Source organism: Orbicella faveolata, unplaced genomic scaffold (assembly GCF_042242905.1).
Source record: "Orbicella faveolata isolate gen_17 unplaced genomic scaffold, um_ofav_v1 contig_1, whole genome shotgun sequence".
NCBI classification, from domain to species: Eukaryota; Metazoa; Cnidaria; class Anthozoa; order Scleractinia; family Merulinidae; genus Orbicella; species Orbicella faveolata.
This window is the reverse complement of record NW_028301536.1, coordinates 27,594,484-27,664,631: the sequence shown is the minus strand read 5'-3', so window position 1 is coordinate 27,664,631 and position 70,148 is coordinate 27,594,484. Positions and strand designations below refer to the sequence as shown.

Here is a 70,148-nt window from a genome sequence, read left to right as displayed (position 1 = left end):
GAGCAAAAGCACACTCAAAACAGGTCTTTCTGTAAACGATTGAAAATCAAGCAAAACACTGCGAAGATAGCTGGTTTTCACATGACGTCACTAAAATTCGAACTACAACACTATTGATCTTCCTGAGATTTTCCTTAAATGATGTATAAGAGCAACTGAAAACTAATATTCATACAAATTTTCGCTCCGAATGGGTTCTTGGTTTTGTGATAAACTACGCTTGAATTTCTAAGCTTTCGCGTGACGCAGCATTTACATGTCGGCCTAGAGAGCTGTCATGATGGTTAAAAAAGTGACTTATTCCGGGGAACTTGGCTATCTGAATAGTTCATGTCTTAGAAAAATAATTATTTTAATGTTTTAGAGTTCCTCGAGGGATTAATTCACGCTTTTGTAGCAAACCTTAGTGACAGATGTTTCTGTTGGTTTCCGGCCGCCATGTTGGTTCCCATACGGATGGGCACCAGCATGGCGTCTCCATACAAATCTCTATAAATTTGGGTAAAAAATTTCTCCGCATATCTTGCATAAGAAAAGTTGCTGTGATCAGAATTTTGGCGAGAGTCTTTGCATATTTACCTTCTTTCATTTCCCAGATTCTGGACTTTATCTATTGACCGGTTTTGATTTTGATTTTGATCTATTTTGAATTGCGTGACACTGAAAACCAGCAATTGCCCAGGTCAGCGCGGTCCTAAAGCTGACTTTGTCCCTTAACAACGACGCCTATATGGGGGATTAACTGTCTTACCCATCATCCTCTCTGGGTCAGCTGTATGAAGCAGCGGGCGTGCGTCTGCCCAGATGAAAATTGATCTACGTACAGACTACCGCAGGTGAAAATGAGTGCCAACTGAGCTTGCTCTGAAGAGTGCAAAGTTGATGCACCTTGTCGGGTCCCCTGACTGTTTACAAGAAAGCCACAAGGATATACTGCGCCTTCCTCTCTGGAAGACGAACTCCATCTCGGGATTCTTCACGGTTTTTCATATCCAATACCGTCAAGTAGATACTCTCGGGGAAAAGCACGTTTCAAGACTAGCAGTATCCATCCATTCACTGCTCGAGTTTTGGAACATCTATAGCAATGGTGAAAAGACTGCCAAACAATGCAGATCAGTGATGGCGCACCGAAAGAGAAAGCAATCACGGAAGATTAAAACCCAGAAGAACTGTCCTCCAAAAAAGGAAGAAGCGCTGATGGTGAAAACCCAGAAGAACTGAACTCTGTGGAGGTATGTGTGCAGATTAGCACACAGACAATTACAGTGGTAGCATCAATAGTGCGGAGGACCTGCTTAACACAACTATGTAGGTTTAGTAACAACTTTTAGTATAAATCCACTAGCGTTCTATCACGAATGCCGTTCTCTGATTGGCAACGCTACTCGCTATCTATTCTGTGATAGATAGCGAGTAGCGTAGCAGTGTGCCCTTGTTAATAAAATGACGGCCGCTTCTTGGCGTTTTTGAAGTGCCTGTGAAGAGGATTTAGGTAACGTTTTGATCGACTGGTAGATTTATTTAAAAAAAATTAAATTATTCGCTCTCGATTTCTATGCGTGATAGGTGACTCGGGCTGCGCCCTGTAATGGGGTGCAGAGATCGCGCAGTGGTGAGAGCGTTCGCTCTCCAACAATGCGACGTGGCCCGGGTTCGATTCCGCCCTGGTGCCATATATGGGTTGACGTTTTTTTGGTCCTCGCCTTGCTCCGAGGGTTTTTCTCCTGGTTCTCTGGTTTTCCTCCCTCAACAACAACAAAAAAAAAACACTCCAAATTAGCTCAAATTCCAATTCGACCAAGATAGAGGATCCGCTTGAAAACCAGCTAAGGCTGACGTGTCTTCCCCGCAAGTAGAGACGTACAGCGTCATGTAACTTTGATGCCACTGAACTGAGTGTACAATCCGTAGGTCATATATTATTTATATATCGAGCTAGAGAGGTGAAAAATAAAGTCAAAGCCCACTGGCATTGTTAAGAAATGATGCAAAACGACTGCAAGAGAATACATTAAGAGATGCGACACCGCGAATCCTTATCCTAGACGGTTACCACAAGGAAAGTAAAGCTTCTTATCCGATACGCGATCACCATGGTATCCAAGCGTACTGGATGCCTCACCAAGTAATAAAATCCATGTATTTGGGGTTCTTATTTTCTTTCCTATTTTTATTTTTATATTTTTTTGTTCTTCATTTTCCCTGCCAATATCGGCGATTTCCTCCCCTTACGTTTTACTTTCTGACGGTTCATTCGTCTCCGGCTTAACACGTCCAAGCCAGTGCCCCGTGTGATCCCACGTGGTAAAGCATTAATGAGAGTTTGACCGTTCCATCGATATAAGTTGTGTATATCTTTGATGAGATCTAACCCTGATTTTCAGTTAGGTATTTACGATCCTAGGCTCCGGAGCCAATTCCGAGTGTAGGATTTGAAATCTTAGAAATAAACTACCCTGTTCAGCGTGGAATCACGAAACCACAAGGCCAGCACCGCGTCTCGTCGCATCAACAAAATTAAGCCCTGTTCGGCGTTGGTTGGTATTTGACTGGGTGTCCAACTACGAATAACCCGTATGGTAATGATCTCTTTTCTTCTTTTCTTCTATTTTTTCTTACCTTTCGCGCCTTTTCCATTTCTATTTGCAGTACCGAAAAACTATACCGACACGTAACGTTCGAACTCTCCTCAATTGTTCCTGTCCGTTTCTCGTCTTAAATTTTAATGACGACTATATTCATTCGAAAATTCATACAGCTTGTAAATTTTGTAATTTTCAATATCTTCATTAACGGCAGTCGAGTAACTTAACCTGTATCAAACTTTCGGGAAAAGCGCTATTGTAATTAGCTTCTATATGTATAGAGAGAGACGATTGTGCGAAAATCATTTCATTTTTTTCATTTTATTAATTTATTCCATTCTAAAATTACAAAGATAAATATAAAGTAGACATGTAAGAGGAGAAATGGAAAAGGGCAAAAATATAGCAAGCTATTAGATGCCCTTGTTTAATTGACAATAATAATTAGGGTAAAAAAGTTAACTTAACATAGGAGAGGAAGAGGTATGAATTAATTAATACTGAGTAAAATAATACTGGAAGAGTGCTTTTTTAAAACGTTTTCTAGTCGCTAAGTTACGTATAGATAAAGGAAGGTCATTCCAGTAGCAACATCCAATAACAGTGGGGCAAAATTTCCTTATATTTATTCTGGAGAAACTGGGATTTAAGTGTTGTAGGGATGCACTTCGAGTAACGTAGTTATGGTGCTCAGATACCAGAGATAAGGTGTAATTAGACGGCTTTTTAACCGCGCGGCCATGGGCCGAGCGCGGTTCACGGTTTACCCGTGGTGTTTTGTTTTTCTTTTTTTTAGATTTGTCGGCGACCAGGCCCAAGCTTCCACTCGGCCAAATTTTGAGTCACGCAACCTGTGATGTTTACTCGACAAAAGCTGTTGAAACATTCATAAATCTCATCTCCGGTACTGACTTTCGCGGGAAAAAAATTAAAAACCCAGCGCTCGTCAAAATTATATTTTTTCACCAGAAATTTAGCTCGGAACATATACATATTTATATTCGTTTGAATCGTTGATGAAATGACCTTTTCCGGATATTTTTTACTTCAGGGTCAACAAAAACCTCCGATTACAAAATCACGCCGAACCCACACGTTGCAAAAAAATCTCTTCAAAACCCTGACTTCGAAGCGATATAACACTTCAGCGTTAATAGCTACCACACATTGGCAGACGGTAAATCTATTCCTTAACAATCCAGCTTTATCGTGTTAAAATTTCAGGGAAATCGAACAAAGCCAGAATTAATTAGAATTTTTTTGTGACCTCACTCCCCAGACTTGACCTAACAAAGGAGACAACGGTCGCCCATAGCAACCGAAAAACACGAAGATAAGAAAGCCGACGTTTTGGCCAAAAAACTCCAGAATTATCGCCTGAGAGCTTAAACTTGAATGGGTGTTTCGATATCGAACAGATCATAGAAAACTGTTTAAAGTGCTTTAATGGATCGAGTGTTCCCTAGAATACACTTGAGACAACGCCTTGTTCTATCTAAAAAGGTGTTATATCGATTACAAAATCACGTGACACACTTGCGTTACTATGATCTCTAACCTAGTGATACGATCTATCGTTACAATGGGAACATCTTTTTCGAACTTTTTTCAACTGATTTAGACGAAAGACTGGCCTCGGCGGGCTGCAAAAAAGACCAAGAGAAAAACAGAACAAGACAGCAGAACAAGCCGATAATATTTCATCGCATGGCTTTCGGCACGAAAACGAAAATACAGCTTACTTCTGGATAAATTCAGCCTTAGAAGCCAGCAACCGGTCCCAAATTACTTTCTGTATCCTTACAAATGTCCTGACTTCCATCTGCGAAAGATTTTGCTCCAATTTTGAGCAAATAAACATTTCGTCGACGGTGACCGCCATTACGGTGGCTTGCATACTAAATTAGCTAACTTGACAAAATTCTCCCGAGGGGGGGATATGACGAAAAGAGCTGAAAAATGGCCTGTAATTGGCTAATGATGAGATCATCCCACTGTCCAAATTTGGCGAGAATCGAAAGTAACGCCAATTTTCTGTCACGTTTTCAATCTGTGGTCACTGGAGTGGCCAAAATCGATACATCGGTCGGGATAGAGTTTTATTATTAAATTATATGACTTGTGTGACTACTTTGCTTGCCCTTTACTCGTGGAAAACACCAATTAAATTTAATCATGACTTTTAAGAAAGAAAGCTGTTGTTAATAGTGTTATTATCGTGTCATTCATATCGTTCATGCCCATACATATCCCGAGGAAAGTTCTACAAAGATTAAGACCATTACGTCATCGGAGATTTGTCAATGGCTACCACTGATGGTGCAATGACACAGTTTGTGTTGATGAAGTGATGTGATGTCTACAGTAAGAAAAGAATCATCAATGACTGCTTTGGAATGTGCACTGCGTTCCGTTGGTAGTGCTAAGCAAACAGTTAAATTTTAAAAGCGCGGTTATAAGATCTAACAGATCTTCTTGTCATCAATTAAGTGGCCATATAATAGCTGGCAGGTATATAGTTTAACAATGTCAGGAAGTTTAATAAGACCAAGGTTTACATAATGGGGAGTAACATGATCACAAAGTGGCACATTGTTGATTATTCTAATAGCTTTGTTTTGTAGTCTCACCAATTGTGACAATGGAGCCTCGTAATTGTTACCCCACAGTACGCAACCATAAGTTAAATAGGGATATATAAGTGCATAATAAATACTTGTTAGGGATTGGGATGTCACATAGGGTTTTAGTTTTGCAATAACATTTACACTTTTGCTAATTTTATTTCTTATATAATCGATATGGTCGTGCCAAGACAGTGAGCAATTAATAATGAGTCCTAAATATTTAACACTGGAAGACTGTTCTACGTACCGGTCTGCTAGTTTAAGAGGGATATGTAAATTGTAATTTCTTTTTTGTCGTGGTTGAAAAACCAGGTATTTTGCCTTACTTAAATTCAAGGTTAATCTGTTTGAGCATAACCATTCATAAATAGCAGGCAATTCAGAGTTTATTCTATGTAAAAGTACGTCTAAATCTTTACCAGTCGCAGTTAAAGAAGTGTCATCAGCAAATAGTCTTACGGAGAATTAGTTGGTTGATTTAACAATATCATTAATATAAATTAGAAAAAAAAGGACCTAAAATCGACTTTTGCGGTACACCTGAGCTTATTAAAAGAGAACTAGACTCGATACCATTAACAAATACCTTTTGTTTCCTGTTGCTCGAGTAAGACTTAAACCACTGATTTTCAATGCTTCGAATACCATATGAGTCAAGTTTGGATAACAGAACAGAGTGATTGACCGTGTCAAATGCTTTACTTAAATCAAGAAAAATAGAAATCGCATATTTTTCTTCATCAAGGGCTTTTGTTATCTCATCCATTAATTCTACCAAGCAATCAGTTGTGGTGCTCCCAGATCTAAAGCCATATTGATTAGATACTAAGATATTCTCAGTCATAAAATAAAATTTTAGTTGATTAAGAGTCCCTGTCCATAAAAATGGAAAATAACTCGGCAAGGGTCGAAAATTCGATTTCGCTAATATTTTTATGGTAGATAGGCTAGGGCATGACAAAAACTACTGGATAGTTTTTTTTTGGCAAAATATCCTTTTATTTCAAAGAAATAGGCAAATTACTAAATTCCGTTAAAATCGTCATTTAACACACCATTTTTATTAAACAAGTTTGAGAGCCTCGCATGCAAAACCACATCATTCTTCTGTCTTTAAAACACTCAAATATTTTTGTGCAATGTTTAAATGTGTACTGGGTTGATTTTAGGAAATGTACCGTTGTCTTTTTGGGTGCAAAATAATTAAATTTCGAAGACATGTATTTCATTCACTTAAAAGTACTTCGTCAATATAATTAATTTTCACCATGTGCGAAACCTTCAAATGGATCAAGCTTCTGGTGGTTGAATCGCAGAAGGATGGTCTACAGATTCCTGTAAAAATTTCTTTGGGCAAATGATTGTGAGCGACGCGAGAGCTTTTCAAAGTACGTTAAAAATGCAAATATTTGACCATCCGTCGTCAAATTTCAATTTACGGGTTAGACGTATATTTTAGCATGCGCGGCGTCGACAAAATCTGGATAGGACAGGACCGGATCACGGATCGGATCACGGACCGGATCATGGATCGGATCACGGATCGGATCACGGACCAGATCACGGATCGGATCACGGATTGGATCACGAATCGAATCACAGAAAAAAAAACAACAAAGTTTTAAAGAAAAAAAATTCCCCCAAAAGTCAAATCGTTTATAAGATAATAATAAATAAAAAATAAAAGTGGAAGACTAAAATATGTTGAATGAAAATAAGAATCCTGAATTTGACGCAATGACATGTTAATTACAGAGAATGGCAAGAAGTCATTTAAATAGCCACATAACCGCTTAATTTACGACTAATTTAAATTGTAATGAACAGGCAGATGTAGCTATATTTGAACGTTAGTTGGCTCGAAGCTTGCGTGAACCTCCCATTCTCGTTTTTAAAATTGTTGTTCGTATCAGTAGCTAATTCTCAGCTACATTTTCGTGTCAGATGTGAGCATTACAGTTGGCGTTACAGTTAGTAAGAAAACTTACGTACGAAAACTTATGGACATGGCTTGCTTTAAAGGAGCTACGTCACGATTTGTGCGCCTTGAAAAAACTAGTCTAGTTTTTCAAGTTCGTCATTTGCAGTCCTCGTTAATCTTTGCCATCCTTAACGATCCTCATTTCGTTCGGATTTGTTTTTTTATCCTAGAACACGATCATTTTAAGGTTTTATTCTATTTAAAGGCAACTCTTTACGACCCAAAAAATGACTCTAAAAATCGTGACGTAACTCCTAAAATGTTGTTTATTCTCGGGTTGCGTTATCGTTCATACTATCGATGTTATTCCTGTAAACAGCTATATTTCCTTGAAATACAAATGGTTTGTTTCGTTTTATTCCAGTGCAAAATATCGTATTCCAAACTCACATCTTGTAAAAGTATAGACTTGTCTCAAAAACGGAAATAGTTTGAAATCATCAGGTGTTTAATTTTTTTTAGTGTTTTTAGTTTTTGCGTTTCGATTCATACGTTCGGCCTATTATCACCATGCTGACTCGTTTTATGACAGTTTACTATTGATGCAAGTGAATATACGAAATATCATTTATCTGAACTGCCGAGAAAGATATGAAGACATGATTGATCATCGCAATTATACACACAACTTAAGCAGTCGTGAAATTAAAGCCTGAAAAAAAATTTAGGCCTGAACGGGACTCCAACCCATGACCTCTGCGATACCGGTGCAGTGCTCTACCAACTGAGCTGTCAAGCCAACTGGGAGTTGGTCACATTGTGAGTTCGTAATATACCCGTACATGGTGAAGAGTGCAAGTGAATATACGAAATATCATATAGTTGAACCGCGGAGAAAGATATGAAGACATGATTGATCATCGCAATCAAAACCCGACAGCCTGAAAAAATTCATCTGTGACCAGCACCCAGTTGGCTTGATATTATAAAAGAATAAAGGAATATCACACCTGAATTAAATAAAACGTTCTGCTCACAGTAGTCACTCTAGTGTAATTTGCTCAACAAAATTTTGAATTTTGAATTTTTTCCCTTGATCCGATCCGTGATCCGATCCGTGATCCGGTCCGATCCAGATTTTGTCAAAGCCGTAGCATGCGCCACACGACTTGACCTACGTTAAGTTGAAATAGACACAGGGCTGATAATTTCAAAATGTTCTAACCTCATTTGCTGTAAAAGGCAGGTCCAAAGCCGATTTGACGTGTTTCTCTCACCATTCGTCGCACATAAAGCAGAAGTCTGCTTTTGTTTACATAACGTCCGATGTACATCGCCAACTGTCAACTTATTTAACGGTCGAATACCATGAATCTGCGACCCTCTTTCGATACATATGATCACCACTGCATCTAAGTTAAAAACGGCTAAGTCATTTGTAGATAGTTGCTTGCTTTGCACTACACCAAAATATTACGTGTGATCATCATGGTTTGATGGCTTGAATCCTTGCTTGCAGCGGTTCCTTGTTCGTCACGCAATGCTGTCATCCCATTTTAGGGGCTAGGGGTAGGACAATTTCTATCCTAATACGTAAGGCTCCGTAAGGCTTGGAATCACTGGGAGCACACAATCGTGTTGAGTAGGAAGAGATTAAATTAAGAAATGAAAAGAATGAATAATTTACCATTGCCCCTGTTGTTATCTTTACTCGACCACCGCTACCTACATGCCCCTGCGTAATACGGTAACGTTAAACTCATACCTAGGTCTTTTCGCGCCATGCACTTATTTTTGGTTTACATGTAATACAGTGGGCTACCCTCGGGAAATGGGTGGTGACCGCCTAATGGGGCTAGCCGCTTAAATAGAGGTTGGTGTACCTTGAATATTTAATTTTTCACTATTGGGCTATAAATTTCTTGGTGAACATGGAGTCAATTCAAGACAATCATGATAGACGTGTGTTTGAATTATCACTCGTCATGCACCTTCAATTCAGACTCTTATCTGCCATCGCCCTTTCCAAAACAAAGTTCTTCAATTTTGGGTGGCCGCCTAATAGGGGTAAAGACAAATAATGAAACCCTTATCGGAATGACCAAATGATGGCCGCGGAGGTAACCGGTGTTTTATTTACAATATTTTACTGACGATAATTTTGGACTGTATTGACAACAGTCCTCTATTTTCTTTTACATACGTACCAATGCCTCGCCACTAAGCAAACAAAATACGCCAAATAAAATGGCATGACCAGAGCTATTTACTCACGTAATTACTAATTAAATTTAGTCTGTTTTTCTCACGAATTCGACACGTTGTGATTTCCTATTTTTATTTCAGCTAGTTCTTGCTTCATTGATCTATAATTTGTTTATGGCGATTTTCTTAAAATTCTAGTAAGTATAGGCACTAGCTTTATCAGCTGTTGTCTGAAACATCAGAATGTACAACAAACATGATTTAGACCGAGGCCACGTACACTATAGAATACGATTATATAAATATACACATACATTCTTATATATATGAAGAAACAGATGAACAATGATTAAATGTTTCACTTATCCTGAGAGTACTCTATAAGCTTCTATACAAAATAGAACAAAAAGTGCAGCATATGCCGTGACAGCACTGCGTGACGAACAATAACGGCTGTAAGATTGTGCTGCGCCGACACGCTTATCACCAATGGTCAGCAATCGATCAGACGCAATATTTTGGCGCAGTGCAAAGCAAGCAACTACTACAAATGACTCGGTCGTTTTAGACTTAGATGCAGTGATGTTCATATGTGCAGAAAGATGGTCACAGATTCATAGTATTCGACCAATAATAGGTTGACAGTAGGCGATGTACATCGGACGTTAACCTTGTGTAAACAAAAGCAAACTTCTGCTTTATGTGCGACGAATGGTGAGAGATCGACTAGAAACACGTCAAATCGGCTTTGGACCTGCCTTTTACAGCAAATAAGGTTAAAACATTTCGAAATTATCAGCTCTGTGTCTATTTCAACTTAACATAGGTCAAGTCATGTGGCGCATGTTAAAATATACGTCTGACCCGTAAATTGAAATTTGACGATGGATGGTCGAACATTTGCATTTTTGACGTACTTTGAAAAGCTCTCGCGTCGCTCACAATCATTTGCCCAAAGAAATTTTTACAGGAATCTGTAGACCATCCTTCTGCGATTCAACCACCAGAAGCTTGGTCCATTTGAAGGTTTCGCACATGGTGAAAATTAATTATATTCACCAAGTACTTTTAAGTGAATGAAATACATGTCTTCGAAATTTAATTAGTTTGCACCCAAAAAGACAACGCAACATTCCCTAATATCAACCCAGTACACATTCAAACATTGCACAAAAATATTTGAGTGTTTTAAAGACAGAAGAATGATGTGGTTTTGCATGCGAGGCTCTCAAACTTGCTTAATAAAATGGTGCGTCAAATGACGATTTTACGGAATTTAGTAATTTGCATATTTCTTTGAAATAAAAGGATATTTCGCCAAAAGAAACTATCCAGTAGTTTTTGTCATGCCCTAGCCTATCTACCATAAGAATATGAGCGAAATCGAATTTTCGACCCTTGCCGCGAAATTAAGAATTTGTCTGATTTTTACGAGCAGGCACTCTTAAGAATGGACTTCTCAAAAATTTTACTTAACGCAGAAAGGAGTGATATGGGCCGGTAGTTATTGCATGAGGAACGAGAGCCTTGTTTGAAAATCGGGATAACCTTGGCAATTTTTAAACTATTTGGAAATATACCTTGTTCAAGTGTTAAATTTACAATGTATGTCAGTGGTTTAAATATTTCCAACGCTGCAGAGAACAATAAGAAAGGATGAATCTTATCAAAACCAAATGATTTTTTACAATCAATGCTATCTAATAGTAAAACGACCTCCATTTCGCCTACTTTAGTGAAGTGGAACGTGCATTTTTTCCTATTCACATAAGACGAAGTACGGCGATCTGTTTTAGGCAGATCAGATGCAAGTTCAGATGGAGCACTGCAAAAGTACTTGTTGATCAGTTGCATTTGATATTGAAGCTGGCTGTTGGAGATTTTTACCTTTAACTTGCAAATTTTCAATAACAGAGGACGGCCGCTTTTCATTTATTATTAAATTAACGTTATCCCACATTTTCTCAGTGTTTGTTGAGTCTTTAAGTACGCTATTTAACAAATAAAGAAGCCTCGACTGTGCTCTGTTCTGTTGTCAAGCACGCAGGAAGCGGTAGAGCACGAAAGAAGTGTAGGGGAAAACACGAGACGAAGTCGAGTGTTTTTCCCCACTTCTTGAGTGCTCTACCGCTTCCTAAGTGCTTGACAACAGAACAGAGCACAGTCGAGGCTTCTTTATTTGTTTTATGATAAAGAATCTAATAATTTCCCCACGCATTTGGCTGAATTTTCAAACCAAACTTTATTTTCCAACATAGTATAAAGTACGGAACATTTTATTGATTGAAACGATTTTGTTTCGGTAGATTTTGTATCGATTATAATAATAGCTGTTACGAGTTGTCAACCATTTTTTATACAGCTGATTTCGAACTTTGATCGATTTTTTTAAGCCTTTAGTTACCCAGGGCTTGGTAGACTTAATTTTGATCTTAATTAATTTAATTGGTGCATGTTTATTGCTAATCCTGTTGAATATGTGCAGAAATCTTGTTAAGCCTTCATTTGCATCGCTGCTATTATAAACAGATTTCCAATTTTCATTCCTTAATTTATCACGGAAAGCAATCTTGCCAAACCCTTTAAAGTCTCTAATTTCAATAGTATCAGGAAATGGACTGAGTGTTGGATCGTATGAAAGGGTAAAAACAGGTAAATGATCAGCTATCTGTACTGCAATACTACCACTTGTACTTGAAGATACAAAATTGGAATGAATATGATCTATACAACTTATTGAGGTCTCAGTTATACGTGTTGCTTCAAATATTAGGGGATTAAAGCCTTCGGAATGAATTAGATTAAGGTATTCCTTTGCTATTGCGCTCTTAATAAGTGTATTGATATTGATATCACCTAGGATCAAACATTTACGCTTTGACAAAAAGATGGAATGCAAAACTTGTTCAAATTCAGCAAGAAATTCCCGTTGGGATCTTGTAGGTGGGTTATAAATAACGCTAATTAACAAGCCTTGTGTGTCTACCCAAATATTTTCAATGCCATCTATTTTAAGATCATCTCTGATTGTATAGTCAAAGTTTGACTTTAGATAAGGAGCAACTCCGCCGCCTGTTGAAAACGAGCGGTTGTCTATTATCATACTGTAATCTGTAATTTTTATGCTATCTAGATCGACTTGAGGCGTGATCCATGTTTCTGAGCAAGCAATCATATCAATTTCGAAAGGAATGGAGTCCAAAAGATTGCATAGCTCATCAAAGTGTTTACTTAGGCTTCTGATATTAAGATGAAGTGCCGAGAGTTGCGGCTTACCGACAGAGGAGTTCATTAAGCTCTTCTGCTGTAAATATTCCATGATCATTAAATGATTATACATTTAAATCTGGATCATTCGTGTTATGAATCATTTGTCTATTTTAAACAACTTAATATTGGCAAATGCCAGTTAAAAATAAACTAGTTGTAGGACAACAGAAGGTTTTTATACGTATTTTGATCAATGGAATTAACATCTACGTTTCTCTATACAAAGTTCCATCAATATAAAGTTTTCCACGATGAAATCTTGGCCTTTTTCCCCTCTCAAACGCCTCCTTCATCACATCTCTGAGTTTCGTCTTTTTCTCTCGGTCCTCCCAAATCAGATCCTCTGTGATCCAAACACCATCTTTAAGGTCACGCTTCTTCTGAATAACTTTGTACCTCTCTGGACGATAAACAAACTTACAAATTATCGCTCGTGGCTTAGGGTAACCCGAAAACACTGACCCCCGGTCCGCGGACCCCCACTACGGACCGGGTCCACGGACTACCTACGGACCGGTCCACGGACTACCCCTACGGACCCCTCTACGGACCACCCCCAAAATAGAGTAAGAAACAAAAATAAAGATTTCACTTACTGCTTCTCCGATAGATCACTCATTCTACTTTGTGTCGGTTTTTGCTTTTGTATTCTTCATTTTATATGTAAAGCCGATTAGATCACTATTGATCCAACGTATACCAGCAGGATCATCGTTCCGGTTGCTTGCTTAAACATTCTATAGTCATTTCTAAAAGCTGTTTTCGGGGAGAAGAGATGCCAATGGCAAAAAGACGGAAAGTTTTTACCTTCTGTTTGTGGCTTAATCGGGCTGCAAAAGACGTGATTTTAGGTCGTTCTAACCGACTTGTTTATAATTGAAATTCTGTTAAGCAAATTGTGAAGCCCGGGACGAGTTCACGAAACCGCGGGAGAATGGGCTGAACAAAATGGCGAAGGAAATGCACTCGAAGCAGCACAAATTTCAAGGCTTCCCAGAGCTTTCCCGGTCTTTCATTCATACTTATAGCCACAGCAAAGGAAATGGCAATGTGCAATGATAAAACTTGTGCCCGAGACTGAACCCAGGTCTGTTACATTTTCCCAGCTCAACGCTCGAAATTTCGCCGACACGAGTGATCTATCAGAGAAGCAGTAAGTGAAATCTTTATTTTTGTTTTTTATTCTATTTTGGGAGTGGTCCGTAGAGGGGTCCGTAGGGGTATTCCGTGGACCGGTCCGTAGGTAGTCCGTGGACCCGGTCCGTAGTGGGGGTCCGCGGACCGGGGGTCAGTGTTTTCGGGTTACCCCGTGGCTTATCATCGCTTCTTGCTCCCGCTCGATGGGCGTTTTCAATTTGCGGCTCCAGATTAAGCTGGTTTGCTAGGATATCGTTGATTTTCTGCAGGCAATCCTCGCCAGGAGATTCTGGAATGTTGTGAAAACGAAGATTGTATTCCCGTGAATAGCGCTCGAAGGACGGCAAACGTTCATACATTTGAGCGATTTGCGTGGTATGGTTTTGAACCGAGCTTTCTATTTCATCGACTTTGCATCTTGCATCATGAACTTCTCCCTTGAGCTCCTCGAAACTTTGGTTGAGGGTCGTAAATTGTTTCGAAAGCTTGACCAATGCCGCCTCATTAGACTGAACTTTTGCTCTCAGACTCGAGATGTCCTGTATGATCTTGTTCTGACCTTCGCACAAGCGTGTCAGTAGCTCGCGTACATACGTTTCAAAATCTTCTTCTGGTGCATCACTTGACGGTTTCTTGCTTCCTCTCGTAGTTAATGACATGTTAATACACACAATAACACATGTAGTAAGGTAGATATGAAAAGTAGAAGAAAAAAATTTAACTTTTTCCCTATTTAGCTCGGAGCTATAAATTTCACGGCCATCTTGCTCGGTGACCGCTGACCTCCCCCAAATCTTTTCAATGTAGATTATTTCTGTGGAAGATATTAAGTGCTTGCGTCAGAAATGAAATGCAAAGAACAAATGAGACATATTGCCAATAAAAATTAAAGGTAATCAGTTCACTCGATGAGGAAATCTTTTCACATCCACGTCGTATTAACTTGAACTTGGCTACGACTGTGAAAGCCTTACATGGTGTATACACTGGTCAACAGAATACCAAAAAGTCGAAGAGGAAGCGAAGGAGCGAGCGAACGGGAGGATCGAGTCAATCTCCCGTCCATACTTACAGCTTGGATTTTCCAAGTTAAAAAGGTACGATAATGTATTTACCATACCCAAATACAGCCAAAATTCAGGAAATATTTTTCTGGTTACGGTAATCTGCACGTTGCGCAAAATTGAGCAGACGGACGAGTAGCCAGTCTTGTGTTTTTGGTGTTCAAAACTTTTGTCTAGTACCTCGTCAGTCATTGTTTTAATTCATTTGTTGGCAGTTTCTTTTTCAGAATTTTCAAAGTGCAAATTTAGTGAGAAATTCGGCTGGAAACTACGGGTCCATTTTAGAAACCGGAAATTTCAGGACTGTCGGCAAACATCGCGCACCATTTCAGTTTTGGCGGGAAAATTTGGACGCCTTTTAACCCCACAAACACTCAATTTTTAATTGCGAGCTTCATATTTCATTTTTAATCCCTTCTTTCAATGTGAATCTAGGGAAAATTACTTTACTTGAAATTGGCCTAGCTATATCTGGTCACTGACATGATATCGCTGGATGTCAGGACAGTAGAATACTTACACACACCGCAGATTTCAAGACCTCCAGTTCATGGAGTGTTTAATAGCACTATAATGCGTGGCTTAGGATTTGTTAAGGAAATTTGGTCTCTTATATGACGTTCGTTGCTCCGAGTATTGTCTAAGCAAGCTTACATTAATTTTTTAAACTAACTTTTAGCCGAGTAAACGGATTTAAACCATGGTCATAGACATTGCGTTAAACAGCTGGAATCCTAGAGATCACAAAACAAATTTGATGTGTTTTTCTTATAAAACGCCCTCTTGTTACGGAATCAACGAAGTGTACAGCCACCTAAAATAAAACCATTTAGAGACGGATCAGATACAATTTGATAATGGGTTTGACTGATAACCGCAGCTTGTTGTATCGATCGTTCTCTTCATTTTGCAGCTGACGCCAACTCAACAATATTTTACTACTTTTTGACGTATTCCAAGCTTACCTAGAAAGATAGGAAGTCTTTCCGTTTCCAAGATCGCTTTAAGAATTCTTTTTCGTTGGGCAAATTAAGAAAACGTATATCACGTGCTCTACACATGAATTGTTTAAAGTGCTACTCGTCTATATCACAGGTAATCCAATAATCTGGTTCTAAACTGAGGCGATAAAATCTTAAAGCATCTGCATTAAACAAGTGACTTCACGTAGCCTCAAAAGTGAAATATAACTTGCGAAAACGGCTCTTCCTTAAGACTGATTTACACGACGAAAAACTTTGCGCGCCGTTCCTGTAAATATGACACGCGCACCAAAAATAAACTGGTGGCTAAGTTTCGTTGTGTAACCGGACCCACTGAATAGGTAGTCCGAGCACAGATGAAATTCTGGCTCGGCACGGATGAGAAAACATCGTTTACAGACAAACTTTATCCATACCGGGCTTTGTTTTTGGTACAAATACGATTTTGTGTAAATCGACCTTTAAAAGTGAACAAAGTGTGGAATTACCGACTATTGAATTTAAGAACTCGCTCACGGACTTAACTGATAGAAGCAATTTCATGAGAGGATGGAGGGTAAGAGGGTTAATCCTCCAAATTTCTGAGGTGACCGGGGGCTACAAATAGCAGACCCTGAAGTACGAATGTTGTCCTCGTGGACTTTACACGATTTTCACCCTCAAAGAAAACTAAAGGCATCTACGCAACGCACGTGGTAATCATGATTATCCGCAGGAGAACTGGATACCATATCTTAAAATAACTTGAGAGGGATTGCATGAACTCTCTTACCCTCATCCTCTCTTTTTTGTCATTTTGAAGATACCGCGCTACTCCTGATTAAAATCATGGTAAACAGATCAATTGGCATGGTTAGAGAAAGGAAATAGTGGTGCACTTCACAATCTATTACTCACTGCTATTAAATCATTTTACAAACATATAATTTTCATTTCGGCGCTAATGGATTTTTTAAACGCTAGTTGCAGGTAACACAATTTATCTCATTTTATGATAGTTTTAACTGCCATTTTAATTAATTAGAACATTGCCAACTACAAACGTCACAAGAATCAGGTAGGTCTTAAAACGACCAATGCTTATCCCGAAAGAGAGAAAGTCTTCTAAGATCTCTGTGAGAATTCTTCTTCGTCAGGGAAATTAACAAAACATATATTACTAGCTCTACACATAAATTGTTTCCAGTACTGCTCGTTTATTTCTGGTTCAAAACCGAGGTGATAAAATCTCGAATCATCCTCATTTATGAGACATTAAACAGGTGATTTCGCGAACTCTAAAAGGTGAAACTTAACTTCCATAAGCGACTCTTACTTTTTAAAAGGGCTATTTACAGGATGGAAAATTGTTGTCACAGCTCCGATATAAATGGCTCGGTCACCGAAAAAGATAATGGCCTAGCGCGGATAAGTTTCGTTGTGTAACCGGACCCACTGAATAGGTACACAGAGCACAGATGATGAAATTTTTGACTCGGCACGGATGGGAAAAAGTTCTTTACACACGAAATTTATTTATGCCGGACTTTTTCTTTGTACTAGAACGATTTATATTGAAACCGGGACAAAGAATTTCCGTTAGGTAAATTGGCCTTTAAAAGTGAACAAGGTGTGTAATTACCAACTATTAAATTATTTACGAGTTCGCTAATGGAGTTAACTGTTAGTGGCAAGAGATAGCCCGCCATAAAGGCTTTATTGCTAAGATAACTCCTCTTAGTTATTTTTAGAGCACTTCAGTTTCTAGAATCCCATGAGGGTTTACATATAGCAGACCCTAAGGTACGAATTTTGTCCTCTTGGATACCATATCTAAAAATAGCTTGATAGGAATTACCTTGAGAATAAGATCTATATGAGGGATTAATTCATCCTCTCCTGTGCAATAATGTTATATGTTTGTTCTTTCTCTGTCATTTTGAAGATAGTGAAGATATCCTACTACTACCCTATTAAGAGCAAGGTAAACAGATCAATGAAGTGGTTAGCTAAAGGGAATAGTGGTGTACTTCATAATCTACAACTCACCACTATTAAATCATTTAGAAGCATATGATTTTCAATTCGCTAATGCACTTTTTAAACGCTAGTTGCAGGTGACATATTTTGTCTCATCCATTCCATTATCGCTTTAAATGGCCATTTTAACTATTTAAAACATTGTCAACTACAAACACCACGAAAACGAAAATCAGGTAAGTCTTAAAACGACCAATGAAACAACAAGCTTGCAGCCAACAAATAAATTATTTCTTGCTGTGAAAAAGTGATTTAAAGGCAAAGCAGTTATCTCTGGAATCTTTACTCAACGATACACAACAGAACAAGGTTCCTTTGTTGGCAGGTTGGTTAGCTCTTGTTTCATTTTCCTTCTATTGTTTTTACTGGGCAAATAATTATTGGAAAAATCTTTTTTTCCAAGGTTCTGCTGCGACATAAAAGAGTTTAGGGGTCTGACAAGGGAAACTTTGCCTGTTGTTGAGGTCAGTCTTTGGCTTAATTATTGTCTTATTCGCTTATTTCCTTTCGATCAACAATTGTAAAAGGAACAATTCTTGATTGTGAATCCTGAATTTGATTATGACAGTGCAATCCAAATACCAGTTGCAAGACTTTTTTCACTAGTTAAGCCACAGAAATTCGATAAAAATGTGATAGAGAAATTTGTTTAAGCTCTCCTCGTTCAGCTCCAGTACGTGGCAATTTACTACCCATTTTGCCGCGGTGCTTTCATCATTCTTCCTCTCCCAAAGGGGTTGCTTTATAAAATGATTTTTAAGCTAAAGTAGTGTAGGTTCAAAACTTCTTAAATAGCGTTTCCCATGACTCGGACAGCCTTGTCATGGCATATTGCAATATATACCAATGAATCCCATTGTGCGGACAACCGCGTACCACGGACAATTTTGTTTGTCCCTACACAAAAAGCTTTTTCATTGTCATCTATATAAGCACGGATACGATCAATAAAGGCAGCAGAGAATGTTCTGTGACCTAAATGAGACACTCGCATACAAAATTAAACTCGGTTTATGTTATCTGTGTCCTCTATATTTTCATTGTTTCGATTGACAATGGTCCCGTTAGAAAATACGATCTATGTAGTTAGAGCGATTAAAGTTACGGACTGTTTAAATGATAACATTGTTGTGGTTGAAACTGATAGGAGAGCATGAAGCCAAAAGTCTGAAAGATTCCATAATGTTACTGACACGGTAGAAGACATTATAGTCTAAAAAAGATCTATTCGCCAAAGATCACTTCTGTTACAGTTTCAGCATGTTGATCAAGCTGACTTTCTTGATGTTGATCGTCTTGTGGGACAGTGCTGTACAGGACGCGCTAGCAGAATCCGGTGGCGAAGGTAAGGTGATAGGTAACCCACATAAATATACGATATATTTATCCCGTATTAATCGTATATATTAAATGACCTCCTTCCCATTCTTTCCTTCTCTTCCACGGGTGTTACATAAATCTAGACAGTTTGGCATAGTTCGAGTAATTTAGCGTAGTATTGTTTTTGGCTAGCACAGGCAATCACACCAACCCGAGTATAACTAAGAATTTATCAGTCCACGTGATGGATGCAATTTTAAAAATTGCCAAGTAAAATTTAGTCCAATAGAGCACCTCGATGCAATGAAATTTTCTTAGCAAAAGAAATTCAATATATTCGCATGAGCTCTACCTCACCAAACCCTTGCATCGATACTGAAAAGTTGTAAAGCTTATAACATTGACTTAAGAGTAGCTTTCACTTGAATGTCGAACGTAATTCGTAATTGCTTTGGTTTTGCCATAGTTAACTATGGTTTTGCATTACGACGCCACGCTATAGGCTTAAAAACTCTGTCATTTAATCAGAACTAAAATCAAAACCAAACAGGCTTGACAATCTCGCACAGGTTTTCCCGCCCATTGCGCCGTTTACGTGTATTTGCGTCAGAGTTTTGATTGGTTCAGTGGATTGTCAGTGTCTGAATTTTTGCGATTGGTCATTGGTCTTGGTTTTAACATCGCTGATTTGCGAGCATGCTAAAAACTGCATAATTTCACACGCTACAGTGTCCAAAAACCATTCCGTTCGTCAGATTGGGATCTCACCTCTCAACTCTAGTTAATGACTGCAAAACGATACCAATAAGCTGTTAATCATAACCCGTCCTTTCTCATTCCATCTACTTTCGTCCAATCCAATAAAATACGACTCAGTTTATCACAAACATAAAATTTAAGTGTGTTTAAAATGTCATGTTTGTCGTTGCAGAAGAAGGAAGTACCGATGCCACCAAGAGAGACGCCATTTCCTTTGGGGCACTGATTTACCGCGCTACCGGCAGGAGTCCTATTGATTACAATGGTTATGGCTGCTACTGTGGACTGGGTGGGAAAGGCAGGCCTGTCGATAAACTGGACCGGTAACTATGTCTTTCAGTTATGGTGAAATGTCCAGCTTCTTCAGTTTGGCGTTCTGTTTCGGAGAAAAACATGTCGGTGGTCAAAACATTTTGAAAAACACAATACGTAGGGCGAAAATTGCTTAATATATCAAAGGTAATAACAATATAGGCCGAAATTTGCAGAATATCCGTTGAATAATGATATAACACCGGGAAGATGTCGCGGCAATAAAATGAACGATGGGGTGCGATCCATTCAACCAACCGGTCCATTCGGACCGGTCCGACCGAGAAAAGTGGTCCCCCTCAAAAAGTGGACCGATTTTTTCGAAACTTTTCCGGTTGGACCGCACTGGTCCATTCAGTTTTAGACCGAAATTTCCGGAAATTTTGGTTGAATGGATCGCGCCCCATGACTCAAGATTTTGAAATTCGAGTCCGGGAGAACACTGACCAGTTGTCTTGCCAAGCTGTGGCTTGATTCGCACGAAGACGAGGCTACGACCCAAAATGGCGGTGCGTTGGTTAACTGTCAAAATTGCAGGATTTTTTCTTATCCCTTGCTAGTTTAAGGAGAAGGACTCGTAAAGGCAGCTAAGTCAGCGTCACAGGACAGTTCAGAATTCTTGTTTCGGCTCCTTGATGAGTTCAGCAGGACGCTTTCAATTTTGTCGTCAAGATTTGTCGGTTGAGACAAGTTTGCTCCAGTATAATCGCCTCGATCGTTTTAATCACCGCTGTCACTTCAAAAAGTGCTCCTACGATCAATGCGATTATATGAGAGCAAGTTAATGCCGGTAGCGGCTGGAGCGATCGCGATCGCTTGGATCGTCCGTGTTCTATCCGGGCGATTGAGGGCAGACTGGGACTTTATCAGACTTTATCACTCTTGATATGTAATAAGATACGGTGTGGCTCACTTCACACGTTTTGCAAGGAACACTGATGGACAATTTTTATTTTTTTTGTTTAAATTTAACTCCTCTTTTATGATATTGATGCCAAAACAAGCCTTCTGCAACCTGTACGTCGTCAAGACTTAATCTCTCCCCCCGCTCAGTCCTGCCACTAGGGAAAGGATGTTCCCATTCTATTTCGTTTTCAGGTGCTGCAAAGTTCATGACGAATGCTACAATAAGCTCCAAAAGTCCAGAGTCTGCCCTTTCAAAGTCGCAGTGTATATTTTGGCATATTCAACTACAAGGAGAGGGAAGTGCAGTAAGTTGAAATCCTCTCGTAGACCTTAATTTATCGCACTGAGATCTTTAATCTAGACTTACTGAAAGCAATAAGAATTTAACTGTCTTTTCTTTTAACTTTAGGAAAAGCTTCATACTACTGGTGGCGGGGCGAATGTCGCTATCGTCTGTGCAAGTGTGATGTCGCCGCCGCCCAATGTTTCGCGGAGAGTCGTTACCATCGCAAATATAAAAATTACCCGCAAAGGAAATGCAGGGGAGGCCGGAGAGGTCGGTAAATCTTCAAGAAGGCAGAAAGGAAATCGGAAAAGAAAGAAAGGAACGTAACAGAGAACCAAGAAATTTAATCAGTAATCTAAAGCCTTTGTGGTTGATGTGTTGTTCACACGAATTGCACATTTTTATGTGAACCAAGTTTAATTAAAAGTCAATCTCCTGCAAATTTGATCACGTTGAGTCGATTTTCTCAGTGAAAAAATGTTCCTCTCCTATAAATCTTGCCTTACTGATGCAGTGCAAAGGTGTCGAGAGGTTTGCCGCAGGCAACAAGAATCCTTAGTGACGCTTACTCTACGGAGATAAGCAATTTTTGAATAGGCAGATATTCACGACAACATCCACGCGCGTGGTAAAATCATCCTTTGAAGTACTGGGTGCCATGTCTAAGACCCTTCCACACTTCGTCGGAGGAATTTGAAAATGGAGGTTTCACTGTGAAAACGAATCAAATATTTTCCGTCCAGATTTACGCAAGAGGAATATAAAAACGCGACAATCACCGGTCACTTTGGATTTGTGTTTGAGGAAAACTCGGTCAGAGAAATCACACGATTATCCTAACGCCATCGTTTTCCCAAATACTTTCCGTCCACACGTAAACGAAGAGCGGCGTTTTTCAAATTCCTTCAATTTGAAAAGCGTTTTCGAAAAGCTCCGTTTTCGTGACGTATTAATGAGGAGGGTTGGCCCAATCTAGAAATAAAGTTTCGTTTTCAAATTTCTGCGGGCTAGTGTGGACGCCGCCTAAGAATACCTTGAAGGGGTTACAGTCAGCTGGCACACATGCGCATTAGATACCATTCCATAGCTAGTTTGCATATCACAGGGACGCGATCCATACTGTTTTTAACCAAATATGATAAACATAATATCACAGATTGAGCAAAAGCACACTCAAAACAGGTCTTTCTGTAAACGATTGAAAATCAAGCAAAACGCTGCGAAGATTGAAGTGGAGTTCTAGATGTACTTTGATTTGAGGTTGAGGTGAACCTTTTTCAAAGTGAGAAAACTATTGCCCAGGTCAGCGCGGTCTTAAAGCTGACTTTGTCCCTTTAAGAACGACGCCTATATGGGGGATTAACTCTCTTACCCATTATCCTGTCTGGGTCAGCTGTATGAAGCAGCGGGCATGCGTCTGCCCTGATGAAAATTGATCTACGTACAGACTACCGCAGGTGAAAATGAGTGCAAACTGAGTTTGCTCTGAAGAGTGCAAAGTTGATGCACCTTGTCGGGTCCCCTGACTGTTTACAAGAAAGCCACAAGGATATACTGCGCCTTCCTCTCTGGAAGACGAACTCCATCTCGGGATTCTCCACGGTTTTTCAGTCATATCTAATACCGTCGAGTAGATACTCTTGGGGAAAAGCACGTTTTGAGACTAGCAGTATCCATCCATTTACTGCTCGAGTTTTGGAACATCTACAGCAATGGTGAAAAGACTGCCAAACAATGCAGATCAATGATGGCACTCTGAAAGAGAGAACAATCACGGAAGATTAAAACCCAGAAGAACTGTCCTCCAAAAAAGGAAGAAGCGCTGATGGTGAAAACCCAGAAGAACTGAACTCTGTAGGGGCATGTGAGCAGATTGGCACACAGTAGCAGCATAAATATATAGAGAAGACCGTACCTGCTTAACACAACTATCTAGGTTTATAACAACTTATTTATGGTAACAGTAAATGTGTCTAAACCATTAATCTTTTGACTTCCCTCAATTTCACCATAGATTATTACGTCAATGCTTCAGTTTTACATAGACAAGTAAAAACAAACGATATAATCTCCCGACGTTTCGGCGACCTCATGACGCCATTATCAAGGGTACAAATGAGAGTTAAATTAACAAAGGCGAGTTCAAGAGTTATAACTAATTTACATAGCGGAGGTGGCTACACAAATACTTTAGCACGGATAGAATCCATTTGCACGTTCAAACTCGGTGTTAATTGTTTGATGTAAATTAAAGCATCTCGTTGACAAGACAATCGAATTTGTTCATGCATTTCGTGCAAAATGCAAAGAACAAATGAGACATATTGCCAATAAAAATTAAAAGTAATCAGTTCACTCGATGAGGAAATCGTTTCACATCCACGTCGTATTAACTTGAACTTGGCTGCGACTGAGAAAGCCTTACACGGTGTATACATTAGTCAACGGAAACCCAAAACGTCTAAAAGGAAGCAAAGGAGCGAGCGAACGGAAGGATCGAGTCAATCTCCAACCCATACTTACAACTTGGATTTTCCAAGTTAAAAAGGTACGATAACGTATTTACCATACTCAAATACAGCCAAAATTCAGGAAATATTTTTCTGGTTACGGTAATGTGCACGTTGTGCAAAATTGAGCAGACGGACGAGTAGCCAGTCTTGTGTTAACACTTTTTGATCTTCAAAACTTTTGTCTAGTACCTCGTCAGTCATTGTTTTAATTCATTTGTTGGCAGTTTCTTTTTCAGAATTTTCAAAGTGCAAATTTAGTGAGAAATTCGGCTGGAAACTACGGGTCCATTTTAGAAACCGGAAATTTCAGGACTGTCGGCAAACATCGCGCACCATTTCAGTTTTGGCGGGAAAATTTGGACGCCTTTTAACCCCACAAACACTCAATTTTTAATTGCGAGCTTCATATTTCATTTTTAATCCCTTTTTCCAATGTGACCCTAGTGAAAATTACTTTACTTGAAATTGACATAGCTATATCCGGTCATTGACTTGATATCGCTGGATGTCAGGACAGTAGAATACTTACACAAACCGCAGATTTCGAGACTTCGAGTTCAGGGAGTGTTTAATAGCATTGTAATGCGTGGCTTAGCATTTGTTAAGGAAATTTGCTCTCTTATATGACGTTCGTTGCTCCGAGTATTGTCTAGGCAAGCTCACATTAATTTTTTTAAACTAACTTCTAGCCGAGTAAACGGATTTAAACCATGGTCATAGACATTGCGTTGAACAGCTGGAATCCTAAAGATCACAAAACAAATTTGATGTGTGTTTTTTTTTTATTAAACGCCCTCTTGTTACAGAATCAACGAAGTGTATAGCCACCTAAAATAAAACTATCGATCGTTCTCTTCATTTTGCAGCTGACGCCAACTCAACAATATTTTTCTACTTTTTGACGTATTCCAAGCTTATCTACAAAGATAGAGAGTCTTTCCGTTTCCAAGATCGCCTTAAGAATTCTTCTTCGTTGGGCAAATTAAGAAAACGTATATCGCGTGCTCTACACATGAATTGTTTAAAGTGCTACTCGTCTATATCACAGGTAATCCAATAATCTGGTTCTAAACTGAGGCGATAAAATCTTAAAGCAACTGCATTAAACAGGTGACTTCACGTAGCCTTGAAAGTGAAATATAACTTGCGAAAACGGCTCTTCCTTAAGACTGATTTACACGACGAAAAACTTTGTGCACCGTTCCTGTAAATATGACACGCGCACCAAAAGTAAACTGGTCCGGCGTGGATAAGTTTCGTTGTGTAACCGGACCCACTGAATAGGTAGTCCGAGCACAGATGAAATTCTGGCTCGGCACGGATGAGAAAACATCGTTTACAGACAAAATTTATCCATACCGGGCTTTGTTTTTGGTACGAATACGATTTATATCGTAACCGTGGCAAAAATGTTTTGTTTTGTAAATCGACCTTTAAAAGTGAACAAAGTGTGGAGTTACCGACTATTGAATTTAAGAACTCGCTCACGGACTTAATTGATAGAAGCAATTCATGAGAGGATGGAAGGTAAGAGGGTTAATCCCCCAAATTTCTGAGGTAACCGGGGGCTACAAATAGCAGACCCTGAAGTACGAATGTTGTCCTCGTGGACTTTACACGATTTTCATCCTCAAAGAAAACATCTACGCAACGCACGTGGTAATCATGATTATCCCCAGGAGAACTGGATACCATATCTTAAAATAACTTGAGAGGGATTGCATGAACTCTCTTACCCTCATCCTCTCTTTTTTGTCATTTTGAAGATACCGCGCTACTCTTGATTAAAATCATGGTAAACAGATCAATTGGCGTGGTTAGAGAAAGGAAATAGTGGTGCACTTCACAATCTATTACTCACTGCTATTAAATCATTTTACAACCATATAATTTTAATTTCGGCGCTAATGGATTTTTTAAACGCTAGTTGCAGGTAACACAATTTATCTCATTCCATGATAGCTTTAACTGCCATTTTAATTAATTAGAACATTGCCAACTACAAACGTCACAAGAATCAGGTAAGTCTTAAAACGACCAATGGAACCACAAGCTTGCAGCCGACAAATAAATTACTTCCGACAATAAAAAAGTGATTTCACGGCAAAGCACCGTTTATATCACTTGAATCTTTACTCAACGAGACAAAACAGAACAAGGTTCCTTTGGTGGCAGGTTAGCTAGCTCTTGCCTTATTTTCCTTTTGATTGTTTTTACTTAGCAAATAATGATTGGAAAGGTATTTTTTTCCGAAGGTTCTGCTGCGACATAAAGGAGATTAGAAGTCCGACGACGGGAAACTTTGCCTGTTGTCGAGGTGAGTCTTACGCTTATTGTCTTACTCGCTTATTTCATTTCGATCAACAATTGTAAAAAGAACCATCCTCGATTGTAAATTCTGAATTTGATTATGACAGTGCAATCCAAATATCAGTTGCAAGAAGTTTTTCGCTTTGCTTTTGCCACAAAAACTCGATAAAAATGTGACAGAGAAAATTGTTATGTTTAAATTGATTCTTGTCGTTTAGCCCGAGTTACGTGGAAATTTAGGACCCAGTTTTGCCGTTTTGCCGCGGAGGCTATCACCATGATTCCACTCTCAAAGGGGTTGTTTGGTAAAATGATTTTTAATTTAAAGTACTGTAGGTTTAAAACTTCTTTAATAGCTCTACGTCGCTGTCCCGACGGAAAAAGTGTTTTCATTCTCTTCTATAGTAGCCAGATTAATAAGAATACGATTGATGTGGACAACGGCACTCTTCATTGCTCAGAATGAGACGCTCTTTTACAAAGTTTACCTCGCTTTAAGGACACTGATCATCTGTGCCCTGAATATTTTCCGAATGTTTCGATGGCCTTTGTCCCCTGTTAGGAAATACGATCTATTGAATTATAGCAGAACCGGCTGATTAAAGTTACCCACTGTTTGATCATCGTATGTTGCCGCTTTTGAAACTGATAAGAAAACATAAAACTGAATTTGAGTGCGAGAGAGTTAGCTATTTAAATGAGGGTAAATTTCTGCGTAAAGTAAGGCATTTAACATCGTTGTTTTAGTTTCAAAGTTTATTTTTCAGTCTATGTCGACAAAACATGTATTCGCGACATTTATTCTGACAGCCCGCTCAATGCAGACACCCGGATATGGAGACTTTGACACGTCCTGTTGGTGTCCGTTTTAAGGTGTCTTGATACAGTTTTCTGAACCATACTAAGTATTTTCAATCAACGTTTTAACCGGGTTCCTCTGCGATATCCTAATCGAGCGGAATGTGGTATTAGTGATGAGTATACGAAAGTCTTACAACATATTTACACAAACAAGCGAGTGTATGCCAGATGGACTGCCTATTAATAAACACTTTCTCTGAGTAACGAGAAGTACTTAATTTATCATGAAATCATGAAATTTATAACTAGAGAAAGTCGAAATCAAGTTAACATTTGACTTAACAGAAAATGCTACTGTGTGGTTTGCTTCTGGACTTGATAATGATCCCATGAAGCCAAACCATAAAGATCTCATGATGTTACTGACACAGTAAAATACATGAAAAACTATTCGCCAAAGATCACTTCTGTTACAGTTTCAGGATGTCGATCAAGCTGATTTTCTTTATGTTGATCGTCTTATGGGACAGTGCTGTACAGGACGCGCTAGCAGAATCGGGCGACGAAGGTAAGATGATAGGTAACCCACAGAGGTACTCGTAAATAACCTCCTTCACATTCTTTTCCTACCTTGCTCTGAAGTTTCGTAAATCTAGACAGTTTGGCATAGCTTGAGCGATTCTACGTAATAGTTTTTGGCAAGAATAGGTCATCGTACTAACCTTCAATTAAGAGTTTATCACTTAATGTCTGTCGTTGCAGAAGAAGGAAGTGCAGATGCGTCCAAGAGAGACCTGCCTTCCTTTGGGAAGTTGATTGCTCGCGCTACCCGTAGGAATCCTTTAGATTACAATGGTTATGGCTGCTACTGTGGATTTGGTGGGAAAGGCAGACCTGTCGATAAACTGGACCGGTAAATATATAATGTATTTCAGTAACGATCAAATGTCTAGTATGGCGTTGCGTTTCGGACAAAAACATGTCGATGGTGAAAGCACGCTAAAAGAAAACATTACGAAGGTCGAAAATTGTAAAGTATAACGAAGGTAATTAAATCTAGGTCGAGTTTTGCAAAATATCTGTTGACTAATGATATAATCCTAGGCAGATATCGTGACAAAAAAAGAAAAAAAATGAGCCGAGATTTTGAAATTCGAGTCGTAGAAAATAAATATGAGTGCTGAAAGGAATCAAAGTGGCTATGAGCCACTCAACTTGGAAAGTGGCTGGTCTATAAGCAAGGGCAATATTTTGATGCCACGGAACTGCGTTTTTAATCCGTAGGTCATAAATCATTAATATATCGAGCTAGTAACACAAACAGGACGAGTCTGAGGTTGTTAACATTGTCGAGAACCAAGTTTTGGCCTTTCACAATGTAACAAGATCGTTACAATAGTTTGGCTGTATTTCAAAGTCATAGTCATTTAGTTTTTTCAAAACAAGTGGACAACTTATCTATCAAGACTAATTTTATTAGCCTTGATATACAGGCTCTCCACTTGCTTTGATTTAACTAGAGGCGTATAAAGAAGCAATGACATAACATGCTTCCGAATCACACTCGAAAATGTCGTTCTCGCACAGGTACAAGTTGCATTAGCAATTTCAGAAGTTTTCAGACGTATCAAACTTTATCACCCATAATATATGTAACAAGATACGGTATTTTTCACTTCACACGTTTTGCAGGGAATGCTGAGGAACAATGCTTAAGGTTTTGTAAAAAAATCCAAACTCCCCATTTCTGTCAACCGATACGCCTATAAGACTTTGACTCTCTCCCCTCCGCTCCTACACACGAGCGAAAAAGATGGTCACTACTCTATTTCGTTTTCAGATGCTGCAAAGTTCATGACGAGTGCTACAATAAACTCCAAAAGTCCAAACTGTGCCCGTTCGAGTATGCAGTGTATCTTTTGAAATATTCATATAGGAAAGGGAAGTGCAGTAAGTTGAAAATTCGTCATACCTTTCAGGTTGGAGTCTCGTAAACCTTAACTTGTCGTGCTGAGATCTTTCATCTGAAACAGTATCAGCAATAAGATTAAACTGTATTTTCTTTTAACTTTAGGACCAGCTTCATACTACTGGTGGCGGGGCAAATGTCGCCATCGTCTGTGCAAGTGTGATGCCGACGCCGCCCGATGTTTCGCGGAGAGTCCTTACCATCACAAATATAAAAATTACCCGCGAAAGAAATGCAGGGGAGGTCGGAGAGGTCGGTAAATCTGCACGAAGGCAGAAAGGAAATCGAGAAAAAAAAAGAAAAGAACGCAACAGAGGACCTAGAAAATCAATTAGTGAACTGTAGCCTTTGTGGTTGTTGCTTTGCACACGAATTCCACATTTTTATGTGAGCCAAGTTTAATTAAAGATCAACGTTGTGCAAATGCGATTACGTTTAGTTGATTTTTCCATGAAAAAGTTTCCTCTCCTTTATATCTTGTCTCACTGATGCAAAAGCAACATGAAATGTTACGCCTATCATTTTGGATTTATGGATGGCTACCAGTGCTGAGAATGATGCTGAAAGTGATGGTGATGGTGATGATGACAGGGTCACTGATGATTATGATGGTGATAAGGATTATGAAGAAGTGGGCCCCTTTTATCACCAATGTGAAACCCTAAACAGATATCCCAGAGGCTTTTGACTAATAATTAAGAATAAAAATCAACGATAATAATTTCTATTGACGTTTCGATGACTCGTTCATCATTTTCAAATTCTAAAAGTCAGGTTTCTACGAGTTCGTTATATACTAAGAATGCGTGTGGAGGTCTTGTTGGATGTGATTAAAAGCTCTAAAATGTGGAATGTACAGAGTGTTAATTAAGTACTAAAATTAATATTTTGCTTTAATTGACTTAGATTGAGTGTTCAGTTTAGGTTTCTTTTCTTGGATGAAGAGCATTTCGCAGATTAAGCATTCAAATTTCCCACGACATTTCTTCAGGATGGTAAATTGTTCGTTAAGACCTTTCAGAGAAACGCATTCTTAGTATATAAAGAACTCAGAGGAACCTGACTTTTAAAATTTGAAGGTGATGAACAAGTCATCGAAACATCATTCGAGAGAGATAATGATAATAATAAATATATGAAGTAACTTGAGGGGTCTTCAGCACTACTGATTTTGAAAGAGATATATATTACTTTTTATTCCTGTCTTACTAAATTTCTCAGGTGCCTGAGTGTGGATATGTAATTAACAATCCAGCATAAGAAGCATGTTATCAGTCAAGTTAACATGCCACAGTGCCCTAACATGTCACTGGGATTCATGGTCAATGGTGAGAAGCAGACCTTCAAGCAACCTGTAGTTGGCAACATCTCTTCTGTTTAAAGGCAATATGTTGCGTCGCCTCGCGTTCTAAACTTCAGTTTTTGGTGAAAGTGTGTTTTTTAACCCACGGCAACAGTATTTGTATTGCACTGTATTGCACAATTGTATGCATCTTCATATAATGTTGTCAAAATCACTGCAGTCTAGTGTTGCCCTATAAATTTTGTGTCACTCGGCAGCTCTACTAGTACATTCTGACTCAGAAGACAATGATTAAGCAACGGCCAGTAGTCTAAGTGAGCTCCATGGTGGTGATAGGGGTAGCAGATGCTATTGTATTTTATAGAAGGACAATATCAGTGACACCTGCCTCAAGACTTGGATGGCTGAAAGCTCAGTTGAAAGAGATAAAGGGCTTTCTAACTTTGGTATTCACCGGTGCCTTGATATTAAAAGAAATGAGGGACCATTCATTTTTTATGAGGTGGGGTAGGGAGGGACGGGCTGGTGGGATTAGGGGGGAGGTCACGCAACTTCAAAGGGAGAGCCATATCAAAAAAATGGGGCGAGAGTTGCGGGGGGGGGGGGGGGGCACATAGAACATTTTAGAGAAATATAAAGATGGTATGTCAGATGGTTTGCTATGTAAATAAAACCATGTATACAGAAACAAAAAGATGGTATATAAATGTATGAGAAACTTGTCTCCTGCCTTTGATGTTTCTACGACAACAATTTTCATAGCTAGGGTACTAAGACACTTTACATGTATTAGGTTAGTCAAGTATAACGTTGTCATGTATTGGTCAGTGGTTTTGTTACGCATGCTTAATAAAGGGGCGGACCCTGTTCTTGTATAGCCGCCATGTTGAAATGTAGTTGTTTGTGGCGTGTGTTTGCATCGGGCCTAATGAGACCTATTAGAAGCCATCCGAAGGTTTCCCGATATTTAACACTGGCGACGAGGATGGGATAGACTAACTAACAAAGAATGGCGGCAGTTAACATCGAAATTCAAGGAGTAGCTCCGTTCGATTGCAAAGGAAATTTGTCTGCATTGGGACCACGTTGGAAGAAATGGCTTCAATCGTTTCAATACTTTCTTGTGGCCAAAGGAGTGGTCAACGATGCACAAAAGAAGGCTTTGCTACTTCACACCGCGGGAATAGAGGTTCAGGAGTTGTACGAGACACTGAGTGACCCAGGCCCGAGTGTGGAATTTGAAGAAGATACGGCTACTGATTTCGAGAAAACGGTACGTACTTTGAACGCGTATTTTGTCACCAAGCTTAATGAACCGTACGAGCGACATGTATTCAGAAGCATGGCTCAACAGGACGGAGAAACAGTTGGTCAATTCATAGCTAGGCTTAGAAAGCAAGCACAGAATTGTAATTTCACGACCCCAGACATTGACATTAGAGATCAAGTTATTGACAAATGTCGATCGTCGGAATTGAGGCGAAAATTGCTGGCAAAGGAAAATCTTACTCTTGAGAAAGTGCAAGAAGTAGCTCGATCAATGGAAGCTGTTGACGTTCAAGCTAAGAAAATGGGAGCACAGGATTCTGCATCTTCAACAGAGGAATCACTGGGAGTGAATAAAGTTGTTGTAACACCCCCTCCAAAGCCTCCCAAGCAGCCAAAAGGGAACAAAAGGCAGGGAAGATGCTACCGATGTGGTCAATAGGGACATTTTAGCAAGGATATATGTTGTCTAGTACGTCAAAGTGTGTGTATGAAGTGTAAGGAAGTGGGTCATTACGCAAGTGTATGCAAGACCAACCCTGGCAGCCATTCAGCATCTGGAAACAAGTCAAGTGGTAGAAAGAGTAAATTTGGAGAGACAAAACTTGTAGAAGAAGTGGTTGAGGAGGACACAGATGATGATGAGGTTCTGGGCATTTTTACAGCGAAGGATTCTGGTAAGGTTGGACGCACCCCGATTCATGTGTCAGTTATGTTAGATCAGAAGAGTTGCCAAATGCAATTGGATACTGGAGCCACAGTGTCTATCATGCCTAAGGCCCTGTATGATCAGCAATTTAATCAGTGGCCCTTGCGTTGTACCAAGGTTAAGTTAAAGGGTTACAATGGTGTCCGAATTCCTGTTTGTGGTGAAGTTCATTTGCCTGTGGTTTATGAACAGCAGGAACTGGTGTTACCTTTGATTGCTGTTGCTGGCGATGGTCCCCCATTGCTAGGCAGAAATTGGTTGGAGCAACTCAAGTTGAACTGGAGCAGTATCTTTCATGTAAGCAAAGCTGACACTCTGTCTGATGTGTTGAATCGGCACAAAAATGTCTTTGACAAGGGACTGGGAACCATCAAAGGGTTCAAGGCAGATATAAAGTTGCAAGATGGTGCAAAGCCGGTGTTTTGCAAAGCCAGACCAGTTCCCTATGCACTTCGCCAAAAAAGGGGAAGAAGAATTGGATCGTTTGGAGAGTCTAGGAGTTATTAAGAAGGTAGAACGTAGTGATTGGGCGTCTCCAATTGTCTGTGTGCCTAAGAAAGATGGAAGTATTCGCATCTGTGGTGACTTCAAGGTTTCAGTTATCCAGGTCCTTCTAGACAACCCTTACCCATTGCCAGACACAGAAGATATATTTGCTACGTTATGAAGTGGAACTGTGTTCAGCAAGATTGATTTGTCAAATGCGTATCAACAGATGGAATTGAACCCGGAGAGCCAACACTACCTCACTGTGAACACTCACAAAGGATTGTATGCTTATCAGCGTCTGACCTATGGTATTGCCTCTGCACCTGCTCTGTTTCAGTCAACTATGGATCAGATATTGCAAGGAATGGATAATGTGCGTTGTCGTACTGATGACATCCTGATCAGAACAGAACCCCATGAACACTTGCAAGTACTAGACGAGGTGTTGACCAGGCTAGAAAAGCATGGCATCTTAGCTAAGTGGTCCAAGTGTGAGTTCATGGTACCGAGTGTAGAGTTTCTAGGCTATCGTGTAGATGGGGAAGGCTGACACCCTACTGATGAGAAGATGGCAGCGATCAGTGAAGCTCCAAGTCCAAAGAATCTGGCAGAACTGCGCTCCTACTTAGGGTTGCTGAATTACTATGGCCATTTCATTGCCAATCTTACCACCTTGCTCAAGCCATTACATGAACTGCTCCGAAAGGGAGTGAAGTGGGAGTGGACAAAAGAGTGTGAAGAAGCTTTCCAGCAAAGTAAATCTGAGCTTATGGCTGGTAGAGTATTGGTTCCATATGATGAGAAGAGAAAGCTGATTCTAGCATGTGATGCGTCTCTGTGTGGTGTAGGCGCTGTGATTTCACACGTAATGGATGATGGAAAGGAGCGCCCCATCGCTTTTGCCTCGAGAACACTTACAAAGAGTGAAAGGAACTATTCCCAGATAGGGAAGGAGGCCTTAGCAATTGTATTCGGAGTCCGGAAATTCCACAAGTACCTGTATGGTCGTGCGTTTCACCTGTATACAGACCACAAGCCCTTAGTGACCATCTTGGGTCCAAAAACAGCAGTACCAACCTTAGCAGCTGCTAGAATGCAACGCTGGGCAGTAATTCTGCAGGCCTACAGCTACCAATTGGAATATCGACCGTCTACAGAACATGGCAATGCTGATGTCTTATCACGTCTCCCGTGCAACAATCCACCATTGAAAGAAGAGGCTGAACTCTATTTCTTCTCAGGCCTCGAAGAATTGCCAGGTGGATGCAAAGGACATCAGCAGAGAATCCAGAAGAGATCCTGTTCTAGCGAGAGTTCTGAATTACACGCTAACTGGATGGCCAAATTATGTATCCAGTGAAGAATTGAAACCATACTTCACGCGAAGACACGAGCTTACAGTTGACCAAGGATGTGTCTTATGGGGAATGCGTGTAATCATTCCTCCGTCGCTAAGGAACAGACTATTGCAAGAATTACACGAAGAACATCCTGGCATTGTCGCAATGAAATCTATTGCTCGAAGTTACATTTGGTGGCCGAATTTGGATGCAGAAATTGAGTTGATGGTGAAAAGTTGTGAAGTGTGTCAAGCAGCGCGGAAAGCACCTCCCAGTGCACCACTGTACCCATGGAGGTGGCCTACTCGGGTGTGGCAAAGAGTACACATCGACTTTGCAGAGAAGGACGGCAACTACTTCCTTGGGTTGATTGACAGCCATTCCAAGTGGATAGAGGTGGCACACATGAGATCCACAGCTGCTCAAAGCACTATTGACCAAATGAGACTTTGGTTTGCGGCATATGGATTACCAGAAAAAGTTGTTTCAGACAACGGGCCCCAATTCATTTCCCAGGATTTCACCAATTTCCTTAAACAGAATGGAGTTAAACAAATACTGGTACCTCCGTACCATCCATCTTCTAATGGGGCAGCAGAGCGTACAGTGCAAATCCTAAAACAAGCGTTACAGAAATATGCTGAAAGTGTGAAAAGAGGCGGTAAGAAGCGTTCGCTGAAACATCAACTGGCCAATTGTTTGTTCCAGTACAGAAACACTCCACATTCAGTGACAGGAGTGACACCTTCAGAACTGTTCTTGAAACGCAAACCTCGTACCAAGTTCAGTGTGCTCTTGCCAAACATGGAAGATCACATCCAGGACCAGCAAGGAAAGCAGCAGCAGCAACATGACAAGAGTCGTGTCAAGATGCGGGAACTGTCACCACGTGACTCTGTGAATGTGCGAAATACCCGGGAAGGAGTGGAGAAGTGGGTCCCAGGTACAGTGTTAAGAAGGTTGGGACCACTGACCTACCTTGTAAGAGTTGGTCGCCAACTGCGCTATGTCCACGTTGATCACCTTCTGCAGACGCAGCGTTTGAATTCTGAAGAGGCCTTTGATTAAGTGGATCCTGAGGAGTTGCCGGCTCTAATGGCAGTTCCAGTATCAGTACCGAGTACTCCATCACTATCACCGAGTACCAGTGTTCCAGCGACAACTCTGGAACAACTCGCTCAGATTCCAGACCCTGTTGCAGATCCAGTTCCTGAGTACCCAACTCGGAAGTTTTCAGCAGCTCCAGAACCAGTTTCTAAATCTCCAGTGAAGATCCCTGTTGCAGTATCAGACCCTGAACCACCACCTCAGATACAACACCAGAGTGAGACAGTTCCAAGGAATTCACCCGTGAGAGCTGAGCGCAGATACCCAGCCAGAGAGAGAAAAGCCCCAGATAAGCTTAACTTGTGACTTTAAGAACATTCTAAGGTTAGGGACTCAATTTGCTCTTAGCAGAGACATTTGTTTTGTTGATATTAGAAAGTTCCAAGTTTGTTTATTTGCATGTATCCTTGTGCTGCTAGAGACAAACATATTAGAAGGGGAGGAAGTGTCATGTATTGGTCTGCGGTTTTGTTACGCATGCTTAATAAAGGGGCGGACCCTGTTCTTGTATGGCCGCCACGTTGAGATGTAGTTGTTTGTGGCGTGTGTTTGCATCGGGCCTAATCAGACCTATTAGAAGCCATCCGAAGGTTTCCCGATATTTAACAAACGTCACATCTGCATCATCACGAAACGAGTATTCGAGTGAGAACGGAATTGACAAACCTCTCTACGAATCCCTGAGAAACGTATAACAAAAAGTTGTCACACTTCAAACAGCAGCTGAAGAGATTTGCGAAGAATCGAAACCGAGTAGTCCTGCTGAAGCAACTATGTCAGACAACGACCTATTGCAATATCTCTAGCCTCGTACATCTGGTGACGGGGAAGTCGATTTCACCTGTCCTCCTACGGACACTGAAGAATAAATGTTGGAGGAAAACCTAAATGATGCTTACCAGGAGGCACCTCCACCATCGCAATCCCGACCACCGACTCGTAACACCAACGAGGACATCCGGCAAGAAAAGAAAAGAAATTTTAATGTTTAACTGGGTTGCAATACAACAACAGCCGTTGCAGAAAGGCATCTATACAAAAACTCTGATTACATCATACAAGAGAGGTAAATCTCTTAAAGATACGCTCGTTTGAGTGAAAAGCTAATTGAAGGCTAAAATGCATCGCAGTCACAGTTCACGAGGGAAGTCCGTGCAGGCCTGTCGTTATCTTTTGTTTTCAGCACCTTGATGGAGAAAAAGAGAGCTGAGAAGCGGGAAAAGGAAAGCCGGAAAAAAAAGGAAAAGTATACGATGATTATGCTTGGAAAGATCTGAGTGAAGACTCAAAAATTAAAACAACTCTGAGTGCCAGAGCTTAACAAGTACCTCAAGCACCGTGGACTAGACCAACATATCAAAAACACTGTTAAGAAAGACAAGTCGCTTCTTCAGATGAATCCTGATGGTCCTGATACATTAATGGGTTAAATGATACAAACATGATTGAGAGAAAGAGATGGAAGTGATAAAGAATCTTCGCAAGACATTGACAACGACGACAGCGATGAAGATGAGTACAGCAGAAGTGAAAGCGATAGTAATGATGCGAACCACAATGATTCCATCAACCCTGGCGGTGAAGAGGACTCAAATGATAACATTCTTGCTTTTATCGATGATGAGGAAGAAGTTAAGAGGCCAGTTACGACACGCAAAGGAAGATCAGTAACCAGAAAGTTGGAAATTGACTTTTATTTCGATTCCTTATATTTTATGTTTGAAAAACAGTGACGAAACTTCTGGCAAACTGACAGAAATTATTATTTTTTTTTATTATAATAAACAGTTTAAAAGCAGCAGAATGAGTTATCATCAGCTTTATATTGTACATGACGAGATTCATGAGACTCTGAAATACCCAGCAGGACATGGGTTCTATTTTCCGGTGACGTCATGGTGCTTGCGCTAATCAGATTAGAAATCTGTCATTATTGCACAATTTGTGGGTGTTTGTGGTGTATGAGCCGTTTAAGATTTAACAAAATAATTTAATGCGGTAAAGCAGATCACCAACCATATATGGCCTGGTTAAAAAAGTTTAAATAGTTAATATTACAACCAGAGGCTTCGCTGTATGTGCATCGCGCGAAATTCGATCAAAGAACAGGTGGCGCGAACTGGAGCATGGCGGCAAATCCATGTTCTGTTCGCCTTTATTGATCAAATTCGCGGACCATTGATCGATCCGAGCCAAATCTGATTCACCGTGTCGAGCGAATGGTTTCATAAGCCACGAGAGTTCATCGGAAGTGATTCCTTTCTGTTTTTCAAAGCTGACATCGCAGAAGTTTATATTTTTGATCTGTCTGATACATATGGCGGGTTCGAGAATCCATCATGGTCATCGTGGTTTCAATCTTCGAGAAAGAAAGTCATAGTTATTGTTGCTACTCTGTTTGGAAAAGTTTAAAGAGCTTAAAAAGAAAAGTTCCTGGATACCGATAAAATACAGAATTTCAAGCGATCGAAGCTCGAGATATTTTTCGGCGGAGACAAGCGACAGCCGATAATACTTCTGCGTTCGTAGACTAAGTGATACGTGGCTTTTTGTTAGACGCTCTTGAACAAAATTACCAAACAGAAAAAATGGGTCACAACTGGAAAAATGGGTCACACTTGGAACAATTAATCACACTTGGAAAAAAGGGTCACACCTGGAAAAATGGATCAAAATTCGAGAAGTGAGTCACACTTGGAAAAATGGGTCACACTTGGAAAACCTGGTCACACTTGGAAAAAAGGGTAATATTTGGAAAAATGGGCCACAGTTGAAAAGGTGGGTCACACTTGGAAAAATAGGTCCAATTTGGAAAAATGGGTCATATTTGGAAAAATGGGTCTAACTTGGAAAAATGACTTGGAACCCATTTGGAAAAATAAGTCACATTTGGAAAAATAGGTAAAACTTGGAAAAACGTGTCACACTTAGAGGAGTGGGTGACACTTAAAAAAATGGGTCACACTTACAACAATAGGCCACACTTGGAAAAATGGGTAACACTTAAAAACGTGGGCACACTTGGAACTTTCGGTAACACTTGGGAAAATGGGTCACAATTGGAAAAATGGGCCACACTTGGAAAAAAGGGGTTACATTTGAAAAAGTAGAACACTTTTAAAAAAGGAGACACTTGAAAAAATTTGTCACACTTAGAAATGAGGTTAACACTTGAAAAAATGGGTCATTCGTGGAAACATGAGTCAAATTTGAAAAAAATGGGTCACACTTAAACAAATAGGAAACACTTGGAAAAATCGGTCACATTTGGGAAATTGGGTCACTTGGAAAAATGGGTCACACTTGGAAAAATAGGTAAGACTTGGAAAAATGTGTCGCACTTAGAAGAGTGGGTCACACTTAAAAATGGGTCACACTTGGAAAAATTGGTCACATTTGGAAAAATAGGTCACACTTCGTCAAATAGGTAACTCGTGAATAGCTGGGTCACACCTGGAAAAATGGGTCACATTTGGAAAAATGGGTCAAACTTGGAAAAATGGGTAATATTTGGAAAAATGAGTCAGTTGGAAAAATAGGCAAAACTTGATAAAATGTGTCGTACTTCGAAAATTGGGTTACACTAAAAGAAATGGGTTAGACTTCGAAAAATGGTTGGCACTTGAAAAGTGGATCACACTTAAGAAAATAAATCATACTTAGAAAAGAGGTTCACACTTGGAAAATGGGTCACACTTGGAAAAATGGGTCACAATAAAAAAAATGGGTCACATTTGAAAAAATAAGTCACACTTGGAAAAATAGGTGAAACTTGGAAAAATCTGTTATACTTAGGAGAGTGGGTCAGACTTAACAAAATGGGTCAAACTTAGAAAAATGGGTCACATCAGAAAAAATGGGTAACATTTGGACAAAAAGGTAACACTTGGAAAAATGGTTGGTACTCTTGGGTCACACTAGAAAAAAATAGATCATACTTACGTGTAAATTTTCTGGTCTAATAACTTTTTATGTAGTAGCTTGGTAGTTTTTGTGGGGATATCAAGATATAAAACTGTAACGTCGAACTTCATCTCTCGTTGGTAGAATCCCATCTCTTCAACGGGTGAAAAACAGAATGATGTCAAACATCGGCAGTGTTAGTCTAATATGGCCCCCATCTTGAGACGGGGTCCAACATTTCAGGTCTAATAGCGTTTTTCCTAGTATCTTGCTAGTTTTTTCTTTTTACATCAAGGCAGTCTACTGTCGCCTGGAACTTCATCTCTCGATGTTAGAATCCCATCTCTTTCACGGGTTGAAAAGAGGATGAAGTCCAAAAAACGGCCATGATAGTCTAATATGGCCGCCATCTTGAAACGAAGTGTAAATTTTCTGGTCAAATAACTTTTTATGTAGTAGCTTGGTAGTTTTTGTGGAGATATCAAGATATAAAATTGTAACGTAAAACTTCATCTCTCGATGGCAGAATCCCATCTCTTCAACGGGTGAAAAACAGAATGATGTCAAACATCGGCAGTGTTAGTCTGATATGGCATCTATGCATCTTGAGACGGGCTCCAACATTTCAGGTCTAATAGCGTTTTTCCTAATTCCGTGCTTGTTTTTGCCTTTACATCAAGGCAGTCTACTGTCGCCTGGAACTTCATCTCTTGATATTAGAATCCCACCTTTTTCACGGGTTTAAAAGAGGATTAAGCCCAAACAACGGCCATCGGATAGTCGAAAATAAAAAATTGTAAAAATGGGTCACACTTGGAAAAATGTGTCACACTTAGAAGAATAGGTCGCACTTGAAAAAAATGGGTCACACTTAGAAAAATAGGTTTTATTAGAAAAAATGGGTCACACTTGGACAAAAAGGTAACACTTGGAAAAATGGTTGGTACTGAGAAAAGTGGGTCACACTAGAAAAAAATAGATCATACTTAAAAAGGTGTCCACACTTGTTAAAATGGGTGACAATGGAGAAATGGGTGACGTCAAAAAATAAATCACACTTGGGAAAAAGGTTAAACTTAAGAAAGTGGGTCAAACTGAAAAAAACTGGGTCACGCTTGAAAAATAGGGGTTCACACTTACAAAAATGGGTCACACCAGGAAAAATGAGTCATACTTGGAAAAAGGGTCTGTAAAAATGATTCACTCTCGGAAAAATGGGTCACACTTGAAAAAATGAGGGTCACACTTGGAAAATAGGGTCACTCTTAGATGATGGGTCACAGTTAGAAAAATGAGCCACACTTGGGAAAATTGGTCACATTCGGAAAAATGGGTCACTTTTGGAAAAATGGGTCACATTCGGAAAAATGGGTCACATTCGAAAAAATGGGTCACACTTGGAAAAATGGGTCACATTCGGAAAAATGGGTCACACTTGGAAAAATGGGTCACATTCGGAAAAATGGGTCATATTAGGAAAAATGGGTCACACTTGGAAAAAGGGTCACACCTGTAAAAATGGGTCACACTTGGAAAAATGGGTCACACTTGAAAAAAAGGGGGTCACACTTGGAAAATAGGGTCACCCTTGGATAATGGGTCACAGCTGGAAAAATGAGTCACACTTGGAAAAATGTTTCACATTTGGAAAAATGAGTTACACTTGGAAAAATGGGTCTCACTTGGAAAAATGGGTCACATTTGGAAAAACGTCACAATGGAAAAATGGGTGAAACTTGGAAGAAAGGGGCACACTTGTAAAAAATGGGTCGCTCTTCAAAAAAATGGGTCGCAGTTTGAAGAAAAGGTCACCGTTAAAAAATGGGTCACGTTTAAAAAGATGGGTCAAACTTAGAACAATGGGAGACACTTGGAAAAATGGGCCACACTAGGAAAAATGGATTGCACTCGGAAAAATGGGTCACACTTGGAAAAATGAGTCACACTTGGAAAAATGGGTCACACTTGGAAAAATGAGTCACACTTGGAAAAATGGGTCACACTTGGAAAAATGAGTCACACTTGGTAAAATGTGTCACTTAGAAGAGTGGGTCACACTTAAAAATGTGTCACGCTTGGAAAAGTGGGTCACATTTGGAAAAATGGGTCACGTTTGGAAAAATGGATCACACTTGAAAAAATGGGTCATATTCGGAAAAATGGGTCACACTTGGAAAAATGAGTCACACTTTGAAAAATGTGTAGAAGACTGGGTCACACTTAGAAATATGGGTCACAGTTGGAAAAATAAGTCACACTTGGAAAAGTGCTTAAGAGTTGGAAAAATGGGTCACACTTTGAAGAGTGGCTTACACTTAACAAAATGGGTCACATTTGTAAAAATGGGTTACGCTTCGACAAATAGGTAACACTTGGGTCAGATTTGAAAAAAATGGGTTACATTTGGAAAAATGGATCACACTTAGAAAAAAAGGGTCACATCTGTAAAAATAGATAACAATTGGAAAAAAGGGGGCCACACTTGGAAATAGGATTACCCTTGGGAAAATGGGTCACACTTGGAAAAAAGGGTCAAACGTATAAAAATAGGTCACACTTTGAAAAAAATGGGTCAGATTTGAAAAAAAATGGGTTACACTTGGAAAAATGGATCATACTTAGAAAAAAAGGGTCACACTTGAAAAAAGGGGGTCACACTTGGAAAATAGGATTACCTTTGGGAAAATGGGTCACACTTGGAAAAAAGGGTCAAACGTATAAAAATGGGTCATTTATGGTAAAAGGGGGTCACTTATTAAAAAGGGGGCTCACACTTAGAAAAATAGGTGACACTTGGACAAAGGGGCCAGAACACGTGGAAAAATGGGTCGCACTTCCAAAAAAGGGCCACACTTGTAAAAATGGGTCTTATTCGGGAAAATGGGTCTTTTATGGAAAACGGAGGTCACTCTAGGAAAATTGGATCACACTTGCATAACGTCAAACCTGTGAAAATGGGTTACACTCTGAAAACAAATGGGTCACATTTGGAAGAAAGGAACACACCTGGGAGAATTGGACACAAATAATTACTGTAGAACCCCGGTAACTCGAACTCTCAAGGGAAACGAAAAACAGTTCGAGTTAGCGGGGGTTCGAGTTATCGGGATCGATTGAATATCGAACTTGCTATGTTAGTAATTGATAGTTTACTGATGTTTCAGCACTTCAGTATACAGTGACATCTAAAGGCACCGCATCCGGTATGACTCATAAGATCGGGAAATGACTGTCAAATATGTGAACGGTGGGTTGCACTAATTAAAATCAAATTGCTCTGGTGTTAGTTTTGAGTGTTTTTACCAATTACACGACAAGAAAAGCTAATGGGATGATATCCCTGGTGAGTTACATGAACCAGAATTCGAGTTATCGGGGTAAATTTTTATCAAGGGAAACGAAATGTAGTTCGGGTTAGTGGGAAATTCGAGTTATCCGAGTTCGAGTTAACCGAGTTAAAATGACTGAAAAGTGGGGTCAAATGCGAGGGAAATGGGACTTAGTTCAAGTTAGCGGGGGAGTTCGAGTTATCCGAGTTCGAGTTACCGGAGTTCTACTGTATGTTGATTTGTTATGTTAATATGACAGCAGTAAAAGCTTGTCATGTATATGGGAAATGCCTTTTCCACTTGTTTATGTATTTATGACTTATGCATTTACATTTTGACTTTGTAGTTTGAGGGTCCCGTTCATGATATTTTGAAACTGGTGTTCACATGGACCTTGGCACAATACTCAAGAAAAATATTCTCTGCTCAAAATGACGTGATTAATTTATATTAGGTTTGAGCAGTCAGGGTTTATTGAAAACAATTGCACACGAAAAACTAGTAACGTTATAATTATAATGATAAATTGATATTTTAAGAGGAGGCCTCCAACCACCTAGAGGTTGTTTTCAGGAGGGTCTCTAAAAAAATATGTCTAAAATATACATTAAATGTCTAAAATACAGAAGTAATTAAAACTAAAAATGTTGAGACTAAAACTAAGGTTTAAGACTAGTACTAGGAGTAAAAATACTGCTGCTAACTAGGGTTAAAAATGGGTAAGGTCACTGAAGACCTTCAAGGGCCTATTTGGTACAAATTATTTCTTTACACCAAATTCAAGAATTCTGCTTTTTCTGAACTTTCCGAAAAAGTTATTTTTAAAAACTTAAAACGCAAACGATTTATCCACAAAAACGGAGCCCCATACTCATATAGGAAAGAAAAGGAAACCCATGAGTTGATTTTCTCATGGTTATCATGGCTAGCGGTATTGCTCGTGGGCGCGTACGTGCCCATACTCCAAATAAAAGGTTGACAGAGACATGCAGCCTTGGTTTACCGTGTACTTCTTTGATATTGGATATCCATGTTATGATCATTTGACACCTGTCAAAACAAGGTATACTCTGACCAGTATCACGTGACCATATCGCGGGCTCAAGTTTATAGATCATTGAGGTCACGTGTTTTTTTTAAAGTTGACCGCTGACCAAGTGCTGGTTTTCGATTGGGCTCATGTCAGGTTAACTTGTTGAAAACAGGACGGGAGCCAGGGTAGGATTGTTCGGAAGCCGGTTAACGCTAACCCAGCATTAAAAGTTAACTGAATTATAACCTTTTCTTCTACTGACAAACGATTTTTGATGCTTTGTTTTGTGTATATGGTGATTTATAAAACTCAAAACAGAAGACCAATCAATATACAGAAAACCTCACCGCAAAGTTACAAAACTCAAATCAAAATTCTACCTTTTCCTGTTAGCTTAATCGGGCTCAGAACAACCCGGCGCAGGAGCTCCGCTTTTAGGCTGGCCTAAATCTATACATTAAAACGAGTCAATGAACAGCAAACTTTCATAAGCCAATTAAAATTTGTCAACCCTTGAATTGAGCAGGAACAATTTTCGCGGTAACTGATCTCATCCACGGAGTCGCATTTCGCTTCTTTTGTTTATCCCTTACGTCTAGCAATTTCTCGCACAGAAATTTTCGCTTTTTTTGATAGCTTTCGTCTCTTAAGTGATCGACTAGGCGATTTTGCACGGTCTTCGCGTGCGCAAGCACAAATCGCAAGCGAATGTTTCGTAGATGCCCTGCTAGAGCTTCTCCTGACACCGAAGTTAATTGCCGCGGAATTACCGACGAATTTTATCGCCGATATCTGACAAGGTAGCTTCCCCAAACGCTCCTTTCCTCTGCTTCGAGTGTTTTTCCATATTCTGTTATAAAATAACTGAGCTACTAAGCGCGCTCTCATTGGTCGATAGGTGTGTTAAGATGAGAGTATGTAAACACGCTTGTGACGTTTTAGATTCGCGCGTATTTTTGAGAATTATTTTATAAAAGCAATGGAGCACTTTTTCCGTGTTTACATAGCCTCATCTAAACACTCGGGGGTTGGGAGAATTCTCGAAAGTTATGCAAACCCTCGACTACGTCTCGGGGTTGCATAACTGTCTCGAATTTTCCGAACCCTCCTCGTGTTTAGATGAGGTTATGTAAACACGGAAAAAGTGTTCTATTGTTTAAGTAAAACAAACAGGCAGATAAATTACGCGTTTAGTTTTTTTAAAAATGTATAAATATCCGCACTCGATTCGGCTCGCCGATTAGGCCTGTTCAATGCTATTCCGCTATTATTCCTCTTTTTTCCCTTTTCCTTCTTGACCATTTATCTGCTGATTCGGTTTGTAAGCTGCTGAATGTTTCACGGCAGACTTCGCTACACCCAGTGTAAGATCTAGAGATATACTGTAAATATAAACATTGCGCATTCATTCATTCATACTGTAGCCAGCTGGGGAGTTCATGGCGGCGTTTCATTGGTTGGCGGCATGGCCACGTTGACAACCGCCTCAGTGAGGTGCGAAAACTGTGAATTTCTTTCGAGGCCGAAAACTCAAGGCTTATTTTTGCGTAAATTACCACTATTCAAATGAATTAATAGGGTATATAGATTTATCGGATTTTAACGAAACTTGGCCAAAATGTTCTTCAGATATTAGCGCACCAAAGGGTGTGAGGCTTTTGCGAAAATCGGAAAATTTTTCTGTGACGTCCCATTGAGTAACAGCAGTCAGAAAATCTTCTATTGTCCAACTTTGAAAGGGATTTCCTGAGCAACCAATAGAAATATCCAAAAAGCCTCACACAATTTGTTAGCCCATCATCTCATGACTGATAATGTACAGTCAGTTTGATGTCCGCGGTAACACAAAGGCTGGTAATTCAGTTTAGCAAGTATGGTCAGTTTCGCGTTTTTAGGCTTGCACGTGCCTATCAAAGCAAACGTAGCAATATATTGTTATTTTCGGATTCTACAGTTTATTAGCTTTACAATGGTATAAAGTTTACCGTGGTTTCCTTTAAAGCAGCGCGTAAATATTGATTGTGGAAATATTGATTGTGTTGAGATTGGTGATTTATGTCCCACTGGTTATGATTTTATCCACATTCCACGGGAATCGAGAGGTGGTGGTGTCGGCTTGCTTTTCAAAGAAAGTATGGATATTAAATGCAAAGATAGTGAGTGGAACACTTCCTTCCAGTCGTTCGAATTCTTGGATGTTCGTTTCAAGAGCTCAAAGATGATCAGGATGATAATTATTTACCGCCCACCGTCATCTGTGCCTTTGTCAACATTTTATCATGAATTTTCTCTCCTGCTTGAGGAATTGGCCACAGCATCAGGCGAGCTTTTAATTGTCGGTGATTTTAATCTACATGTGGATTCTTCGCGTGATGTCAACGCATTGCATTTTTGTGACCTAATAGCATCTTTCGATCTGAAACAATGGGTGACTACGCCGACTCACACAGGTGGTCATGTCTTGGATTTAATCATTACTAGAAATCAGTGTAAACTTATAGACAATGTTATGGTTCATGACCCTTTGATTTCTGATCATTACGCTATTTTTATGCATTTATTATTGCACAAACCATAATTTCCAACAAGAACTATTCGCCACCGGAAGCTGCGTTCGATTGATTATGCTGAATTCAATGACACTATCATGAATTCGTCCTTGTTTGACGAATCACGGCGTGATTTGGATTCGTTAGTTGATTCCTATCATCGGGTCTTGAAGTCCACCCTTGATGTTTATGCCCCCGAAAGGACCCGTGAGGTAGTTCTTCGTCCTTGTGCGCCTTGGTATTCAACTGACATTAGTGTTCAAAAGGACATAAGGAGGAAGCTCGAACGTAACTGGCGACGTACAAGATTACCTGCAGATAGAGAACGGTATGTGTTTCAGAACAGTGTTGTTAATGACATGATTGCCTCCGCGAAGCACACATTTTATTCATCAGTGATCCAGGAAAACTCAGGGAACTCTGGACTTCTTTTTAAGACAATAGAGAAGCTTCTGCACTCCAATCCAGTCCAGCGTTATCCATCTGGGCCTAATAACTGTTCTCTGTCCGAATCATTCGTTGAATATTTTAGTGACAAAATTGTTAAAATCCGCAATGATCTTGACAAAGTTGATGGAACTCTGAATGACGGTCAAGTTACTTCATGCAATGCTGAGTCTGAAAGCTGTCTAGCTGGTCAGCTGCTAAGTGAATTTAAACTGGTCACTGAGGAGGTCGTATCTGGTTTTGTGAATCACCTGTGTTCAAAGTCCTGTACACTTGATCCAATTCCATCTTCACTGTTCAAAGGGTGCCGTCATTATCTGCTTCCAATGATCACTCGTATAGTTAACTTGTCTCTTACAAGTGGCCAAGTACCTGATAGATTCAAGGTTGCCATGTTGAAACCGTTGTTGAAAAAGAGTGGAGCTGATCATGAACTATTTTCGAACTTTCGTCCTGTCTCGAATTTATATTTTCTATCCAAAGTTACGGAGAAAGCAGTTGCAGCACAATTAATGGACCACCTTAATGATAATGAAGGCTTATTAGAAGAATTTCAGTCGGCATATAAATCTCATCACAGTACAGAGACTGCGCTTGTGAGAGTTCAAAATGATATTTTGAAGGCTATTGACAATAACAGATCGGTTATATTACTATTGCTCGATTTATCGGCTGCGTTTGATACTGTCGATCATTGGATTTTGTTATCTAGACTACAGAATCGCTTTGGTATTAGGAACACTGCTCTTAATTGGTTTCATTCGTATCTTCACTCACGCGAACAGTTTGTTTCTGTCAATGGAATTGAATCGTCAAAGAAGAATTTACCCTACGGGGTACCACAGGGTTCTGTACTGGGACCCTTGTTGTATTCCCTTTATACAAGTCCGCTGGGTGACATAGCCAGAAAGCATAGCATACCGTTTCATCTCTATGCAGATGACACACAGTTGTACTTGTCGTTTACGTCCAACTGCCCTAATCATCTATCAAGCTCAAAGATGGCAGTAGAATTATGTGTTAAGGACATTGGGGACTGGATGCTGCGCAACAAACTTAAGTTAAATCGGGATAAGACTGAACTTTTGGTTATTAGTTCTAAATATCGTCCACGACCACCCTCGACTATATACGAGTTGGTGATGAAGTAATCAAGTCTATTAAACAGGCCAGGAATTTAGGAGTTGCATTCGATCAATGTTTGGATTTCAAAGAACACGTTAAAATAACCTGCAAGTGCGCATTTTTCCGCATTCGTAGTATAGCTAAAATTAGGCGATACCTATCCCAGAGTACTACTGAGACCATTGTTCACGCTTACATAACATCGCGTTTGGACTATTGTAACGCCCTACTGTACGGTCTCCCAAAGTGTCTGATTAATAGACTTCAGCTTGTACAGAACTCAGCAGCTCGCCTTGTTACCTTGACTAGAAGGCAGGAACACATCACACCAATACTAAGGAGCTTACATTGGTTGCCAGTTCATTTTAGGATTATTTTCAAAATATTGTTGTTAACTTACAAAGCTCTGAATGGACTGGCCCCTGATTACATTAGAGACCTACTGCGATTTAACATTTCTGGTCGGACACTAAGATCTTCAAACAACAGGTTGCTTGATGAGCCTAGAGCAAATCTTAAAACGTATGGTGAAAGGGCTTTTTCCGTGGCGGCACCAAGGCTCTGGAATAAACTACCCCTCCAGATCAGACTTTCATCATCAGAGGCAGTTTTTAAGGCTAATCTTAAGACTTATCTTTTTAAGCGTGCATTTGATTTGTAGTTTTTACTTTTTATTTGTAGCCTAATTGTATTATATAGCGTATTTAATTCTTAGGATTTTAACTTTTAGGATTTAGGATTTTAGGTTTTTAAAGAATTAGGATTTTAATTTTAAAGTATTGTAAAGCGCCATGGACAATTAGTGGAAAATGGCGCTATATAAATGTATATTTATTTATTTATTTATTTAAAGAAAGCATTTTCCGGAGAGCACCCCTGAAGGTATACAGTAACCTTAAGTAAAAACTATTTCAAAATGAGTAATACTAAGTTTCAATCATTTTGATAAGAAGAGCTGGTGGTCCCTCAGGCGATGCACAGTCGGCTCCCGATATCTCGAACCTTCAAGGAAAATTGAAAAATGTTCGATTTATTGGGAGTTCAAGTTATCAGCGGTTGAGAACAAAGGACCGAAAATAAGAAAAAACGGTGTTTACCATATTACTACTTTCGTGTTTCGTGGGACTGAACCGTAGCAGTGTTTTCCCCGCTTTCTTAGGCTTTTCTTAGGCGGAAACATTTCCGAGTGAACAATTTTACGGTTAAAAGAACAACACGGCTCAGTTGAAAGCGAAAAACCCGACTGTCTCTGCTAATTTCCCGTTCTGACAGTGAAAAAGCTCTCGCGAGTGCCATTGCTTTATATGCAAGTCTGAGTGCAGTGGATTAGCGCTATAAATGTTTCCAGAGAACTGAGAGGCTTTAAATTACACCTTGATTTTGTTTTCGGAGTGATTCCGTTGACAGGTAGATGCCGTTTTTAACACGCTTCTTGTCAAGAAGCATCAAATGATATTTACCCCGCGGTTAAGTTGGTTAAAACTAGACCTCCTCCTGACTTTTCGTTATTCACTAGCGCGAAGTCAGTGGGGGGCAGCCATTTCAGAACCTCATGAATCTCGTCGTGTATCCTTGGCGTCTCAAACTGCGCCCTGTTAACAGAGAGACTGGAATCCAATCAAATCACCCAAAGGTCCGTGACGGCGAATTTGTGATTGTAGATGTTTCTTTTATTTGTCGGGATTAATCTAGAGAATAAATTCAGCAACAGATGGAGATTTCATTGGAACGGAAATATGTTATAACTTGGGCTCTTATCTTTAGTACCATATTGCCATTTCGTCATTTCGCTATTTCGTCATTTCGTGTTTTAAACACGCCCTTTTTCTTGTTCTTATCTTCAGAGTCAAGTGAGAAGTATTTGTTGGTCGATGATGTTCTAAGTCTGCTCCGTTGAGTAATAGGAATGGCAGGGAATGTAGCAACACACAAGAAGATTTACTCCTCATCAGTTCATTATTTTTATTTGCTCTCAATATCAAAGTATTATTTCAAAGTCAATAACCTTGCTCTAGCAATTCAGTATTACATGTAATGCTCTTTGTGGTGCTTACAATGATCGAACAAGCGCAAAGAATTCACACATCTCACTCAAAAAAATCTGTTGGCGATAAACGCTATTCCTACGATAATTCACAACTGTTACCTCACAAGGCTCTAGCTACTTACAACAAATCACTTGTCACAAGACAAGGTACAGGCAATAAATAATTCGAATGGGAACAATCTTCACCAACGGACCAAGTTGGTGACTTTAAGGTCAATGCGACTCAAGAGCAGCATGTAACTCAGGGCCGAGTTGGTCAAAGCCCGATTAAGCTAACCCAGGATTAGCGAGAATTTTGGTTTGAGTTTCTTAACTTTTCGATGAAGTTTTCTGTATATACTGTTTGTCTTTCAGTTTCAAATCTTGAGTGATCTCAAACTACACAAACATAAGCAGTGAAAAACTTTTTTGTACCAGAGAAATTAATTCTTCGGTTTACTTTTAATCCTGGCTTAGCGCTGACCGGCTTTCGAACAACCCCGCCGCAAGTTGTAAGCTAGACTCATAAACGGCCGAATAACCAAAAAGGCAATTGATGATGACACATATATACGAGTTGTTCAAAAATAGATTCTTTTGAAGAGGTTTAAGTGTTTTCTGTTAATTGCTACAAAGGTTTGGCTCTCGCTAATTGACGTTTGTTACGGAGAATCAGTGGAAAACCTAGCCTTTTTCCAGGCTTATTTTTCATGGAAATAAAGTACCGCGACTTGCCACCAAAAATTGTAATTTTGTATTGAAAGTACAGACCATTGCAACTCTATAAAAGCCTCTCCTGCATCCCTGTACTGAACAACAACATATCTGGTAATAGAGAAAATATCAAAACGTAGGTCAGCAACTTAAACTAGCATTGTCTCGGTCTTCTTGGGAAAATAAATTATAGTTTACATCATGAGCCATCCTTCCTGACATAGTCAGCTTGCTCAATCTTATTTGCATCGTTGAATTTGTCGAAAAAGACAAAGAGCAGTAAAGTGAAGAATCACTGCTCAGTATTTTTCATTTTGCAAAAATTGTTTCCTTAGTCTTCCTATTGCATAACTATGCAAAATTATTACTGCAAGTTGAACTAAAAACGTTTGTTGATTTCAACAATAGTACATCATACTTTACACCGACTGGGCTAAACTCAAGAAGTCGGCACAAAATAAAAGAAATTTGTTTGTAGGCACAGCTTGTCATACGTCTAATTTCTTCAATATGATTGTTACCAAAAGTCTCCAAAGCTTCATTCGTGTTTGAACTTGAGAAACTCTGCACATCAAACTGCATACCGATTGTAATGCGGAGAACAGAATTAGGCATATAATTAATACAAAAGTGCTTGAAATCTGTACACGGCAACAGTGATTCGTCTGGTCGCCCCAAAAATGAGCAACTCTTTAATTTGTTGATGTATAAAACTTTATATTTGATTGCCATATTCTATCTCTCCTCATAAACTGTACTGCTTAGTAATTATAGCATTAGTATAATACATGTTAACACCCTGAAGTGAGTTGCATAGGTTCTAACAGTGACAAACTGGGTTGTGTTTACACCATTTAACTTAGCAAAAGAACCTACCAGAAAGTGCAGAAAAACAAACAAACAAACAAACAAACAAACAAAAAACAAGCATCTCTCACAAAGAGTAATTTCTTCGCACAATTTTTCAATTGCGTGATTACTCATCTCTCAATTTATTATAATTAATGTATTAGATCTACTTCGGTTGATAGGCTGCAGATGAAAATCTGGCGTGTGTTCTACGCGGTGATCTCTGATTTGGCAGAAGCAGCCAACCTAAAACAACAACAAATAACAAGACTATTAGAATTAGATTAGAGACAGATCTCAGTATTCTCTTCTTTAGTGTTGAGAAAAATCCCACAGCAAGAGTTTTTAAAGCTTCAAAGGAATCCGAACCGTTCTTCCGCCAGGGTCTTCATAAGCCTGCCAGCAGGCTCTAGTGTCTGGGTTTCGCACTTATGCGCTGGTTTCCGGCTTTTCTCTTTTGCGTACGAGCGAGTTATGTCAGTCTCTCGGACCTTCGCCGCTACGCGCGCGCCAAAACACGAGACCCAACTCGCAGGCTAGATCTTCCAATTGTTAGGAATTGTCACCTACTAACGAGCAACTCATATTTGTTGAGTATTGCTCTACAAAATCAAACATTCACTGCTGGGTTTGCTGCTATCTACGTTTGTTTAAGAGATTGTGCTAAAAATACATGATGCGCCCCTTCAAAAGCATGTCTATATGGCAGAATCAGAACAATGTCTAGGAATGAACGTTCGATTTCCCACACCTTTCTCTCACGCACGTAATCAATGATCAAGGAAAGGTAGCCTTCAAGTGCAATAACAAACATCCAGACTTGAATAAAACGTATGGAAACTGGTAAAGGAAATTTGAATTTTCAACAGGGTTGAAAGGGCTCAAGAAAATTTGAATCACAAACCGTTGTTGGTTGATAAATAGGGACTTTAAGATATGGTACGGCTAGGCTGTAGTACGGCGGCAGATTGTGAAGATCGCTTCCGGTGACATCATGACGCGCGTACCAGTACGGCTTTCCCGCCGTAACCTTGCTTTCTACTACGGGAAAGTGCCTGGTTCCATGTACTCTTCACTACGTGAGTATAAGCCTGCTGTCTACTTCTCATTTTAACGCTTTTTGCACTGTTTGAACAGCCTAGTTTGAAGATAAAGTTCTCAATCATAAAAATCAGTTCTAAGATCACTGTTTGTTATTTGTACAGAAAATTTGAACGATTTTAACACCTACCGCGAGATGATCGATTCAGTCATATTAGTATCGGGCCGAACAGCCGTAGATAAGAAAGCTTCGTATGGTCTAAGCTGAGCTATAATTGTTTATTACTGTTCAAAATATATTTTATTATAATCGAAAGTTTTGCATTTTCGGGCTTATTTCGTAATCGTTGTAGGAACAACCTGTCCGTGTTGAAATCGAGCTTTTTTATATCATAGTTTATATTTTGTTTTGTGGTTGGAATTACAGGCGGTTCTATCAAGTTCTAAAAGGCAAATCTGAGTTCTGGGAAATGTAAGACGGATACAGGAGAAGGAAATCATTGTCATTAATCAAGCCTATTTCGTATGAAAGTAGAATAATCTCTGGTTTCCTTGAAAGTTGTCATTTTTGTGAAGACACACAGAGACTGCACATACCATTGCCGTACAGCAAAATCTTAATCATTTGAGTCTGGCGGGTAAAACACCGTTGTCAGCCTAGTCCCTCACGGCCAAAGTAGCCGTAGTAGCACCTCGCCGTAACGTATCTTAAAGTCCCTGGAGGTTCTTCGTCCACTAAATCCAGATCGAACTAAAAGTTGAAAGTGTTGGATCTTGTGGAGGGAGAAAAATGGAGAACTTGGAGAAAAACCCTCGGAGTAAGGCGAGAACCAAACAAGAAACTCAACCCACTTATGACCCCGGGTCAAGGTTTCGAACCCAAGCCTCCACATTAGTGGGATGCGAGCTACGCCATCCCTGCTCCCCTTGCGTTCATCACACTTTCTCCACATGAGTAAAAACAATTACGCGAAGAGCGAAGGGGGTTCTCTCTAAGAGGATATGGAGGCCTCATATATCGAGCAAACGGAGTTACGTGACCAGCGGAGAGAAATTTCGGTCTATCTAAAAATCCGCCGTGAGCAGTAACAGACCTTAAGTGTTCTTGTAGTAATGCCTTGGTTTGGACATCAGTGCAACTGGACAATAAAGCCACTAATGTGTCTGCCGCTTCAAGGTTTTTTCCCAATTGTTTCACAGGAACATCTTGGAACTCACTTGCCACTTGAGACACGATGTTCAACCTTCAAAATAAGCAAATTTTAGTGCAATAAGTACTTGTCTCAACAAATAATAAAACTCAGTTGTTATACTCATTAAGGCATTTGTGAGTAACAGCTTCGCCTTGGCAATCAAGCAATCAATCAGGGGTCATGGGTTCGAATCCCGTTCAAGCATGCATTTTTTCCAGGGTTTAATTTCACAACTGCTTAACTTGTGTACACAACTGCAATGATCAATCATGTCTTTACATCTTTCTCAGCAGTTCACAGATATGGTTTTTCATATATTCACTCTCAATCAATCGATCGATCGACCATAACTGCACACAGTTGTACGTCGTCTACTACTACAAACGACTCCACATGACTTCAAATCCATTCTTTAAATAATGTCCAGTAACTGTATAACGCGAAGTACCTCGCAAAATAACGACAATGTTTCAGGATTGGGGAGAAGGGGCGGGGGGAGGGGGGAGGGAGGGGGCTGTTCTTTACGTTTACCATTACCTTGGAGGGAAGAGGTGTTAGCCAGTAGTGAACACAAAGTTTCAATTGCTGTTTCCTGAGTCCTTTATTTGTCAAAAAGTTTACGTCGCAAAGTTGTCAAGAAATAAAGAAATAACAAAGAAGTTATTACCAGCAGAAAAAAGAAAAACAGTCTTTTACCATGATTTCCGTATGTCATCATCTGATTCAGTTAAACCGTTTGATATGGCAGCAGCTCTTCCTAGTAGTATGCTTAAAATTCCGACACCAAACTAAAAACAAAATACATTACGTTGGTCAGTGCTTACATATACATACTGGCCATCTGTTACATTCAACTAACAATTGTTCTGCCTCGCCATTGGTCAAAATTGATCATGTGGATAATTATATCGGGATAATGTAGTCAATATCTCAGATTGAAAACGTCCCACACACGTGTATGGCACTTGCTGTCCACGTGCTCAGAACCAATAAATTACCGAAAACATTCATTGGCCTCACAACTAACATTTGTGTGGAAACTACTCATTATTCGAAACAACTTGTCCTGGTTTACTGATCTATGTAACAGACTCCAATAGTAAATACATGAACGTGCAGTGTACGGAAACACTGCATAGCAGAACAAAGCGTCCGTTTCAGTAGGCTCCTTTAAAGGAGTAGGTCACTCCAAAAACCGTGTATTTTTTTCCATCACCAATAAAAAGTTCACATTGAGTTGAGTTATTCACCGTTATTTTAGCTTCTGAAGTGGATGCGAACCCAATGAAAAAGAAGTGAAAAGTTCGACACCGGGAGCCGCCATTTTGAAAGGATCTTGAAGGCCAGGCCGCATATCCGTGACGTCATTCCGTCCGAATTGGCCCAAAGCTCAAAGGCTAAAGCTCGTCTTTTCTGTTCTAAATTCGGCCCGGGCTGTAAAACCGGAACCGAAAAGGATGGGGAAATAGGAGTGACTTTCCTTAACTTGCCTAAAAAGAACAAAAAATTGCCAAAGAAGTGGTTCGAACAGCTACGTCGGGATGAGAGATTCATGCCAAAAAAACTCGAAAATGTGTATGTGTGCAACGAGCATTTCACAGACGACTGCTTCAAAACTCAATACCGATTTGAGCTTGTGGCTGGAAACACAAGAAGGAGGTCATTGAAGAAAAATGCTTTCCGACAATTTTTCAACGGAAGGCCCTCTTAAAGGCACGTATTGCAAGCGAACGACGCATCGCAAGGAACGAAAAGAGGTAGCTGTCAGTTATACTTTTCATTTTTAAAAACATTTTTGCCCGGCAGAACTGTCGTTGACTTGATTGGGTAAATATTACTTCTGCGCAAGAAATTGAAGCTCCGCACTGGACTACAGGGCTCGAATTTCAAGAAAAAACCTTGGAGCCAGCTGGCCCCTAAGTTTTCAGGTTTGGTCGCCAGCACAAGTATTTTAGTCGCCAAAAATTTTCGACCCCTCAGGCAATATATTTTCACGAAAAAGACGCTAAAACGGCGTGAATCACGGATTAGGTTCATGTATAATAAGTTTGCCGCTTTTTTTTCTATAATAACAGGGAAAATGGCTGAATGAAATTCTTTTCATCATTTCCCAGTCTTGTATTTATAAAAAAAGCTTCTATGTTACAAGCTTTAATTCATTATATTTCGTAGACTGGCGCTAGGGTTTTCGTGTTTTCGTGTTCATTGATGCATAGCGACTGCATGCGTTTTTTGGAAGTGATTTATTAAATTTCTTAGGGTACCGTGGGAACTTCAAATGCCCTGAAGATTTCTTTAAAATTACAAGTCAGACTAACCCGGTAAGGTTTTCTTTTATCGAAAAAGTATTTTTTCGCTTTATAAATCTCTTGTGTGGGCCAAAATCAGAGCGTGTTTAATAATCGGCCTTGACAGCCAGGGATGAGTTAAAATATTTACAAATTTTTAAATGCTGTCTAATTTGATTTGGAATACATCGGAAGAAGTAGTTAACTGTACATCAGTCCTATCTACGTATCGGCAATTACCGATAACAACTCCTGCTATAGCGAAATCCGATATCCGCATGTAAATAATATTTTGTCTGAAATGTGTTACAATTTGTTTTCAATTTTATCAACACGATTCATCATTAATTAAGGACAGTGTTTTTGCATTCACGTCATTTTTGGGAATTAAAGTTGCTAATGAAAGCAAATTTACGGTAAAAAATGAAGCTTTAATCTTACTGCATGCTTTGTCAAGTAACGAGGCGAGTAAACACGACACATGCGATACGGATAAACACATTAGCAAAGTGAATTTTCCTTCATCAGCTAATGTTTAGGCATGTAAAAGTTCCATATGCTTTTTTCTTCTATCCAAAATCTATTACTTATGCTTAACTTTCCAACAATACAAATTACAATTCTCACAAAAAATCTTATGTAATGATAAGGAATGTCGTCAATTTCACATTTCACGTCAAAGAGGTCGATTTCACTTCGCATCTTACATGTAAAGCCACTGCGTATTTCACAAGAGTCCACGTAGTCCATAAGTGTAAAGAAACCTGGCAAATACGTACGAGCACGGGCAAAAAGTATCCAAATTTCATGAGTAAAAACACAGAGTTATGAGGTGGAAAGCATTCGCCCGATTTGAACACACCATTGAAAACTCGTAAGTTTCTGTGATACCAGAACTCCCTCCGCATGGAACCGCCAGTAAAATAAAAATAGAGACAAATCAGATCAAAAGCATTATGCTGGGGATTTAGGTAGGTCACCTACTCCGGCTGTTCTCGGCAACAAACACATTCCCTTTGCGTCGGCATGTTAGCACATCTCTCACAAGTACACCACAGAGGATTTTCCAACCAATCGTTCCATTCAACTTGATTATTATCATCCCCGGAATCACTGGCACGTTCTAGCTTCAAGCGCAGCCATACTAAAGCTCAAACGAACAAACACATTCTCGGACGGAATGACGTCACGGATATGCGGCCTGGCCTTCAAGATCCTTTCAAAATGGCGGCTTCCGGTGTCGAACTTTTCACTTCTTTTTCATTAGGATCGCATCCATTTCAGAAGCTAAAACAACGGTGAGTAACTCAACTCAATGTGAACTTTTTATTGGTGATGGAAAAAAATACACGGTTTTTGGAGTGACCTACTCCTTTAAAGGCAAACCTGAATCTCCTCACCCCCGCCCCGCACGCCAAAAGAAAAAGGGATATTACACTGGGATTTCCTTAATTACTTTGCATGAAAATGTTGAAGATGTCTTTGCTTTTCAAACACACCTGATTAACCAGCACTACTCCAAGAGGGGATGCTTGAGAGGTAGAGATACTCGGTGCGAACACCATGTGTTGAAGACAACGGATGACAACCGATGGAGACACCAGCTCTGACACTCGATTAAGAGGAACCATTAAATGATGCAAGTTCTGTAGTAAGATGTAATAACAAAAAGAAAAGATGAGAGGATACAAGCAAGAAGTACATTCAACTATAGGCGCCAGTTTTAGAGGAGGACGTTTTCTTCTTGGAACTGTTACCACCAACACCTGTTAAATGGAGCTGATACAAAAATGTCTGAGGTCCGAAACCATCGGAGTTAGTTTTACAGTTCAAAATCACTGTTCTACTCTGAAGATGTGCACAATTTTCCTTATGTAATGACAAAGAAACTGAAGTTTTAAAGCGGGTTTTGTGTCATTATGCTGTACATTACGTTACGTATAATTATTTTTCTTAGCACTTTATAGAAAAATGATTATGGTAGTGTGATTTCTAAATGCCATTGTTACCTCTCCACTGAAGTCTTTTTTGATGAGTAATGAAATATTCCTGGTAATTGCCAATAGCACCGCCTCCACTTGAACCTAGTAAGAACCAAAGCATTCCTTCATTAAAAGGTATAACATTACAAAATAATAAGAAACCTAAGAATTTTACCAAACGGTGGCGACACAATGTTTCACTGTATTTTCTTAACCCACACACTTCAGCCATTCATCCATCCATTAGAACTAGTCCAAACACTCTCTAACCCAGGATGCTTTCCACTCAGTCAGAAATTTAAGAAAATATGGGTTCCAGGTAATACAAACAGTAAACACTTTTTTGATTTGCTCCATTGGACCATTCCAGGAAAAAAAAAACGGTGCTTCTCAGGACTACTACTCTCTTCGTCCTAGTGTTAAAAATAGGTCCTGGCAAATTTAATACTGGGAAGTGATCCTGCATTGGACTAGCTTCCCATATACACTGTAGGAGGGGAGTAAAAATACTCCTACACGTAACTGGTTGATGCTACAGAGACCGGGATGAGCCTCGGCTGTATGGGCCACTAGCCTGGTGCAGACTTTACTCATGGTGCAAGTTAACGGAAACACAAGAGGTCTATACAAGAAGCCCTACCGTATTAAACATGGGTAGTGCCCTACTGAGAAGAAGTTTTCCTTTACGAACTGATAGAAATTGTACAAAGAAATCATCATCGCAGCTGAAAAAAAATAAAAAAGGAAAAGGTATGAATACAAGTAAGGATAAGAAATGTAAATATATTTTCGAGTGTAATGATCAAAGACGACAACGCAATGTCAGTGAAATAAACAGTTTGAAGTGAAAGACATCTTCACAGAAATGACCGTTCATTTGGTTTTCCACAAAATCTGAAAGACTAGATTACATTGTAAAGGACTAAAATTACACATACAGCGTACACCACGAAATATTGACATGGTTGGATGTCTCAGTGTGAAGGTACTGTAAGGCAAGTTACACCTCAAGTGCCAATACTTTAATTTCAACTAGATCCAATAAGGAAACCTGCTATTGTTTGTATGACAGTCAATAGGCCATATATTTGTATTCTCAATATCGCACTGGAACTGTAGCTCATGCGGGAGAATATCATTAAAAGAGAACAATGTCATCTAACCGCATTAGCCTCAGTTGCAAGCTAGTTTCAGTCTAATACTGAGAATAATATTATCATGCCATTCATAATATGGTCAATTTAGTTGACATACTTTGTAGAATCTTCAACAGAAAGTTTCAACAGGTTAAACAGCTTTGTCACAGTGAGCTGCCTGGTTTCAAAGAGTTCATTCCTGAAACGAGAAACAACATTAAATACATCTCTCAAAGGAATAGTTTCACTGCATGTATTGTTGCTTAGGTGTGAAACCAGTGTGTGAAGTTGTTTATAAGTGCAAGAGCTTTTAAGCCTTTAGCAAACCTTTATGACTTCATAAAATGCTAGGAAGTTGGGGGGGGGGGGGGATAGACAAACATTCTTTGGCACTGAGACACAGTGTCCTACACTGCTGGAGATCACTCCAGTTTCTGTAGCATAAAGAAACTTGAAGTTTTGCTTCTCAGTCTGGATGGGATGCTAGTCTGCTGCAGGATACTCACCCCTCTCCCCCAGCATTTTATAGCACTCTCTTAAAACTTTGCTGTTAGCTAATTATACTCCTGGATGGAGAAGGGCACTGTAACAATAGTGTCTATGACCCTAGTAAGTGCTTGAACCTGCTCGATCCAGGTTCTAACATGCGATATGCTAATTGTAAGGTCACAACATATTTTGTTTGATTGCACAAACATGTAACTCTGCAAAAGACACATTGGAAAAAAAAAGTGGCCTAGCTGTCTAGTAGGTCTTTAATAGTACATTGTGTAAGTACGTACAGCTGTACATGCACATGTAAGCTCAAACTTTGTTACAATCATACCTTTCTTGTTCTTCAACATGAATTAACTTTTTCTCTAAACTTTCAATATTCAAAACACAATCATAGCTCTGGAAATAACAAGAAACACATCACAGCTTTTGTAAAACTTTAACATACATGTAAAACATGAATTGGGATTCAATAAATTCTCTAAAACTAAATGCAGAAAGCTTGACAAGGCCTCTTTCCCAATGACTCTTGGGGAAAAAGGTACGTAGCTCTAATCAAAGCCACATCAGAAAAGGTATAGATACCAACAAAATCGCATCAGTAACAAATTTTGAGATTAAAGAAGTTTTTTCAGGACTTGCTTTCCATAAGTTAAAAACCTGCGGGGAGTGTTGATAACTGGTTAAAGAACACATAATTGTTGATGAGCCAATGGCGTAGGTATCCAATTACAAAAAGTTGTACTCAGATAGCTGTCACTTGATAACCAAAAATACATACCAGGGAACCAATCATGATCAAGAATTTTGTCATACATACCATTAAATGTATTATCATCCATCATGCATACATAACAAAACTTTACCTTTTCTATAGTAAGTAGCAGCTGGCTGCGTCTCTTTGTGTCCTTCATAGGGGTTGAACTGCCTTGTTTTTCCTGGTTGGAGTAAAAACACAGATTAATGACCAAATAGTGGCATTTCACCTAAACTTCCAATTCTGCTAATCTACAAAATTATTACTTAACATGTGCATTACATCTCTGTAGGAACACAGAAAATGTTCTCTCCTTCTCAAAAAGTAGCACAACAGATCATACATTGTGATTGTCAGGGTAAGGGTTGTTCTGACGACATGAACTGTTGTTGGTGGCTGACATTTCCGCAACCAGAACAGCAGTCATCTTGACGCTGAAGATGAGTTCCACTTAGGCTGTTACAACAATTATTTTCATACCTACCTTCACTCAGACTATCAAACAATAGGAACATCTGAACCATTTACTATATTGGCACAACATTTTTTAATAATATTAAATAAAAATCTTTGAATGAGATGCAATAAGCTGAAAAAGGCAGTTTGTAACAACTTACCTGTTCTGATCCTTTACTGATATGCATCAAATCCACCATTTGCCTTGGATGCAGTACAGATGATGAGGACACCTTTCCTAAAGTACCTTGGAAGTCCACTGTGAAAGAGAAAACTCTCCTGTCAACTACAGTACTGTCTAAATGTTCAATAACTGAGAAACACAGTGGTGATCTTTTTCGTACTAGAAAGGAACACCACTAACAACATGTTTGTACCTAAAAACTACACAAAATATTCAACAAACACAGCAACTACACAGGTTCCAAGAGTGCAAACATCCCAGTTATCTTCTTTCACGTGAAAAATGATCTTAGAACACCAAGATGAAGACACCACATGAATTGTTGACAGAAGAGCAAATTGTACATGTAATTTGTTTTTAGAGATTTTTCCAGCACACACTATCCATCAATAAATACATCTCTTCTTACGGTTTTGCCTTTTTTTATGTACTGCTCACAATAGTGTCCCTTTAACAGTACATTTACATGTACTGTACCAACACTTTCTATTACATATTTTGTAATTAAGGTCATTTATAGGGGGACTACATTGTAAAAGCTTGTAAAGGTTTCTTTAGTCCTCCTCCATACATTCACATTTGTCTTAATTTAACGTGACATGTATTGACCAAAATGGAAATAAACTTGACTGACTGATTGATTAACACTTTTTTTCTACTCAATCTCACTCATCAACTTAACTAATCCTAGTGCTGTACATGCACCATTGTATGTGGTGCTCGGTGCATTTCAATTTGGTTATAAAATTTATCACCGAATTCAAGTGTGCCAAGCTTCCCGCAACATTTAATGCTGTTTAGCTCCCAGCAGGAGACTCCTATAGCAAACTGGTAGAGTTTCAGACTGCTGTGTGGAAGGTCACTGGTTGAAAATAGTTTGATGTATCACATTCACACACAAGACTTGATTTGGCAAATTGCATCAAAAGTTGATGGTGTAATTCGACTGTATTGTAACCACACTTTAAGTAGCACTTACTTGGAGTGTAGTTCTTTTTCTCTCTTTCAAACTGTGGCAAGGCCATCTTTGTTGTTTCTCTACCTGTCTTGCTATCTTGATCACTATGCTGTACACCTTCAGTTTGCTTTGCCTGTTCCTTAGAAGCCTTTCTCCTTGTATAAGTCTGCACAAAAAAAGTGAAGCATTTATCTACTACTAACTGTAACCAAAATGACAGTTATCCAATTCATTGCGCCAATAATGATTATCAGAACGAAAAGCAGATTATAATGTTAACAAACCAATACAGCTATTTTTATCATTCTTTATTTATTTTATTTCTTGAACCTACTAACAATCTTGCTTTCTTAAATTCAAGATAAAATAAAGATTATTGTGTTACAATGTGATGTATATGATTATGTAAATCAAGATTTGGTTTGTTAACTTCTGATTAATTAAGGAAAATAAAACAAAACATGCTTTTCCTCATTGGTTAAAGCATAAAATTAAAAAAAACAAACAAACAAACAAAGAATCAAAGAGCAGAAAGAAACATTGCAACTGAATGAAAAACAATTTACCACCTGAGGCTTTGTGCTTGCAACGATTTTGTTTTCATACATTGAGGATCAAATGCATTGCAATGACATTACTAACTTGAAAATAATAATCATCTAGTTCTGGTTCATTGCTTGTTAGTTGAAGTAGCTGAATCTTGATCAACCATTCCTTCTCTCTTCTTGTCATGAGACCGGCATATGGATCATCTTGTCTTGGGCCACTCTCAACTGTATTCAATATACTGTGAATTTTCCTCTCTAAATCAGTAAACTGGTGATGGTGTTCACCCCTGTCCTGCTGTCTAGGTGAGCGATTATCATTGGAGAATCGGTTGTCATATTGTTGTCTTGAATAGTTCTGTCTTGGGTCCTGAAATCGTCTGTTGTGAAGCTGAGGGCTGACAAACCTTCCAGGGTGTTGTGGACTCATTGGAAAGTTCATCATGTTCCCTCGCATCATCATGTGGCCTGCAATGGACAATACAAAGATCAAAAAGGATGATCAGACTCTATTAAGCACTGACTTTTGTAATTTGTTTCTTGGACTTGCAGCTGACAAAAATCTTGCACAGTACATGAAGCTTTACTTTGGGCACAACTTTAATCTAAAAGTTTAAGCCCACTATGATAATTGCAAGTTCTACTGTTCATGAAACATTTATTCAAGACATATTCCACCATGTACACAAAAAAATAGACGAATAATTCTTAAACTCAAATTCATCAAAAAATTCTCAAATTCTGAAATTCATAAAGTTTAGCAGAGGAAAAATCATGACAACAAACATACTGTGACTGTAGTTTGGAAAGATGACAATTTCACCATTAACCAGACTTAAGCCAGAATTTAAATTAGAAATACATTTACATTAGAAATGATAAGATTCAATTTAGATCTTCAAATTCAAACACTGAACACCATGCAAAGGTGACATCATAATTTTCAATCAAGCTTTGAAAAATACATGCAAACACGGTAGCATACACTGTATGGGAAATTAGAAATCCAAATCCTTTATGGCAGACACTACACAACACATATCCAAAACAGGTACATTTGTAAACCTGTGAAGCAATTTATATGTAACATGAACATCAACTTACATTGTATGATTTGGAGCAAACCTGTTTTCAACCAAGATTCCCTTTTATAAGATAGCACAAATGTAGTTTAATACCCACCAGGATCGGAGTGTATCATGGGATATGGATGTCTTGGAAAAGGTTGCCCTCTTGGTGTTCGCATCAAGTGAGGACTTGGGCCTGACATACCAGGCATAGGACGCATTCCGTGCAATCCAGGAATTCCAGGCATTCCAGGCATACTTGGAATGGGGTGCTTGGATGGACTGGGTCTGTGTTGAAACATATGGGAAGGTACTGGTGGTGTGTGCTGCAAACAACAATTATAAATATAATTAAAAGTCAATTTAACCAGAATCTCTCTCTACGTGCATGTATCCAATCCAATCCACCTTTACAGCTGTAACTTGCATTACTTGTCTGTTATTTTGAAGTCCGTATTTGTGGCTGCTGCTTAGCTATCACTGATGACCATGGTACAATACTAACCATCCTGGCTGCAGGAGAATGAAAGCCTGGAGGTGTCATCATAGGTCTTGGAATACCAGGAGGTGGTTGTCCAATCATCAACTTGCGAGGTGTCTGTTTTGGCCCTTCTGGCACCTGTTGCAGAGCATCATCCGTTCCAGTAAGTTCTTTCTCTAAGTCCTCCAGTTTTATTGCATTTACAGGCTGAGGCTTCTTCATAAAACGACTTGGTGGTACAAGGCCTTGGCGTGGCACAGCTTGCACAATTGAGTCATCCTATAAAGACAACAAAAGGTGATGATCAGAACACAGTGAAACAATACAAGTATCTGATAAGAGTGCTGTTTTAGAAAAAAAAACCTGTATCGCCTTACAATGATTTTCACTTGGGCATTGATACTAATTCACAGTTGATATGGTTTGGATTACTGTGCTATGTGATTGGCTTAAAATATTTGTGCCACTTTGTCAGCCAATCAGAAGTAAAACCCAAAACCAATCATGACTTACTTGCACATGTTTTCCTGCACTTCTCATCAGTCATTTTGCTTTGAGTTTTGATAGGGTCACTAGAATGTCTGTGTCCTTTGTCAATGGCCAAAGTGATTACTTTGGTTTTGGTTTCACATGTATGGCACTAAATTAAAAAGCATTCTATGCAAACCATCTACATGTACATGTACCAACCACAACTTCTTCACTCTTACAATAATTAAGTTTAAATGTATTCACATCTCAAATCCCACTTTATAATCACTGTTTCTGAGGAACATTGATTTAATTCCCAAACACCACATGAAGAGACATCAGGTTCACCACACAAATCACCTAAACTTACTCACCTCAAAGGCTGGTGAGAAAGGTCTTCTTGGCATGCGCTTCCTTTCTCCCTCTGCCTTTAGTATCTCTTGTAGTGGTGATGGCTGAGTATTCACAGGTCCTTTGTTTGTGTTTTCTTTATCAAGTTTGGAAGGTGAGCCCCATATACTGGAGGATGGCGATATCTTCAAAAAATAATCAGTTTAAATACATAGTTTCCTAACAGAACAGATGTATGGATAGAGAATGGTTGAAAGATGTAGATCTACGTAAATTTGCAATACATGTAATTCAGAAAGGAAAGAGCTATGGTATCTTAAACTCCACATAATGAATGATAGTGATATGTCAAGGGGCTTATGGAACTACAGTGGCAATGCCATGTAGAATAGCAATGAAAACAGAAATTTCTGCATGTACTGCACTGAGAATCTCTTGAATCTCCACGTGAATACATTTTCAGTAAGATTTTTTATGGCTAGGACCATCCTCAGCTCAAAATGTTAACACTGCAGCATTACATTCAAAACAGATTATAAGGGGAAATTTGATGTCATGGTTCCCCACCCCACCCCCACCCACACCAAAAAAGGAAGATTTGATAATTTCATGTTGTCATCTTGCAGCGGATAGTCAAGTAATGTACTGTATAATGCACTTACTGGGCTTACTAAATCCCTGTTGCCATTGTTATTGTGAATCGTGTATAAAATTCATATTAACCAGTGTCAGCCAACCACCAAGCAGTTTTGGGTTTTGTAAACTCAACCTAGTTAGTACTACAAATAATGTGCATTGCTGCATGCCATAATTATTATTATTTAAAACCAAAGAAACTGTGAAACTCTTCTTGACAACCCTCATAAAACCGAAGAAGACTAGTACAGGTATGAGTAACGCATAGATTCAGTCAGAGCCAATTACAGAGCAATTACAGTGTTTTTGTTGTTGTTGTTTTTTCAGTGTACATGTAGTCTTCATGGTAGCACTACATGTACATGCACTTTTTAATACCAGAGTAATTATAATAAATTATTATTATACAACTACGTTTAGTTGTACATGTATGTACCTTATGCATCAAGTGTCAAGTGAGTTATTGTATTGTGACATAGTGCACCTGCAATACAATGTACTATGTATGTTAATACAGTGTTAAGGAAAGAGCTTACCAGATCATGTAATGATGTAGCTGAAGTTGGACTGGAGAGAGGTGATGTGCCATCCCAAACTGGGTTTATACCTGATGGGTGTTTGATGTCCTGGCAATAAGAGTAGAAAGTCATGTAATTACACAACTTCCCCCCTAAAGAATAATATATCTACTTGATAAGATAATCAGACCTCTGCAGTAAGGTGAGGGCTAAACGCACTACTTGGACATGTACGTACAAGTTAAATTACTATTTCACGGTATGCTGTTTTTGTTTCAAGCACTGATCAGAAGTTTTGGACAGATCCAATGTACAGTGTAAAGTGAATAACAATACACAAGTAATTTCGCAAAATACTGTAAACTTGAAAAATAAATTTACATTTGACAAGAAAGAGAGACCTTTGTACCACATGTCAACTGAAGAATAGCTACAACAGAACACATGTCTAGTACATTAGCCTGTTAAACAAAATAAGGGGGATGTGTGTACAGATATTAGATTTTATACCTTGTACTTTGATGAGACTCTGGGGATGGGTATAGAGTCACCTTCATCATCGTCAACCAGTTTGGTTAAGTTCTGCTCAAGAATTTCCTGTTCAATTAGGTTATATAAATGCAGTTAATACAAAAGGAGTGTCTGGCAAGTCAAGGAAACAATATTTTAGAATAGATTTCCTTCTTCATCTACAGGAAATAAACACAAGTTTAGGAAGCAAAGCAAAGAATGCTTACTGGCTAAGTTACTGAAAAAGACACAAACAATCTTGGAGGTCCTGGGAATAACAATGTACCTGTACATGTTGCAGCCACATATATACATGTATGCAGCTAAAAGCATAGGATACCAAATAATTACCCAAAATGGATCTGGAAAATGCTTCTGAAGCATATTTTTCAAAAACTACATTTAATTAGCATTAGCTTCATGTACACAAAATTTCTCTCCAAGAAATAAAATTCAAAGAAATACAAAACTACTTTTTCATGTTGACAGTGTATATAGCTTGTATATAGCGGCAGTGAATTTGTGGGAACTTAAAATTTTGAATTTCTCACAAACTTAAAAGTTGCATTTATCTCGGGGTAGTAGAGAAGTCAGACAGTACCTCTTCTCGATCTAGCTCATTTTCAGAGTCATCATCCTTGGCAGTCTCAACAGCTCTTGACAACTTTGATTTAGGATCATCATGCTCTGATCCAAGTCCCTTTTTCCTGAGCCAATCATCAAAATCTGCTCTTGCTGCATCTTCATTCTGTATACCTGCTAGTTTTCTGTGAGCAATTTCCCAGTCATCTTCTGTAAAGAAGTAAACAATTTTGAAATTAAAATCAGCATTGCAAACAAGGTTTTGATGTCTTCACAACACCAATGTCAAGGTTAAGTGGCAAATAATATTACCAGTAGGCTTATTGTGTATCATGGGTGCTAACAGCTAGTCTAACAGTCTAAAAACAACTCATTTAACTTTTATAAAGCATCTGGTTACCTCTGCTTTTTATCTTGTGAAATGGAAGTGGCAAGCCTTTATAACACATGATTAGTTTCTGGTTGTGCAAAAACTATTATAACTGTATTTTGTTTTCTAAGCCAGAGGAGAGCTGTCAGCAACACTAATGGCACTATTGTGGAGTTTTAAAATCATACCTCAAGTAGTTTACATGGTATCATTTCCATGCACATATTCTTAGAGTCTTTAAAAATATTTTGGCTCTTGAGTATCATGGAAGCTAAATTCTAAGTAACTCTTCAAAGAAATATGTTTCGCTCTTTTAAGAAACATGCTGATATCAGCATTTTTGTTTGAGATTCAAGGCTAAAATTTTATCTCTGAAAAGTGTATGGCTACCCCCAGTTTTCTTCTTGGATTTCAATAGCTCTTGCTGAAATATTCCTTTTCTACATGGTCCTAATTCGGCCCAAAGACCTTTTGAATTTGTAGCCACTGTCTCTAAACATACGACTTCGATGACAAATATGGGTCACTTGAAAGAGCGAGGACGCAAGAAATGACAGAAGCAATACACTACCAAAAAAACGACGTAAAAACTGCAGCATTATTTTACGGCAAATTACAAACAAACAGGAGAAAAATTGTCTCTAGCGTTTTTACTGCTAACTTTGCATTAAACCAACAGTTGTAAGCTTACAAAACAAACCAGGAAAGAGCCTTCATTCAACGCACTTTCAAGTGAATTTACGACGTGGTTCCGTCAGTTACTCAAATACAAGCGCGTCTTTTGAAAATTCGACCTTAAATTAACGTTATAACGCGTCAAATGACAATTTACCCAAAGCTCCTGCTCCAAATGTATCGTCATTTAGCTGATCATAGTTAGCTCCCTCTTCGAGATTCGTCAGCGATGGGTCTAATTCGGACAAGTCCTCGTCCTCAAAGGCCTACAATAATGAGAATTATTAGTTAACAGTTAAGTAGAAAAATGTTCTTGGAATACTTGATAGTCCCAATTAAGAATTATTTTGTTCGAGAGATAAATTAAATGGTAAACGTACAGGAATCTCTGGATTGAAACCAAAGAAAGTGTCCGCCATGTTGACATGTTGGACGCATAACCACTGCGCATGCCATGTGCTATATATCGTTTTCGTACCCAGTCCTTTGCGTTAATTCAATTTACGGGAGCAAGACGAACCACACATGCAGTTTTGCAATGTTATCAAAGAAGTAACGTAAATGGGTCTACACATAGCACGTTCTACTCCACCCCCTCCCCTTGCCGCAAGGCCAATGAATTAATTGATTTAAAACTAACATAAACGTTTACACCTTATGGGTCTTCTGGCGTTTTTAGTTTTACCGCTTTAGCGGACAGTAAACCCCTAAACCATCCCAATGGTGCACTCTACACTTCAACTTTCTTTTAGAAAAGATACCAAAAAATCTGGTTTCCCATCACAGAATGATATTAATAAATTTCGATTAGAGATTCATAGATTATGTATTGAAACGGGTAGACACACAAAACTGAAGACTCCTATAAATTTGAGAATCTGCTCTTTCTGCCATTCAACTGAAGTTGAAAATGAAATACACTTCCTTTTTCATGCCAGTTATATGATGGGTTAGGTCAAGAATAATGGCTCCTGGTTACGTTTAAAATTCTTTAATGAAATAACAGTTAGATATTAATGCAAAAGATTTGTTCCTCTTTAACGGCATTGATCCTACTATAAGTCGATCAACTGTTGCTTTTACTTTTCCGAGTTGCCTTTTGCGTCTGTTTCAAAACGAGTCTTCGTGCGAAAATGTGTTTGTCCCACTCTGCCTTCAGATTCATACAGGTTCATTCAATATGACTCGTTTTGAAAAGGTAGAGGCTCAAGGTACCTCGAAAATGGCCTATTTCGCTTGTAAAATAAGTTTTATTTTTATTTTCGATGGTATTATATTTTCTTTAGTACGTTTAAATAGGTAATGCCATATATTGTTATGGAAATACATAAATAAATTAATGTTGTCGTTGCTTTTCTTATCTACACGCGATGTTACAAATTCATCCTTATTTGATTAATGACTACACAGGAATTTCGACAAGTTTACAGTTCAGATAATTGACAAAATGAAAATCTGCTTAATATTCTGTCAGGAATGTTCGTCGGGATTACGATTAAGTACATCTCTGAACATTGTCAGAAGATCGATGGATAGAAAAATCCAGTTGTATCTCGGAGCAAACAAAAGAGGTGCAAGAATGACGTTATTACTGCATTTAGCGATCAGATCCATTCTCTCAGGACTAAAGAAAACTCTTGCCACCTCTTTGTTAAGTAATAGAGGTGACCGCAAATAAATTTAGACCTTGAGTTTCAACTGCCACTTGACTTGTTGAGACTATACTCAGGTTGCATCAGGTTTTGTCATAGGCAACTGCGCTTTCATCTAGTTCAGCCTTGTGAGCAGAGACAAAATTATCTGTAATGCCGTGACAGCAATATTTCTTCCCAATATCTCTTAATCTGCAGATGAACTTTTTTTCTATTGAGGAGTCATTAGCGACAACAACGTCCACTTGTTTGCAGTTGGGGTTTAATTCACACTTTTAATTAATTGCACGACTTGCTGCACGACATGTTTTGACAACTCTAAATCGGTGACGCACAAAACTGTACAGTACATACAGCGTTAAACAAGTTCAGTGATGAGTGGGAAGCCGAGAACACGAGAAGCACTCAAGATAAAAATCCAAAACAATTTATCAACACAAGACAGTTAATGCAGGAATTTCTTGAAGATGACGTCGGGATGGTTTCTTCCGAGGGAGGACAGCCCCTCAGTTGTATCAAATCGAGTTTTCATGATTCGTCGTCTGAATAAGATGGAATCCCAGCGTCTTGGCAATCGACTAGATGGCTTGAGCGCCGAAGTAGAGCAGACCAGATCGCTCA

General features: G+C 39.2%; 8 protein-coding genes across 9 annotated transcripts; 5 read left to right on the top strand and 3 right to left on the bottom strand.

The window, feature by feature from the left end:
* Positions 1 to 11,564: 11,564 nt before the first annotated feature.
* On the bottom strand, positions 11,565 to 12,707 carry LOC149118638 (uncharacterized). Its single transcript, XM_089298760.1, has one exon. The coding sequence runs from the start codon at positions 12,679 to 12,681 to the stop codon at positions 11,584 to 11,586; it is 1,098 nt and encodes a 365-aa protein (XP_089154886.1). The 5' UTR covers positions 12,682 to 12,707; the 3' UTR covers positions 11,565 to 11,583.
* A 1,069-nt stretch (positions 12,708 to 13,776) lies between these two features.
* On the bottom strand, positions 13,777 to 15,790 carry LOC149118637 (uncharacterized). Its single transcript, XM_089298766.1, has one exon. It carries the CDS (start codon positions 14,405 to 14,407, stop codon positions 13,796 to 13,798), a length of 612 nt encoding a protein of 203 aa, XP_089154892.1. The 5' UTR covers positions 14,408 to 15,790; the 3' UTR covers positions 13,777 to 13,795.
* A 2,183-nt stretch (positions 15,791 to 17,973) lies between these two features.
* LOC149118636 (phospholipase A2 A2-actitoxin-Cgg2a-like) lies at positions 17,974 to 21,839 on the top strand. Of its 2 annotated transcripts, XM_089298745.1 has the most exons (6): positions 17,975 to 18,139; positions 18,218 to 18,278; positions 19,068 to 19,159; positions 20,066 to 20,216; positions 21,304 to 21,416; positions 21,521 to 21,839. In XM_089298745.1, exons 3-6 carry the CDS (start codon positions 19,075 to 19,077, stop codon positions 21,673 to 21,675), a joined length of 504 nt encoding a protein of 167 aa, XP_089154871.1. In that variant the 5' UTR covers positions 17,975 to 18,139; positions 18,218 to 18,278; positions 19,068 to 19,074; the 3' UTR covers positions 21,676 to 21,839. The 2 variants fall into 2 exon arrangements, with proteins under 2 accessions (XP_089154876.1, XP_089154871.1); XM_089298750.1 differs by lacking the exon at positions 18,218 to 18,278 and having other exon boundaries at positions 17,974 to 18,139.
* Positions 21,840 to 25,953: 4,114 nt separating this feature from the next.
* LOC110045367 (phospholipase A2 A2-actitoxin-Cgg2a-like) lies at positions 25,954 to 29,414 on the top strand. Its single transcript, XM_089298729.1, has 6 exons — positions 25,954 to 26,085; positions 26,166 to 26,227; positions 27,498 to 27,589; positions 27,784 to 27,934; positions 28,862 to 28,971; positions 29,096 to 29,414. Exons 3-6 carry the CDS (start codon positions 27,505 to 27,507, stop codon positions 29,248 to 29,250), a joined length of 501 nt encoding a protein of 166 aa, XP_089154855.1. The 5' UTR covers positions 25,954 to 26,085; positions 26,166 to 26,227; positions 27,498 to 27,504; the 3' UTR covers positions 29,251 to 29,414.
* A 1,888-nt stretch (positions 29,415 to 31,302) lies between these two features.
* On the top strand, positions 31,303 to 32,001 carry LOC149118635 (uncharacterized). The gene has a single exon (XM_089288942.1). The coding sequence runs from the start codon at positions 31,303 to 31,305 to the stop codon at positions 31,999 to 32,001; it is 699 nt and encodes a 232-aa protein (XP_089145068.1).
* A 48-nt stretch (positions 32,002 to 32,049) lies between these two features.
* Positions 32,050 to 33,307, top strand: LOC149118634 (uncharacterized). Its single transcript, XM_089288883.1, has 2 exons — positions 32,050 to 32,685; positions 32,984 to 33,307. The coding sequence occupies exons 1-2, from the start codon at positions 32,050 to 32,052 to the stop codon at positions 33,305 to 33,307; spliced, it is 960 nt and encodes a 319-aa protein (XP_089145009.1).
* A 12,190-nt stretch (positions 33,308 to 45,497) lies between these two features.
* LOC149118633 (uncharacterized) lies at positions 45,498 to 49,487 on the top strand. The gene is made up of 2 exons (XM_089288727.1): positions 45,498 to 46,882; positions 49,435 to 49,487. The coding sequence occupies exons 1-2, from the start codon at positions 46,117 to 46,119 to the stop codon at positions 49,485 to 49,487; spliced, it is 819 nt and encodes a 272-aa protein (XP_089144853.1). The 5' UTR covers positions 45,498 to 46,116.
* A 40-nt stretch (positions 49,488 to 49,527) lies between these two features.
* On the bottom strand, positions 49,528 to 68,331 carry LOC110045378 (protein PAT1 homolog 1-like). Its single transcript, XM_020750982.2, has 20 exons — positions 68,256 to 68,331; positions 68,033 to 68,141; positions 66,850 to 67,040; positions 66,249 to 66,335; positions 65,757 to 65,846; positions 64,608 to 64,769; positions 63,787 to 64,041; positions 63,397 to 63,607; positions 62,312 to 62,682; positions 61,691 to 61,835; positions 60,689 to 60,786; positions 60,181 to 60,252; positions 59,646 to 59,713; positions 58,938 to 59,018; positions 58,324 to 58,408; positions 57,711 to 57,785; positions 57,201 to 57,347; positions 54,110 to 54,201; positions 53,315 to 53,464; positions 49,528 to 51,425 (listed from the first exon to the last, which is right to left on the bottom strand). The coding sequence occupies exons 1-20, from the start codon at positions 68,292 to 68,294 to the stop codon at positions 51,389 to 51,391; spliced, it is 2,565 nt and encodes an 854-aa protein (XP_020606641.2). The 5' UTR covers positions 68,295 to 68,331; the 3' UTR covers positions 49,528 to 51,388.
* Between the last annotated feature and the right edge of the window lie 1,817 nt (positions 68,332 to 70,148).

What these genes read in the sequence shown, in the direction of transcription:
- LOC149118638 (XM_089298760.1), bottom strand. Translation starts at nt 12,681, where the DNA reads ATGTATAATCATTTAATGATCATGGAATATTTACAGCAGAAGAGCTTA.
- LOC149118637 (XM_089298766.1), bottom strand. Translation starts at nt 14,407, where the DNA reads ATGTCATTAACTACGAGAGGAAGCAAGAAACCGTCAAGTGATGCACCA.
- LOC149118636 (XM_089298750.1), top strand. Translation starts at nt 19,075, where the DNA reads ATGTTGATCAAGCTGACTTTCTTGATGTTGATCGTCTTGTGGGACAGT. An exon ending in CCTGTCGATAAACTGGACCG is followed by an intron (nt 20,217 to 21,303) that starts GTAACTATGTCT and finishes TTTCGTTTTCAG; the next exon opens with GTGCTGCAAAGTTCATGACG. An exon ending in TACAAGGAGAGGGAAGTGCA is followed by an intron (nt 21,417 to 21,520) that starts GTAAGTTGAAAT and finishes TTTTAACTTTAG; the next exon opens with GAAAAGCTTCATACTACTGG.
- LOC110045367 (XM_089298729.1), top strand. Translation starts at nt 27,505, where the DNA reads ATGTCGATCAAGCTGATTTTCTTTATGTTGATCGTCTTATGGGACAGT. An exon ending in AGCAGAATCGGGCGACGAAG is followed by an intron (nt 27,590 to 27,783) that starts GTAAGATGATAG and finishes CTGTCGTTGCAG; the next exon opens with AAGAAGGAAGTGCAGATGCG. An exon ending in ATATAGGAAAGGGAAGTGCA is followed by an intron (nt 28,972 to 29,095) that starts GTAAGTTGAAAA and finishes TTTTAACTTTAG; the next exon opens with GACCAGCTTCATACTACTGG.
- LOC149118635 (XM_089288942.1), top strand. Translation starts at nt 31,303, where the DNA reads ATGGCGGCAGTTAACATCGAAATTCAAGGAGTAGCTCCGTTCGATTGC.
- LOC149118634 (XM_089288883.1), top strand. Translation starts at nt 32,050, where the DNA reads ATGAAGTGTAAGGAAGTGGGTCATTACGCAAGTGTATGCAAGACCAAC. An exon ending in TGCAAGATGGTGCAAAGCCG is followed by an intron (nt 32,686 to 32,983) that starts GTGTTTTGCAAA and finishes GCGTATCAACAG; the next exon opens with ATGGAATTGAACCCGGAGAG.
- LOC149118633 (XM_089288727.1), top strand. Translation starts at nt 46,117, where the DNA reads ATGAATTCGTCCTTGTTTGACGAATCACGGCGTGATTTGGATTCGTTA. An exon ending in GAAACCGTTGTTGAAAAAGA is followed by an intron (nt 46,883 to 49,434) that starts GTGGAGCTGATC and finishes TCTTATCTTCAG; the next exon opens with AGTCAAGTGAGAAGTATTTG.
- LOC110045378 (XM_020750982.2), bottom strand. Translation starts at nt 68,294, where the DNA reads ATGGCGGACACTTTCTTTGGTTTCAATCCAGAGATTCCT. An exon ending in CTTTCTCACCAGCCTTTGAG is followed by an intron (nt 64,042 to 64,607) that starts GTGAGTAAGTTT and finishes TTGTCTTTATAG; the next exon opens with GATGACTCAATTGTGCAAGC. An exon ending in CATGATACACTCCGATCCTG is followed by an intron (nt 62,683 to 63,396) that starts GTGGGTATTAAA and finishes TGTCCATTGCAG; the next exon opens with GCCACATGATGATGCGAGGG.